Source organism: Vigna umbellata, chromosome 2, assembly GCF_029865625.1.
Source record: "Vigna umbellata cultivar VRB3 chromosome 2, Vumbellata_1.0, whole genome shotgun sequence".
NCBI lineage: Eukaryota > Viridiplantae > Streptophyta > Magnoliopsida > Fabales > Fabaceae > Vigna > Vigna umbellata.
This window is the reverse complement of record NC_142166.1, coordinates 48473266-48544143: the sequence shown is the minus strand read 5'-3', so window position 1 is coordinate 48544143 and position 70878 is coordinate 48473266. Positions and strand designations below refer to the sequence as shown.

Below are 70878 nucleotides of genomic sequence, written 5' to 3'. Positions count from 1 at the left end.
CTTCTCATATTTCTGCTCCAAGATGTGTAGTTGGATTCATTAAGAATCTGAGAAATAAGGGAGGTGCCTGGATTCTCTCCTGGATGGAGATAAAAAGGGCTAGAAGGGTTGTTGGATTGGTCCATATTTTCCATAACAGCAAGAAAGACAAGAAAAGATTATCACTAAGAAAAACAAGAAAGATTTAAGCACAACAGAAACAGGGGCAGAACAGGTACAGGACCTGCTCTGGTACCATATTAAAAATAGAAGCCCAATAACTGAGGCCCAAAGTGCTCAAGTCCAAGGGCCTAAAACGAAAACTCCACCAGAAGCTTCCTTGCGTCAGAGAGTTGGTGGAGTCCAGCTTGTGCTGCTCGCGAGAGAAAGAAGAAAAGGGAGAACCCGCCATGGAACTCCAGCTGCACTTGTAGCAGCGATGGGTGAGCAGAAGCAAGAGTCCAGTTGCAGGGAAGAAGGAGCGCGATGACAGAGGTAAGAAAAACACTTTTATTATTACTTTTTATTGATAGAATAAAACTGTTGAACTGAGTATTACTTCTCTTACCTTTGACAACATACTGGAACCCTGTATATATAGGGTTTCGGTAAGAACAAGAAAGCTATCAAGAAAAAATTAAAGTCCCTAACAGAAAACAGAAAACCCTAATCTTAAATAACTCTAAAAGACAAAATAATGCTCTTAGGAGCATTAACTACAATAACAGAAACATTAATAGGTGGGTTGGTGAGCTTTAGCTCACCACGGGTTCAACCCGGATGAGTAGGGTTCTAAGTAAGGCTAGTTGAAAATTAACCCACATAAAAAAATTATATTTTTTTCAAACCTAACTTGACTCAAACGATTAACTCGCGAGTTACAACCTATTTTGACAACACTAGAAATTAATATTATATTTGTTTATTATAATGACTAAATAGAATATATGTTTATTAGAGATCATAGTTAATTATATTTATAACAAATTTTGATACTTACAATTTATAATATATATATATATATATATATATATATATTATATATAATATATATATATATATATATAACTTATGAGAAACTTTTTTTAAACTAGTTGTAATAAGTTTATCATTTTATAACAAAATGCGTTAGTATATTAACAACCGACTTATAATTTAGATAATGGAATTCTTATTACTCTTTCTCTTTATTATTTTTTTAATATTTTATTTTTTATTTTCGATAAATATATAACTTTCACTTTATATTAAAATATATTTTCTTAATGAAATTATCAGAAGTTATGATCCACAGTTTTAAATAGCCTCGACAAAAGAGATAATCCAATTCCCATTTCTGTTTTGCTCACCAATAATATTCCAAGATTTACTAATATTTTTAACATTGGGATTTATAGGAAACGATTTGAATTTTCGACATCACAATAGTTTTATTTATAGATTGAAATGGTCGATTTTGAAAAAATGTCATGTCCAATTATCTAAACCAAAGTTGCAAGTTTATAGAAAATTTTGACAGACTTACCTCTTTTTAGAATATGATTTTAGTGTATGTTAGCTCAATATTATATTTGAGTTGGAATTGTTTTAATTTTCATTTTTCACATCCATCTAACACTCTAAACCAAACAAGCATCATCAAGTATTATTCAATTTTTATGCAAAATCCACCAAAAGATGAAAATAAAAAATGCTATTCTTGAGCAATAAAATACCAAAAAGATGCACCAGAATGGATAACATAAAAAAATAAATTATGCGACATAATAACATTATATTATTATACAATGAAAAATAAAAGTATTAACTTTTATAACTATAAAAACTGTCAATTATTTTATAAATTTTCAAATTCTATTATACTCTCTTTCTTCGTTGGTATGTATTTCTACAGAACCGGATTCAAAAGTCTGTTACCCGCCGTATTAACAGATACTTTCATAAAAACTGATTGTTTTCATAATTTATTAAAAAGTTACGTATGGATATAATTTATTCTAAATTTTTCTCCAAACATTTACAAAAATCACTAAATTCATAATAAGATAAATCTTCAAAAATCTCTATTCCAAACGAAACCTTAACACCTTATTTAAGGCTGAAACTAGCATAAAAATGGAAAGTTATTTTCATATAAACTTCAAACAACATAAAAATGAGCTCCTATTCAACCATACAAATACGGAAAATGTAGAAAATATCAATACACGATTTTTTCCATCTAAACAATGCAACGCTACATAGTGTCACTAGAAAAATAAGGATCGGTAAAACAACTAAAAACGATAGTCCATGAGAGAAGGAAGACAAAAATATCAACTCTGAGGCGATGCTTTAGCAACAGTAGTCTGAGGAGGCTGCGTATTTCCACTGCCATTACCATCGCCAGTATATGCAGGAGCCTGAGTATAACCAGCACCATAAGAACTGTTGCTGTAAGGAGGTGGTACCTGACCATAAGCAGGCTGACCACCCTGAGGTGCACCATATGTTTGAGAACCATAACCCGGTTGCCCTGCACCATAGCCCGATGGAGGTGCTCGCTGAGCACCAGTTTCTGCTTGGGGTTGAGTATAACCGGAAGGTGGAGGCTGAGCAGGATATGCTGACTGACCATAGCCTCCTACCGTACTGGGTGACTGCGACTGTCCGTAAACAGGAGGATTGCCACTTGGTTTCTGAGATTGAGGGGCTCCATAACCAGGTCCATAACCTGGCTGTGGTTGACTTCCATAAGCAGCTTGGGATGTTGGGGGAACCCCATAACCTGACTGAGGAGTTCCCTGAGGTGGGTAGTTGGCAGTGTTTGAGCTGGGCTGTTGGCTGGTAGGATAAGCTTGTTGTGCAATGGTGGTCGGTTGGGTAGATGGAGCTTGGCCTGAATCTCCCTGCGACGCATAGCTTGCAGTGTGGCCCTCTTGTGCTTGGTTATTCCCACTACCATAGCCAGTAGCTGAGCCATAGCCTTGCTGCTGATCATATGTTTGTGGCTGTCCATACCCAGATTGAGACTGTGCATTGTATGCATTATAGCTGTCCTGAGAATAACCCTGTCCCGGTTGGCTATAACCAGATGAAGGTGGTTGACTGTAACTGTATGTAGAGCTATCCCCTGGAGGTGCTGGCCCTCCAGGATTTTGCAGTTGCTGTGGCTGTTGACTATAGTAATCATAGCCCCCAGCATGAGTAGACTGTTGATGAGGTGGTGCAGAAGACTGGTCCCAGCTAGTGGAATATCCACCTGGTTGTTGGGGAGGATAGCCTGCATATGGTGGTTGAGGCATATTATACTGAGGTGATGGACCAGAATATGCACCAGGCTGCATATAACCATAACCAGGCTGCTGCATTGGAGCAGGGGGAGCCCAGTTAGAGGGTGGTCGAGATTGGTAACCTTGCTGAGGATAACCACCAGACATTGCAGGATTTCTAAGACGATTCTGTGCAGACAAATTGAAACCAAATATGAAAAGTGAATTCACCCATGTTTCCACATCAGACAAGTATAGAAAACAACATATGCACACGTACACAGGTTAAACTGACAAATGCAAAATCAACATATAATGAATACGATATAAAGGGTATGTTATCTTGCATTAACAGGTTGCATACATGATCAGAAAGGGATATGAATACCTACATACCGTACTGGTTCGTGATAAAACTGAGTTACTCCAGCAGAAGCACACCCTTTCCCTATTCGAATTGGATGGGTACAAAAGAAAGCACAGACCGTAGAAGCAAACAAGCATTCAATATTTATTGCCTTGAAAGGGCAATCCATCATATAGTATCTCAAAATATGCAAGATCTTAATCCAATTGTTACACATACAATATAGAATATATCATTCATATTCAGGTTAATTGAAAAAGAGTGACTGGTCTAGATATATTTCACACTGTATATTAAGATGAAGGCGCAACTCTAAATTCAAATATACAGACTGTTGAGACAACTTTTCTGTGCTCCCATATACATCCTCTCAACCTTTGTACAACCCAATCAAATAGTTCAACCTAAGGATCGGGAATTAAAAGTTAAAATTAAATATTATTTTAATGGAAAACGAATAAGAAAAAGAAAAATAATGGAATGACAAGGCCGAATAGAAGTGGTACAAAATGTACAACAGACAAATCTTAACAGAAATCTTGAAGATAACTGGTTAGTTCAGAAAACTACTATTTAAAGCTGGACAAGAATAATAGTATGGGGAAAATAATTAAAGAGCTGCACGATAGGCAACTTTAGGTTACTGATGCCAAATGAAAGTCAAGTGTAAGATCCGAGGATAAAATACTATTCCAAGTACATAAAGGTTCTTGTTGAGATATGAACTGAAAAGCACAAGTGACCAAGTTGAAACCTTTTCAACACAATCCAATATTCAGTCTAATAATGACACCATAGTCAAATAATATAGTAGGAGACTTACTGCCCTTGATAATAAATATCTGAGATTTAGAACCATACCAGGGCATGCTGAGGGAACACCAACAAAGGGATTCATGTTGGTGTCACCAATGGTCCAATAGACACTAACCCTACAACAGTCCCAATAACATTATCAGTCATAGGATACACAATTAATAAGCATATTCCAATGTCGGAAGGCTATAATCTCAATGACTATCCATCTGGACCAACAAATATTCATAATAACAGTAGCCTTCACAACCCCCAGGAATCTAAACCAACAAAAACAATGTAAGACGAACCTCAACAAAGCACGGGGCTAGGTGAAAAACTTCACCACAGTTAAATCACAGTCTATGTAAAAATGTATGGTATCTTGGTCAAGAAAACTGAAAGTCCAAATCTCAAATATTGCTTGGTTTGTGGATGGATAAAAGATAATGGCCAAGAAGTGTTAGCTAATTATACAGAGCAGAGTGCACATACACAAACGTAAAAAACCAGTTGACAAGCCAGAATTAGAAAATCCTGAAAGTTAATGACCATCACCTAATCCGAGACTAAATATAAAGTAAGGTGCATATTGCTAGTATATAAAGACTGTTAATAGAACAAGATACCATACAGTTGTTAACATTACAGCTAATAAACTATGGCTATAGTAGTGAGCGGTCTCCCTAACCATATTTCCACCTGGCGAGCTGAATAAATTACATTGAGGAGAGTTGGAGATTACAAGCAAGAACATCGTAACAGCCACTAGAGATTTAGTTTATTTTCTACCTTTGCGCATTACTTTGTAAAAGTCTTGAAACAGTTGCACAATATGAAATTATATACTAATTTTCTTTTGAGAACAATACAATAGGTAACAGAGGTCGTATCAATGTTTAAGTATCATATAATAGAAATAACTTGCCAAAGGCACATTAAGCTCTCAAAAAATACTACTTCCAAAACCATACACTATGAACTAAGCTGCTTTGGTAGAGATACCAATGCATCCAGAAAACGCATCAAGTTAACTAATAATTGCCATACAGCTAAAAGCTGCTTCAGTCGAGATCAAAACATCAATGATATACAATGTTAAGTAATAATGGTCAGTGTTATAATATATCATTAATAAGATCAATGAATTAATGCAAACTATAGTAAAAAGCATTGATTTATGCAAACTATAGTAAAAAGCATCACATGATTTACCAAAACAATTTTTCCCTGCAAATGAACAAATCAAAGAGTACATCAATCATGTATCATGTTACAGGGGTGAATCAGATCTAGTTTTATATTTTAATAACATAAATATAGAAAGATCCAACAGGCAATGAGAAGCACGGAGTATTCATCTAACAATCACATAAAGCTTGCACGTAAATTAACCTATTTTTATCAAACAGTCTATAAGATAAGTAGACTGTGCAACATACAGAGTGAAAAACCAAGTAGAAAAACAACAATTTTAAACACTAGACGAGACTTGGCATAACCAGACAGATATGCCTACGCCAAATGTGGCAAAAAGAAGCACCATTAACATACCTCGCCACTGATGATTTGATTAACCAACTCCTTTGCAGACTCAATTTGCTCAGGTGTTCCATCAATTTTCAATGTTCTTTCAGTTGATGTGTCACCTGGAGGAAGATGCAGAGGTATCACCTGAAAAAAAACATATGAACATTAGTCACAAAGAACTCCAGATAGAAATTTCCTAGTCATGGGAGTTCGAAGTTAATACAATCTCTTTTCAAATTATTATCAACGACAAAGCAACGGTAAAAATACCATAACAGCAAATCACGGATATCTAATGCACAAATAAGAAAACAGTGTTCTATATATAATTTATAAGTAAAAACCTGAATCCGTGCACCAGTAGAAGCTTGCATATTCTTTATGGTTTCTCCACCTTTGCCAATTATAAGGCCAACCTGACGATGCACACAATAAACATATCAACCCAAACAGAAAAAAAAAACAGCAAGTCTGAACACGGGAAACACTCGTGACATTGTACAAAGCATACACTTAAATCTCCCTTTCACACCTTATTATTCGGAATTCTCATGACAAATTCATCTGACCCAGCCTGTCCAGTCAGTCTTCGAGCAACAATACCAGAACCTCCAGATTCAGCCTGGTACAAAAATAGTTATAACCGTATATATTGCAATAATTAAACATTTAAGCAGTTCACTAGGAAGCAGTTCTCCTTGGTAAGATTATCGTAACATCAAAATCGGTGATAATCGAAATCTAATCCATCCATGATTGACAGAAAAAAAAATGAGAAGTATAAAATGTGTCTAACCTCAGCAAGAACTTCATTAATGAGTTTCTCTGCAGAGGCGATTGCCTCGGGAGTTCCCATAAGCTCAACGGTCCTGTTAGCAGAATTAGGATCGGCGTCCATATCGCGAGTAACTTGAATTTTGGCACCAGACTGCAACTGGAGATACTTAATGGTCTCTCCACCTTTGCCAATAATCACACCAACCCTGCCGTTAGGGATATCAATCTTCTTGCTCGTTCCTTGGTGACTGTAGGAGACGGGGGGAACGGCCGAGTACTGAGGCTTCGCATCTACGTTCACGGAAATCAGAGTTCATTAAACCCTAACATAAAAGAGAAGAAGAGTGGAGCAGAGAGGAATAGTTAGTTACCGTAAGAATCGAAACCGGAGGAAGGAGCACCGTTATCGGGTTTGGGACGCTTGGAGTCGAGCGGGGGAGGAGGAGTGACACTGAGGAGGCGAGCGGCGACTTCTTGAGCACGCTGTTTGGCGAGCTCGATGCCGGTGGCGGGGCCCGCAGAGAATCCGGTGGGTCTGTCGGAGGATTGGTCTTCGTACTTGCGCTTGAGGGATGCGGACTCCGTTCCCGATGAATACTGTGCTTCCTCCGCCATTGGCACAAACCCTAGTCACTCGCCTTACCTCTGTAGGGGGGAGCGAGATATTTTGCTTCGTTTATGCAACCAAAATCACAAGATGTCTTTTTACGTCATGCTTTTAAGAATAAAATATATTTAAAGAACAATTTTATTTTCGAATAATTTTAGTATATTTATTATTCATTATTTCGCTCCTTCGATTAGGCATTTTTAACATTTTCTTTCTTTTTTATATATAATTTTACATTACACTTTACTTTCAAAACTATTTTAAAAAATCCAATTACTCAAAGTATCGTCTCTTTTTATAAAAATATGTATGTGTTATGAGATTAGGCAGTTTTTATTATAAACGTAAAATAAGTTTATATTATAACTTCAGGTGTTAATTGTAAATGTAATTACCTATTATAATGTTTAGCTTTAATGTATTATAAATTAATATTATTTTATATTGTCTTAAAAATATTTATTTTATGGAATTGGAGCAGTAAAACACTAATTTAGTTGGAAGTGTAAAACAAAAACTATAACACGCCTAAAAAAAACTATTTATTATAGTTTCAAGTTTGTTAAAAAAATCTAGGATGGCATGAATAATAACGAGGCTCACGCCTATTTTATAATTTTTAATAGATGTTAACACAAAGAGTTTATTGTGTTAAGAAGGAATGATATATTTTTAAATACTTTTAAATTTTAAACAAAACACTCCAATCAAAAAAATGATTTTGATTGATATTATTTTTTAAATAATAAATAAAACTTAAAATATATGATAAAGGATTAAAAATAAGTTAAATTGTGCACGTTTATTTGATTTATTTTACTATTTTTCTTTCCAAGTTTGGTCAATTTATAAGCGAAATTATTTAAACTTAAAAATGGTGATTTTTTAAAAATTAGGAAAGCAGGATTTATTAAATACCTTAACATTTTTTTTCTTATTCTACTTATCTTTTATCATACCATTTATAGTTTCATTTTCCTTCACTGAACCAAACAAATAATGGTGGCATCACAAAAACATGTATTTTATTAACATTTACATGATTGTATTAAAGGAAAAAAAAGAAAAATAGAAAGCAAAATTATGTTAAATTAAAGACAAATGTAAAAAAATGAGAAATGGAGTGTATTATGTATTATCAATTATTTGTTTTATTTGTTTTATTATTTTAATGAGTCATTTTAGTATATAAATATAAATATTAATAAGAATAAGCTATACAGTATACTATGTCTTTGTTTATGTTAAAACATAATTAATTATAAATTGACGTAAATACTAATAATAATATCCTTTTTAAAACATAAATAATTACAAATATACGCAAATATTAATGAAATATTTTTATATGATCAAATTTATCTTAAATATTTTACAATGATTATGTCTCAAACGAACTTTCTGCAAGAAAAAAAAATAACACATGAAACGTTCAATGCGTACATTACTTTTATTTTTTATTGTTCATGTTTTTCTTTTATTCATCGACTTTTAGCTTTCGGCGTCTTGAAACAGTTAAGAGAACAGTGTTTTGTGGTTAAATGGTAATGTGTTATCTATCATGTACTAGTATTTTAATCAAAATAATATTATTTTAAGCAAAGTAACATATCACCCCTGATTAGGCTTTCTCTGAAAAAACCCTTAACATTTTCGCTAAATCGACTATCAAGCCACAAATAATCCTTTAAATAATATCATCGCTGATTTAGAAAGAAAAAGTCTTTCCTCTGACAAATCCTATATAAAAAAGCATATCCATTCTTTGAGAACTACAGAGAAAAATAGAAATGAGAACTACCAGTCATAGCTTTGTGGAAATTGAGCGTCATATAATTAAATTTCCAATGCAAAAGACAAATAGACACTTGATAAAAGAAGAAACCAAGCATACAAACGTGAGTGGGTCATAAATTTAAACACTTCTATTATATTTTATATTTGAAGGGGTGGATTGAGGAAAGGGAGAGCGGCAGATACAAGTTAGGGATGAAAATTATTTATTGGAACACCATGAGGAACCATTGGAGAGGGGAATTGGTCCAACGTAAAAACCGTAACTTACAAACCAAACATGAGTTTTTCACATATAGTTTACTCACGGGTTCAAATGAAGCATGAACAGATAAAAAAACTCAAGGGGAATGAAGCCCCCATAAACAGAGCAGATAGAACATTCAGAAACTGTGATAAGGTAATGTATCGACACAATCTCCATCTAACATGAGCACTTCTTAGCAAGGTAATATAATACCATGAATTTGCTTATTGTAAAATAGTTTGGCTGCCAGGAAATAAGCTTAGTCGACCTTACTTTGTCCACCAATGGAGGAAATCTTTGCGCCTATTGATCTTTTTCTGCAGCTGGAGGAGTCCATACAGCAAAGCCTCAGCAGTTGGAGGACAGCCTGGAATGTATATGTCAACAGGAACAATCCTGTCACACCCCCGAACCACTGAGTAAGAGTAGTGGTAATATCCTCCGCCGTTAGCACAACTTCCCATTGAAATGACCCATCTAGGTTCAGGCATTTGGTCATAAACCCTGCAAGAGTTTTTCAGCGTCATATATAAAATTCAATAAAGTTCCAAGACAATAATAATGTCGGAACATGGAATTTCACAGGGAAGGGGAGACATAAAAATGACTCAAAAATCAAATTGATAATGTTTCATGAAGATCAATGACAGAAAAATCCCAACCAAGTGCATGCATGTGGCATTACAAGAGACGTAACAGCCAACATTATGATTTATGTTCTTCAAGATTGTAGAGAATAATTAGACCTCAAAAGAAAAGATTTTGACAATTGAAATAAACAAAGCAGTTGTCTTACAAGTGGCACAGCAAGCTGGCTAATGTTCATGGACAGACTTACGTGGGGAGACATTCGGATAAACCTACCCAGAGTTTACTTGAGCATATAAAAACAAATTGTAAGTCCCACAAACCTTTTTTAGCTTATTTTAATAACTTTATGAAAAAATCTGACATAAGTTCTCATGTAGTGTTTGAAACAGGCAGTCATGCATGATCTTTTTCATGCATGGAGGAAATATTTCATGATTCTTACTTTGGCTGTCTGATCAGGATTGCAATAATCTCATGCAAACAGACTCCCAAATACACTCATTCTGGTCAGAAGATGTGCCGATAGAGTAACTGGCTAATTAGTATCTCTTGCTTTTCGATTGCGTGAAATATGTTAGCTGGAAGAGGCTCTGGCCCAAATGATGCCTATTTTGGATTCTTATGATCTAGCTTAGGTTTCTACTTCCTAAAAAAATTCCCAGCTTCTGAAAAACAAAATAAGTCCTCGATGATAAAATCTTATAGAATTAGCGCTCAATTAAGTAGCTTACGGAAACTCATCATGACATAGTAATAGATAATGATGAGCAACCAAGAATATGTACTATAGCATAGAAGAAAATTTAAGTGAAACTGGCATACTCTTGTACACCTTTTCTGAAACTAAAGCAACTTAAAACCATTTTTATACTTTGTAGTTAAATGACATAACTGTTCACACCTCTCATCCAATGCAAGACAACTATTATCCCCGTAAGAACCTCTTTTCACATGCCGTGTCATTCAACCAAAGTCATTTCTATAACAACATTTAATCACGAAGAGAACTCTAGTAGCCATGACCTATTAGTTGGGTGTTGTTAGGAGAAAAGGAAAGGGTGGCAATGAATTAGAAGCAAGTGGAAGCAATGAGGCAAATAAATGTAAATGGGAAATCAGTCTGGGGATATGCATTATAAGTTTGCAACAACCAACAACCTGCGCACATGCCAGGTGGAGGCAGGATTCTAGTGAGGAATGGGAAGGTAGAAAGCAAGCCCCTTAAAGAGGTTACAGACTGCAGCTAGTGTGTCATTTCCCTATACTGTCTCTAACTCAACAAAATTTCTTCGTTAAAACAGTGTCCTTAGCAGTTTCCTATCAACACTGAAACAAAAAAAAAAAAAAAAACAAGGCTACAACACCAAAACAAGAGTCAACTAAAACAGACTGTTACGAGACGTAGTTCTAGGGCGATAGAGAGAGCCAAACAACAAGAACACAGGAAACCCCAGAATGAAGGGATTCCGAAACTGATAGAAGAAGTGGCAGAATACAGGTATGTTTGTTATTATTCAGTATGAATATTTTTACAATAGCGAATTAAGATTTATATAGCTACTGTACTGACTGCTCAACAGTCAGTCCTAACCCCTGTACACTTATTTCATAACAAAGACAAAACACATAATCATTGACCAGATTAAATTTCCCCGAAATGCAATTTAGTCACATAAATTATCAAATAACAGGCATCTGCCTTCTTGAACACCGAACACAATTTATTTAAAATTCTCCAACGTATATATAACAGCATTCAAACAAAGACGTGACGGCATCGACGCCATATCAAGTCAAATTGAATACTCAACCACGCACATATGTCACACACAAAGCAAATCAGTGCATCGGGTGAGGAATATGATTTCTAATCTACTGTGAGAAGGAACAAAGTGGAAAACAGATTAGGGAAGTAAAAACCCTAGAAAAAGGGATAGAGGATTTACTTGCGAAGAGCGGGAGCCATCTTGTTGGTGAGAGTGCCTGCGACGATCATACAGTCAGACTGGCGAGGGCTGGGCCTGAAAATGATGCCGAAGCGATCGAGATCATAGCGGGCGGCGCCGGTGTGCATCATTTCGACGGCGCAGCAGGCGAGTCCGAAGGTCATAGGCCAGATGGAGCCACGGCGAGCCCAGTTCATCAGATCGTCGACCTTGGAGATGACGAACTCCGCCGCCTTGGAAACGCCGACGGGAGATGAAGCGGACGGAGGCGGTGGCGGAGCATATGGTGTGGGCGTGTGTGTTGATGTGGATGCGTTGAGAGCTGGGAGCGTGGTGTGGAGAGATAACGCCCGTTGATGGGAGTGCAATTGATAGATGCGTGAGGAGGCTCGACTGAGAAGAGCCATAGTGATGTTGCTATGAGCGAATGAATCGCACCCAGCCTCCACGACTCTCTCTATATATCCCTGTCCACGCTCAAGCCAAACCTTTTTTCTATTTTTTAGAAAACGGTAGAGACATCGTTGACGAAACTGCGTACCAAGGCTACTACGTGGCCCATTTCAGCTTCATTCCTTACCTTTTTTTTTTCTTTTTCAAATTACTATTATTTCATTTATTAAATTATTAAATAACAATTCAAATTCACTACTTCTTGAGAGAAATTCAATAATTTTACTTCTTACTACTTCGTTCGTATAAATAATGTGATTTATTTGATTAATTGCATTTTTTTAACTATTTTTTATTCTTACTTTTTAATTTACTTTATTTATGTCTAATTATCTCTATATATCATTTTAATTCTTTTTAATTTTGTTTAAGCTCGATTATTTGAAGTTTTTCTTCACTTTCAATATGCCACTATGAGATTAAAGAAAACATATTACACTCGTAAAATAATAATTACGGTCACAGACTTGCTACAAAATATAATTTAATAATTATTTACTACATTTTCAAAATTAAAATAAAACAAAAATATTGATATAGAAAACTAAAAAAACATTCATATAAAAAAAAGTATAACTAAACCTAATTTATTCTAGAATGTCTCTTGCCTATCATCTCAATTTACATGTATTTTGTATGACAAATGTATATAAATACTTTTGTAAAGAAAAACAAATAGTCATTATAACAATGAAATTTTAGTTTGGAAATTATAATTATGTTTTTTTATTATTATAAGATGAATTTGTATTTATTTATATATTAGAGATGAGTCTTATATTTAATTAATGTAAATTTTTCAATCCTCTTATTATATCGAAACATATAAACTATATATTAATAGGTTATCCAAAATGGTCCCGTAAAGGTGAAACAATAGAATCTCTAAATTTTTTATTACTTTTTACTGTCATGTTGACGGTGTCTGGTGTTTCGACAGGATTTAGAACACTAATCCAAAACATTAAAAGTTGTTTGCTCCATCATCCAGTTGCGATGTCTTCTCTCTTTTCCTTCTCCAAGCCGCGGGGATAGCCTGGAAAAGACACTTCGACCCTGAAGTCAGTGACTTTTTGTCATAATATTGTAATAAAGATTAGTTATCAAGGTTCAAAATTATTTGTCCTCCTTATCAGATAAATATTTATAAATTATGATGAGCTTACTATTAGGTCTAACTCATTAATCACCAATAAATGACATTATTCCTATTAATTGTCAATAAATGATAATTATTTTCATTAACTCCCCGTCAACGGCAGTTATTATTATTGATTACATTAACGACTGTTTTTACCTATCAATTAACTGTTTGTCCGGTTCATTGGCCTGAGAGGTATCATCGGTCAGCCATGAACCCAAAATAACTTAGAGGCTCTTTTGTACCTTTACCGTTCAGTCAATTATGAGCCCAAAATAACTTAAAGACTCTTCGACACATTTACCGTTCGATCGTGAGCCCATAGTAACATAAGCCCCCAAGCCTTAACGTCACATAGAGGTGAAACAATAATTTAGTGGGTGTGATCCTAAATTAAAATATTAAATAAGTGAAATATGGAGTATTTTATCAAAATTTCGTCTGTTTTAAAATAAAAGATGAAACCTATGTTATGTTTTTTTTAAAAGAAAACCTAGAAAAAGATAAATATAAAAAATTAATTAAAACAAACAAATCTTAAGAAAAAGTCACACGGATCTTTGTTAAAAGGAAAAAAAATAGAGATAAAGACGGTGTTTGATCTTCTCCAACCTTTGATTGCAGTTAGTTTAAGAGTTAACTATTTGATAAATTATATTTATAGTTACCAGAATTTCATCATCATGATTAAAAATATAAATAAATTTTAACCAATTTTGTTTATTTTAATACTTTTTGTGATAAAAACTTTGGAATTTAAACAAAACGGCTCTCAATTAAAAAATTAGAATAATTGCAAAAAGTGATAAATAATAATTGAACAGACTTGATTAAAAAATTAGAATTTATAAATAGTACATGTAAAGTTAAAGTAATGTAACAAAAAAAATGTAAAGACATGACAAAAGTTAATTTGAAAGAAAAAATTATATATATATAAATATAATAGTATTATTAGTGTCGCTTTTCTTTTTATACTCCACATTTTTCATTTTCTTCTGTACACTCATATTTCATTGTGATGCTCATTATAATCCTATAAATTTTTGTTTATTGAATTAGAAAATCTGATTATGTATTGAGTTTTTTTTTTTTTTTACTAAATTTCGAGTACAAATGAAAAAAAAAACAGTTGAAGGATGAGGCAGAGTTTCAGGTGACAAGGGTCTCAAATAGAGTTTTAAACTACAGTCAAGGTCAAAAAGTCAAAGCTTAAAAATTGTTAGGAGTAATTTAGGGATATGTGAAAGTATGGGGTGCAGAAAGAAATTTGTGGAGTGCAAGAAAAGAAACTCTGTAAAAAATTGAACCAAAACAAACGAGACCCCCTTTCCTTTGGAGTGAGCCCAGCCCAATTACATGTTTTATATAGTAGTTGCTTCAAGGTCTACGCAATGTTCTTCTGCTCTTTCTCTTCCACACTTTCTAATTTATTTCCCTTTTCAAGCATGTGCAGATACACAAGTAAGTTGACTTCTAACATGGTTTTTGATTTAGGATAAGAGTGTATTATTATGTAAAATAAAGATATTCCTTTGTTAACGATAAACTCTTCTATCTGCAAACACCTTGTTGATTTTTTTCTTATCATTTCCAAGTTCAAAATTTCTCCTGATCACACGAACCCTAAGTTCAAAAGTGCAATTATGAGAGAAAAGCAATTAAAGAATGAATGCAATATAGCTAGGAAAAATTGTGAGAATTATTAGTAACATGTGGTGTCCAGGAAGCAGGAGTAGATGGGACAGTAAGATCTCGGGATTGAGTTTTAATAAATGGTATTGAAATCTGCAACCTCTACATCTGCTTGCTCCGAGATCGGCACCACGCCCTTGGAATTCTCTATGGTTATTAATCACTTCTTTCTGAATGATGAATGGTGTTTTGTTTTGGAAGATTTTATATATTCTGTAGACAAATCCCATATAACACTATGTTCTTGTTTCCTTCTGTTACTGGTTTCTCCTTTTGCCACTGCCTTTGCACTGGAAATGTTTGAAGATACTGATGATGACTTGTGCTTCCTCTTCTTCGGACAAATAAATCACACATGTCATTCTGTTATAAAGACACCGCTGCTTTTTATAAAATTATCAAAAAGGTTAATGATTTTTAATGAAATTGTGGGAGAAGAGTATGATTTAATTGTTAATACATTCACCATGATAGGTTTAAATACAACTTTTCACTTCTTATAAAATGATTTAATTTTACCATTAATTTTCTAACTTTTTTTGCTGTCCTTATATTAAAAATGTTTTTTTTTATGTTCAATGTTACATTGAATACTTTTTGGTTTAATGTCTCAATAGGTCCCTATTTTTGTTGAGAATTTGAAATAAGTCTCTTTATTTTTTGGCGTCTCAATTGGGTCCTTATTTTTGTTAATTTGATGCAAATAAATCATTTCCGTCAATTTCATCAAACGGCGTTAATGAATGTGTGACGTGGCCTGAGGACAGTATTGACACGTGTAAGGTCACGTCACGGAAAGGATTTATTTGCATCAAATTAACAAAAATAAGGAGCTAATTGAGACGCCAAAAAATAAAGGGACCTATTTCAAATTCTGAACAAAAATAGGGATCTACTGAGACATTAAACCAATACTTTTTTTTCATGTGTTGGAAGAAAGGTCAGCTGACTATTTCAAGTAGCATGCATACTGTTTTTTAGTGCAGTAAGATTTAACATTAAAAAATGAGTAAAATATGTGCTATTTATTCATTTTAAAAAAGAATAATATGAATAAAAATAAAAATTTTAAATTTTGGAAAGATACAATGTTGAAATAAACATTTTAATAAAACAGCCACTAAAATCTTCTAATTTTATATAAGGAGTTAAAAACAATAATTACAAATTAGAAAATAAAGATAACAATTAAAAAAAACAATATTTACTTATTTTTACTGTGATTACAAATATACTCAAATCACAGATCATATACTATAATTTTATATAATATACTTTTTTAACTGTTTTTAGTATAAATAATTTATTATTAAATTTTTTATTTATATAACTCATTTTATTATTTTACATTTTAGATTTTATAATTATTTTTAAATTCAATCAAGTAATAAAAATAAAAAAGTATGTTTTATTAAAAAAAATTATTTTTATAAATATATTTTTTTAACATAGATAAAAATATTTTTATTTTAATTATTATAATTAAAATAATTTTTTACATTTCCAATATTTTGTTATTATAAAAAAAAATATATACAAATACATGGACACATATATTTTCACTCCAATATATAAAATAAAACACAATAAATAAGTTATAAGTTTTTATTGAGACATGTAAAAATATTTATTTTATATTATTTTAATGAACTATTTTGTAACTTTTAATAATTTTTTAAAACTTATTGACTAATATACCTTAAAAACATTGTTAACAGAATCCTTAATTTGTATTTTTTTGCATCCTAAAAGAGAATAAAATTGAAAAGAAAAACAATGCTAAGAGTTGCAAAATACTACTGTACTTTTGTGACATTATGTAATTATCTCAAAGTTAAAGAAGTTATAAACCCAGTGACATTATGTACTTATCTCAAATAATAAAGGAATATCATAAAGTGGTGTAAACCCATTCTAAAATTTCACTTAGCTTTTATTTATTTTTTAAACCACAGCACATTTATTTAACTAATGTAATGTTTTGATTAAATTAATATAATTATTAAATTGATTTGAACCAATTAATTTGTTCATTGCAATAAATCCAAACACTACATAACCAATTAGAAGTTTCTAAATTCCTTATAATTATCATTAATCTTATAATAACGTGAAAAATCAATTATCAACTTTGTACATGTGTACCAAAACTGATTGTTTAAGCATAATTGATTAAATAATTTAAACTTTTGGTTAGGTCTCGAGTGAGACATTGTACTAAGTGTATCACATGCTAAAAATATGAGACACGATACATCTTAATTTTTTTTTTTCAAGAACACAACACGTTAGTTAAGTTAATGCAATGTTTTGGTTGTATTAGTGTAATTATTGGATAAATTAATCTCTAAACTAATATATCAATTGTAAAATATATATAAAAAAAGTCCACATAAATGATTTGAAGTATACAATTTTGCGGAATAAGTTTATCAACACTAACCGATTTTACATAAACTAGAATTCAAACAGTTTAAAAATCTCAACTAAAAAGAAAAAATAAAATTATGACAGCTTCAAAATGAAATTTAAAGTATAAACTTCTGATTTACTCTATGAAGACACGTAAAGTTCACAAGGATAGATAAGAGAGATTCAACAAATTTTCTTCATTAAAATATTTTATTTATCTTAAAACTTGTTTATATTATTTTTTAACCAGTGATATAACTTTCATGGATACTCACTATATATATTTTAATAATTTTCTATACTCAATTTATAAAATAAATATTTACAGAAGAATGAGTTTAAAACCTCAATTATATTTTCATACTGTAAATACTTTATTTTTGTTACTTTTATCCTAATGTAAAAATTAGTTTGTTTTTTTCAAGAAGGATCGAGGGCGTTAATTTCAGTGTAATTAATTTAATTTCATGCATTATACAGCATGTAAGATAAATTTTATGATTAATGGAATTAATTCATGCTCTAAAATAATATAATAATAATAATAACTTTTAATTAACACATTTATTTCAATATTATGTGTACTAACTTAGTTATATTTATTTAGACTTATAATAACCAAATGTGGTATGCTCTGTATGGAATTTAATAATTAATATGTCCATAATTAATGTATATCATTCCAATATTCCAAAAATGCATCTGATTTTTACCAATAACTGTAGACAAGGACTTTATGTCAATAATTTCATATATAACACAATTTTTATAAAGTTAACCATTAAATTATAACTACATATTGTTTTATAAACATGTTTCCCGAAATTTATGAAACAAATAGTTATTTATATTTTTATATTTGAAAATATCCATTTAATGAAAATGGTTAAAAGAGAAATAATTTAGAGGCTGACATGAAAGACCAGAAAAAGAATTGAAAATCCAAATCGGGTCCGTTTGGAGTTGACAGTGGCAATTTTAATGAAAAAGAAATATGTTAGTTATTAATATTTAAAAAGGGAGGGATAAAAAATGTGAAGGAAAAAGTGTCGGCTTGGGAACCATGGTTAAGCGAAGCAGAGTATGGGGTTAAGTAAGAGAGTGTTAATGAGGAGCGCTGGTGTGGCTTGAATTGAATTTGGCACGGGGATGAGCGTCGGTGACTCGTGCGGGACCAGCAGAGAGAATGAAGAGAGAGAAAGAGAGAAATTGACGCATGCTAATGCTGAGAACTACCTATAAAAACAAGAATAAGGAGAAAGAAAGGAATGGAGTGTGAGTGGTTACACATTCACGACGCTATTGAGAGTGAAATGGCGGACACGGTGTCGGTGGACATGGAAGCCATTTCTCCTACACCCGAGGTAACTAAGGCTAACACTCGCAAACAACCATTTCATTTCATTGCACTCACTTTAACTCAATTCTGGTTTTCATTATCGTTTTTTTTTTAATTCATTCTATTTCTTCCTTGTTTGATTAATTAAAAACCACGTCCTTCCTTTTCCTTTCATAATGTTGTTGAATTGCTTCAGAAGCTCACTGAATTCTATTAAGACATAATGGAATTTTTAAAGCTTTCCAGTGAATGAAGATTTTTTTTCTTCTTTTTTTTGTTGTATGATTTCCATGAATTAAATAAATTGGATTTGATTTTAATTTTTATTATTGTCTTAAATAGCTGTCACCGATGGGATTCTGGCAGGTGCAGATTGATATGTTTTTGTTTTTATTTTTCTTAACTTGCAGTGTCAGCCTTCAAAGATTGTTGGTTTTGTTTTCCTTCTTTCTTTTTCAAAGTGAATGGGCACCCCTGAAAAACCAGAGGATTTACACACTTCTCTTGCCTATGCTGGAATCTTACATTAGATGACGTAGTTATATTTTGTTGACTCTTCTTTTTGCTGTTAAAACATGAAGGAGGTGTTTTATCATATTCTTATGTGGTTTCTTGTGAGTATTTTTATGCGCTGTTCCAGATTAATAAGCTAGTCTTTTTGCAGGAACATGTTGTAAGAACTCGCTATGGTTGCGTATCTGTTGCTGTGTATGGGGACCAGGACAAACCAGCGCTAATCACGTATCCTGATTTGGCTTTAAATTGTAGGTATCATGAAACTTTTTCCATAAGATGATTCTAGCTAATGAGTACTCGTTTTAGGCCGTTACAATATACTTTATTGCATGGTTATATTTATCCAAAGAAAAACATCTATTACATGGTATTGTGTTTTTAATAAAATAAATGCTTTATTTAATATTACTTTTTAGTGTAATTTTTTTTGTGTGTATGTGTGTATATGAAAGGGATTAAGTTATGAACCCCTTTTTCTTTTCTTAATTTAATTATTATTTCAAATAACTTATTAGAAATAAAAGAAAATAAAAGGTAATGACTGTATTCTTATAATAACTTATTTCCTCTTACTATGTAAGGCATTGACTAAGAAATTAATTTTTTATTCATTAATATGCATTCAAGTGCATTCTTTATTATTTTTTAATGAATTACCACGTGATTTACAAAATCTTTTTATTTATTAATTGGTGTGGTTATGTATATATTTTAAAAAAATGTATTTAATCAAAAATTATTCTCATTCATATATTTGTTTTAATCAGATATGTCTCTTTACATCTAAGCAGAGATTCAATGATGTGGTATTGGAATAATGGTAGTTTTGTGTAATTAAATTATGGTGCTACTACAATCCCATAAATTACAGTGGTTTGTGTTCAGTAAGCAAGGGACCCTGTGATTTACCAATATAATGGTTATAAAAAAAATAAAAAAAAATAAAGTTTTATACATAAAATGTCGTAATATAAAGTGATGTTTTATGTCTTTGCTAACATTGAGCCTCTAGTATTTTTATAAACACTTCTAAAAAAGAAAAATAAGAAAAAAAAACTTCTTTATAGGCTAAAATTAGCTTATACACCAGTTAAAAATAAAATAAAAAATTATAGAAGCTACATAAAAGAGTTTTTACAAATTAAGGAATGACTTAAACTAATTTTAATTAATACAATTTTTTTTTATAATTTTTCTTATTTTTTTCTCTTAAAAATATTTATGAAGAAGTTCGTCCAAACTACTGTTTGTCTACTTGACAAATAATCTAACCATTTTCTTGCATGTGGTTTCATCAGATGTCTCCTGCTTTCAAGGGTTGTTATTTTGTCCAGAAGCCTGTTCGCTACTGCTTCACAATTTCTGCATCTATCATATTAGTCCACCTGGACATGAGGTCTCTAACTTTATTTCTTGAAACTGTAATAGGCTGTTTCTTGCTACTTATACCCACTAATTTTATATATTTTTAATTTTGGGTGTATCTCGCTTCTTATCATTTTATACTTTTTCGTTAATTATTGCAGTTGGGAGCTGCTGCCATTGATACAGACGGTCCAATTCTTTCTGCCGACGACTTAGCTGATCAAATAGCAGAAGTTCTTAATTATTTTGGGTATGTTTCAGCTCCCTATCAATTTCTTTCCATTTAGTTCATTGTATAAAATTTTAGAGGTAGTGGAGTGGAATCAAATGGAAAGATAGGGTATGGAATGAAATATGAAATAAAAACAGATTCGTTCCCTATTGTTGAAAATTTAAAATTTCAGTAAAACCTTTATTTCCAAGTAACCAAGTTATGGGTTGGTATAGTGAATGTAAATCATTCAGTATAGAAACTATGCTGTTTCCTTCTTAATCTCTTACTCTCTGAAAACCTTTAACTCCTAAACAAGAGTCTTATTCCCTAATCCATCCTTTCCAGCTCCAGGCCCCTTAGCATGAAGACAAATGTTAGATTAATTTCAATTTGGCTTCAATTTGAAATATTTGTTTGTTTTTCTTTTAATTTACTATATTTGCAACTGAAATATCCTTCCGATTTGCATTAAAAGTGACGGGTTTATAACTTGTGCAACTGATCGCGTCTCCTTGATCTTGAGAAGGCAATCTAATGTATTTCTCTTCTCTCCTTTGCAGTCAGAGTGCAGTGATGTGTATGGGAGTAACTGCTGGGGCTTACATTCTTGCCTTATTTGCTGTGAGTCTTTGTATATATACACTGTCTCTCTTTCTTTTTACCATTCTTAAATGGCTGAATGAGATTTCACAGATATTTCTTATTTTAACAACAGGTGAAATATAGACATCGTGTTCTTGGTTTGATACTTGTTTCCCCATTATGTAAAGCACCATCTTGGACTGAATGGCTGTACAATAAGGTTCTTTTTCTAAACCTGAGAGCCTTTGTCTCTTTATGAGATACCACCTTTTGCTAAAAACTAATAATTGCAGGTCATGTCAAATTTACTCTACTTTTACGGCATGTGTGGGGTGGTTAAAGAAATATTGCTAAACCGATACTTTAGCAAGGTATGCCTATTCCTGAAAAGAAAATTTCCCCTTCCTTCAGTGTGCGAGGTTGAGTCATTAACTTTATTGGTGATGATAGGAAGTTCGAGGCAGTGACTATTTGCCAGTGTCTGATATTGTTCAAGCATGCCAAAGGGTTAGCCCAATTTATCTTACTAACGCTTCCATGTATGGACTGGGTTTGTTGGCATTTGAAACTGAGGCCTTGCCTGACTCTCTTAAATATTTCTTGACAGTCATTGGATGAGAGGCAGAGTTTGAATGTGTGGCGGTTCCTTGAAGCGATTAATGGGTAAGATAACACTTCAAAATAGTGGTTTTCATCCAACTCGAAAGTGACTATCTATTTTAATATACATATGTATGAGTTGGGTGGTGGTGGGGGTAGGAGTGGAGTAGCTCTCAGCATGGTATCAATTACTGCTAGAAGTCAGTCGGAGATTCAGAATTTAATTACACGTGCACTCGTTGTTAATTTACCAGTTTTCATGCATAAATGCATTTGGTGACGCTCTAGTTCCACATATTATGAAACAGCAATATAGCCATAACTTTGTATTGGCATTTTTCAGGAGAAATGACATCAGTGAAGGATTGAGAAAATTACATTGTCGTTCACTAATTTTTGTCGGGGATATGTCTCCTTTTCACTCCGAGGCTCTCCACATGACATCTAAGTTGGATAGACGATTCAGTGCCTTAGTTGAAGTGCGTAAGACAATTCATATTCATTTTAATTTGTGAGAAGAATGTGTTTATTAATAAACAAGGAACTACATTTAATAGCTATTGTGGGTGGAAGTGCAGGTTCAAGCGTGTGGGTCAATGGTAACAGAGGAGCAACCTCAGGCCATGTTAACACCGTTGGAGTACTTTCTCATGGGATATGGCTTGTACAGACCATCTAAGTTGAGTGTCAGCCCAAGAAGTCCCCTGAGTCCCTCTTGCATTTCTCCTGAGCTTTACTCCCCGGAGAGCATGGGTTTGAAATTGAAACCAATAAAGACACGAATTTCAGTGGAGATGTAGTACGGTAGTAGTCGTAGATGAATAAAGATTAGCACCTATTTTGTATTTTGATTGTTGCACAAGTTTATAGTTCTTTGTTTTGTCAAAATTCTGGTGAAGGGGGTCATGTCATTGTAGATAGATGGAGACGAACAGAGGATCGACAGAGGAAAGAAAAAGGGGGAAGAGTTTACTTGAAAGCAGCTATAGTCATTCTTTTATTTGTGTAGTCATAGACGTAAGTTAGCGAGTCTACATAGTTGCTAAAGCTTCAAAAGTGTTATTTTTGGACAAATAAATAAAAAAATGAGTTTTTGTTACAACTGTAAAGCTAAAACGGTGGGCACACCATTTAATCTTACACTCAATTCCTTTTCATGTCGGTATCTTTTTACCTGCTGATACTTATAGTTTATTTATCGTCAAGAGATTCCTGACCCTGAAAGGCTGAAGTGAAATAATGAAAGCAACATGGGATTTTGTTTTCCTGTTAAAGGAGTTAAGAAATTAATTTGTAAAATCATAGATAGTATGTGTAATAGTTTTTTCTACAATGACGAACTTGATAGTTCTTGCAGGGATGCCCAAACCTCCATGGCATGACTAATGGCGTCAACCTGGTACTTTGCCTTAACATGAGCCTCTTTCAATGTTGGACTTTACCTTCTTAAGAACCTAAACCGCTTTTACGGCTTCACCCATTTACTGGTGCATCGCCATGGAATAAAAAATCAAGCCAAAATAAGTCGAGTTCTAGAACGGATGGACAAAATAAATGTCGTGAAATTTTCTAACATTCTATTTTCTTCATGGACAGGACATCCTCATAAATAATATACCCTACCTACCATGCAAAACAATAAGCTCAGATTTTGGCCTCAGTTCTGTTTTCTGTTTGAATAAAGAAAAAGGTGCTTTATATCGTTATGCGACTTTGTTACACCTTTAGTTAACATTAAACCTTTGATTACTCATGCTTATCCTGTTCCCATGGTTATTCTGGATTTCTTCTTCATTTCGACAGGCCTTTCTTTTGTTCATTTCAGCATACATCTCTTCAATCATAGGTTTCCACAGCCGCACACGAGCATTTATAAACCAGTTGGATACCTGAGTTTCAAGACACAACCAAGCAAGCATATCAGATCGTTCATCTTTGAACAAAGTAACAAACAAACAAGTAGATAAATACCTGACTTCTAGTCAACCCACTTTTCACTGCCAGTAAATGCTTCTCTGCATCTTTCGGATACCTGAAATCCATCAAATGATAAATAAATACTTTCTTTACATATATTCTTTAAATTCGTTTCATGGATAAAACTCTGATGATTGAAGTATAGAGCCAGTCCAAGAAGGCATATTGCATATTTGAAACTCACGGGTGTAGGAAATTCTGAAACATCCATGCCCGTAGAACCGAGACAGATCTTTCCGGCAAGCCTCTCTGGGGCCTCCACAGCTGATCTTTTCTTTTCAACTGCTGGAGAGCCCATTGCTTTTGAAGGAATGAAGTTTCAATAGACCATTCACTGTCTTCCGTGCACGATTTTTTGAAACTTGATCCCATGGCAAGAATGTAGTTGCTAATCCTCTCCCGTAAGTCCTTGTAAAGGACAGAGATGGTTTGAAGAGCAAAATGTGCATGTATCTGTGGGTCCAGCTCGGTAGCTGCATGGAATGCAGATACAACAGTATGTATCTCATCCAAACACTGGCTGTATCGACTGTCCACCTGATTAAGAAAGAGATTACTAGTTAGTTGTATGACAATATTTCATGATGAAAACTTACACGTTCTACTCTTAAACACCTCTACTTATCCGTTTTTTAGACCATTATTATGAACCAACTTTAGCAATTTATATACCATCCATGAATCTGAACGTGGACAAGTGCAATGTATTACTAACATGATTCTGTCCATGACCATAATTAATATGAACATCAAAAGAATTAATTTATGCAGTGTCATACCAGTTGTAGAAGTGCCAGCAGTTGAGCTTTCTTAGATTCAGCAGCCTGCCTTTGCAAAGGAGACTCTGCATGAGATTCGTAAACAGAACTTGCATTGTGATCTGTCAAGATGTTTCTCTTGGGTGGAAACGCTGAAGTTGACTTGTGTCCACCTGCTCTATTACCAGGGGCTGAATAGTTTAACTGTTCCAGATTTTGAAATGAATATCTTGCAATTTGAGCAAGTATCTCTTGAATCCCAAGAAGGTATCTCGATTCCAGTACTTCTGGTGAAATTTGTGCATGTTTATTACCACCCAAATTCATAGAAATTTCCCTACTACTGCTGCAGGAAATGGTTCCATTCATGCACGGGGTCATATTAGAGCAAGTCACGTCTGAGCACTGTCCTGCGGCTGTAGATGTTGCAAGACTCAGAGAAAGTTCTTTACTAAAATTAGAGGAATAGTGAGCATAGTTGGCCATGTTTGCAACGTTTGATGTAGCCCATACATTTGGATCCAGGTTTGCCACAGAAGAATAGGGCTGACAAGTTCCATCATTCTCTGGAGCTTTAGGAAATTTGTTAGCATTCCACTTACTAGGAATTTCATTGTAAGCACACTCCTCAAAAGTTCCAAACCAAGGGTTTGAAGTACCATGCAAATTGTTGAAGAATACCTCTAGTGCCCCCGTGGAAAAGATTGAGGGAGCTAGGGCGGCGGCTGAATTCTCCAAATTTTCTTCAAGACCAATTCTATCAGCAAGAATGGCAGCAAGCGAAGCAGGAGTGAGGGGCACTCCTCCAACTAAATGCTCTTGAAACTCAGAGTTCGCCATGGGATTTGAGGCATCTCCCACAATAGTCTTTCTCCGTGATGTAACTAATGGAGTGGAGTCAGCAATAGTTGATGGACTAATGAAGCAAGCATCAGCATGGACATTACTTGTAGGTTCACCTTGCTCTCCAGAAAGCATTGAAATTCCATTTATGATATGGGATTGGTTGTTAAGGTCAAGTGAATAGCACTGAATGAGAGGATTTGAGGTGGGATGCTGGGATATTTCATCTATTACTGTAGCACCTCGACCAGAAATCTCCAGTGGAGCGATATACATATCTCTCTCCATCAAATAACAAGTAATTAATAAATGAGGCTATTGATTTAGAAGTTGTCTTCCAGAGAAGGTTTACTTTGATAAACTAGAAAACAAAATTGAAATGGATAAATAAAAGATAATCAAAAAATGCTTTTAGATTAGTTATAAAAATATCAACTGACAGACAAAAGACGTCAAGTATCAAACCAAAATGATGCGAGCTAGCAAAACCGACCTTCACTTAATCTGCAAAGGAGTAACACTTAACAACTCCTTGCCAATATATGTTGTCTTTGGAGAACCTACAAGAATGTGAAAGGGAAATGAAAAAGAAGGCTATATATTTGTTCAAAAGCAAGAAATAGAAACCAAGGCATTCCAAAGTTGCTTACACCATGCCAAAAAAAAAAAAAAACAATACCAACACGAAAGTTGTGTTGGTTTCTTTTGCATGAACAGGAAAATCTTTTTCTTCAAGCGTCCAAAGCCCAAAACAAGAGTGTCGTTTCCTTAGACCCCATCAAGCTTTCCTCTAGTCTTGCACATTAAAGACAAGAAGTTGAAGAAGAAGAGCATGGAAAGGTGAGTCAAAGTCGAAAAGAGAATGAAAAAGGAAGTGGGGATGTTGGAGACGAATGGAAATAAAAAAAAGCCATAAATTAAGAGGGAAAGGTAAAGAGGCAGAAAAGAGGGGGAGATGGAGGAGAAGGGTGAAGACATCAGTGTTTGGTGCAGTGGCACTCATTTGTGTTGCAGGCTTTACTGGGCCCATGTCTTGGCTCTCTCTCTGATCTCTTTTGTCCTCCTCAACACCCCTTATTATCTGTTTCACTGCAATCATCATAATCAAAATATATGGATTCTCTCTGTTCAAACTCCTGTTCATGGCAGGTAACCTCAGAAACATTTTCAGAGAAAGCCCTTTGCTTTTTAGCTATTTTAATACGAGAAGGCTAATGTGAGGAGAAAGGAGAGTAAATAAAGAAATGGGGTTGCAAGCTTTTCCGTCAGAATGTAACAACTAAGCGCACAAGGCAAATGAAAAGAGAGGGACAGGGAAAGTGAAACACTGTTGTTTTAGTCTCATGGCAGTGTCCTTTCTTGGTTTTGTGGTGGCCAGACACAGGAGAGGAGATTCAAAGAGTGATGTAAGCAAACCATCTCATGACGAACAATTTTTGGTAGCTAGGATGATCCTACCTACTTTTACATGAATTTATTGTTGTTATTTCCGATAAATGGATTATACTGTGCAACCGAATGAACCTGTGCCAACTCTTATTTATTACTACTCTTATTTACTACCTACTTACCACATTTCTACCTTTGCATCACCAAATTCATTACTTCATACAGAATTCTAACTTTGCATATCGGGTAATTACCATACCTACACTCATAAACTCTCTCTATGTTCATCATGCAAATGCAAACTGTCAAAATAATAGACTTGCACTCTTTTTTCTGTTAAAAACTGTATCTTTACACTCTTTGTTATTGAATAATTTGTACAAGTGGTTTTGTGGGACCCACGTAATTGAAGTTTTATATGATTTTCATTAATACAATTAATATAGTGGTTGTAAATCTAGGTAACTTCTTTTTATTCTGTTATTAAATCCTAATGGTTCTTAATTCTTTACTTAAATGTAACAACACGCTTCTTACTGTTTTTTATTAAAAATCACATATCTGTGATTTAATTCATTAAAGACCACTTCTACTACTATATTTATGCTAAAAATAAAAACAAAATGTTAAATCAATGGTGGTTACAAATAAATTAGGACTTAAATGTTTTAATGATGATAATTGTAAATATTTAAGTAATTTGAAATTGTGACTACTTTTAGATTCGAGTACGTTGTTGGCTTAGTTAATAAGTGAAGTCGGCATAGAAAACAATATATATTTACTTTGTCCGCGGCGAAATACTATTAAGTTATAAAAAAGTGTATGGGAAAAGTTTACAGTAGTGACTTAAAATATAATTGACAAATTTATAAGTTAGTTTAGCTATCAAAACATGTTTGTGAGTTTTTTAAGGTTTTCTTAACTTATTTTAGCAAACTACCACAATTAATTAGCTCAAAAGCTTTTTTTTTCATTTTTACCCTTGTTGATTTACTTGAAATTTTTTTTTTCGTTTGGAACTGTTTTACTAAATTCCCATCCAAAAAGATCTTATAACAATTTCATTAAGGACGTGTTCACTTTGGAAAGATAATTTGAAAAAAAAATGAATGGATGAATTTGACAAGATTTGAAGGTCAATTTTTTTTCGTTTATTTGAGTGAATTTCGACGTGAGAGAATGAATTTCGAAATAAAGTTGGTAAGAATTAAGGTTGAATTCGATGTGACAGATAAAAAAAATAGTTTAATTGATAAAAGTTAAAGATTACCAAAGTAGTAAAAGTAATATAAAATAATAATTATTAATATTATATATAATTTTAAAAATTATTATAAAGAGAGAGAAAAATAAAAATTAATTTTTAAAATTTCATTATTACTATTACTATTATTATTATTATTATATTATTATTATTATTATTATTATTATTATTATTATTATACTATTATTATTATTATTATTATAATAATAATTATTATTTCTTAATTTCTTAGTTGCATTGAAAATGAGAGGACAATATTGAAAAACAAATTCTTCTTCAGCAAATATTCTTTAATCACCGAGATGAGCATCCCCAAATCACTGCTTTGAATTAATCTCAAATCTTTAGAAGTGAACAGAGTAAATTCGTGCAGATCCATCCGTTTAAGTAGTAAATCGTGCGAAGTAAATACATCATAAGAAATATTTCTAAAAGATAAAAAGTTAAATATATTTTTATAAGCTAAAATCATTTTATGCGTAGATTAAAAATTAGATAAACTATATAGGAGAATATTTATCATATAATTTATACACAAAATTAATTTTAGCTAAAAAATAATTTTATTAGAAAAACTTTTGCAAGACAACGTTATGTTTTCTTTTTTATCTTTCACGTTTTTTTCTTTCGCATTCTTTTATGTTCTTTTTGGATATGCCTACATAACAACAACACGTGTCTCAGTAACATTCAAGGATCAATCTAGATATAAGACTTTAAATATTTGCTTTAAAGCCCCTAAAAAGGTTGTCTAGTATTTTTGCTATTTTTATTGCTAGTTTACTTACTTAGCATACTGTCTTTTCCTTGATGAATTGAGAAAACAAGTAAACTTTTTAAAATCCTAATTTTTTATGTTACTCTTTTCGCATTATTTTATAAAAATGTAAATTTTCCATTTTTATATGATATTAAAAAATACCTCACAGAATTAATCAGGAGTAATTTTTGTTTTAAAAATTTATATAAAAATAGGAAAATTATTTTTTCTGCTGCACAATTATTATTATGTGAAGAATTTGTGAGAGAAATACTATGAAAGTGTCATACAATTATTTTTTTGTTTTATGTTTACTCTTTTGGGAGTTCTGGTCAACTAAGTTATTGGGTACTTAATTAGTTGGCCAGCACTGCAGAATTTGGACTTCACATGACTCATTAAGTAATGAATAGAGGGTGATATATGGGCTCTCTGTACCCATTTATATAAAAAGCCCATCAACTAGGCCAGGGGTGTCACAATGCTACCCACTCTTCACAAAGGGAGTTGCTCCCTCCACCACCACCAACCACTCCCTGCACCTCCCCATACCTAATTTGTCCTTCTATAAAACAGATGTCAACATCTGTTTCACCTTCAACGGATGTTGACATCCGTTTAATAAATTTTTAAAAAATATTTTATTTATTATTTAAATAATAATATATACATTAAATTAATAATAATTATTTTATTAAATAAAATAAAATTAATTTATAAATAATTAAGTAATAATTTTAAAAAAATTAAATAATATTTATATATTAATTTAAAATACAATAAATTAAAAAAAAATTAAAAAACAAAAACTCAACGGATGTGGCACATCCGTTGAAGAATTTTTTCTTCAACGGATGTTGACATCCGTTGAAGAAAAGAGGTGGGGGTGTAGGATATTTTAAAATATAAAGGATAGTTTTGGAATTTTAGAAAAATGTGGTGGTACAGGGAGCAAAGTGGGATGGTGTAGGGAGCAACACCCCTTCACAAATGACAAGGTCATATCTGCATTGTGAGCCTCTTGGCCCACTAGCTATAATAATTCTTTAACAACTTGATTATTCTAGTAAAGAAAAAATACTTTGGGTAAAGTCATAGGTGTTTCATCCAACATCTCCGATATTTCATCCTGCATCTTCAACCATTTCAATTTTAGCCTTTTAACATTTTGTCGACCTTCAACTTTTTCAAACATTTCATTTTTAACTTTAATAAATTTTATTTTATTTTAATCTCTTTCTTATTAAAAAAATTTTAATAAATATTTTTTATTTTTTTATCTTTAAAGACATTTTAATAAATATTATTTTTTTCATATTAAAGACATTATGTACCACCTTTATAATAATCTAATTTAATTTAAAATATAAATATTATTTAATATAATTTTATATTTTAATAATTATTAAAATATGATTTATAGTATAAAAATAGTTATATTAAAAAATGAAAATAAAATAAAAATAATTAAAATAATACTAAAATAGTAAAATAATAATAAAAATAATATAAAATTTGATTTAATATATTCAAATATATTAAAATATTAAAATAAATAAAATAGTTATTAAATTTTAAATAAAATCAAAAATGTTAAAAAACTTGTTTATGGGATATCTTAACAGTTTTGTATCTTATTTAAAATTAAATAAATATTTAATTTAATTAAAAATTATAATATTATTTATTACATTTTTATAATTTAATAATTATTAAAATATGATTTATATTTTTATAATAGTTTTATTAAAAAAGTAAAAATAATAATAACTAAAATAAAAGTAATAATAATAAAAATAAAAATAATATTTAAAATCACATTTAATATACTTAAATATATAATATTATATTAAAATATTAAATTAAATAAATATTAAAATTTAAATGAAAAAAAAGTTTTAAAAAATTTGTTAATCGATATAGAAATATGATAATATATGATACGAACATGGATATCCGATTAACAAATTTTTCTAAAATTAGGTTTTTTATTTAAATTTAATAATTATTTAATTTAATTTAATATATTAAATGTGATTTTAATATTATTTTTATTTTTTTATTATTATTTTTATTTTAGTTATTTTTTTATTTTTTAATAAAATTATTACAAAAATATAGATTATATTTTAATAATTATTAAAGTATAAAAATATAATAAATAATATTATAATTTTCAATTAATTGCAATATTTGTTAAATTTTAAATAAAAAAACTGTTAGCATATTTAAAAATTTTGTTTTTATTTAAAATTTAATAATTGTTTAATTTATTTTAATATATCAAATCAAATTTTATATTATTATTAATATTTCATTAAATTATTTTTTATTTTTATTTTATTTTAATTATTTTATTTTTATTTTTTAATATAACATTTATTATAATATACATCATATTTTAATAATTATTAAATATAAAATTATATTAAATAATATTTAAATTTTAAATTAAATTATATTATTATTAAGGTGGTACAGAGTGTCTTAAATAAGAAAGAGAAGAAAATAAAAAGATATTTATTAGAGTGCTTTAATAAGAAAGATAAGAAAATAAAAATATATTTATTAAAGTTAAAAAGAAAATTTTTGAAAAAGTTAGAAGTGTAGGTTTAAATATTATAAGGTTAAAAGTGAAATTCTTTTAGGTTTAGGATGAGATGTTGGAGGTGTAGGATGAAGTGTCCAAGTCATAGGCCTACCTATGTTGCTCGAGAGGGTTACTCTCTACACCACCCTACATTGCTCTCTCCACCACCTTATTTTTATAAAATTACAAAACTATATTTTATATTTTAAAAAATCCTACACTCCCACTTCTTTTCATCAACAGATGTGGATATTTATTGAAGAAAAAATTCTTCAATGGATGTGGCCACATTTGTTCAAGTGTTTTTTTTAGTTTTTATTTTATTAAAATATTATATTTTAAATTAATTAATAGAGTATTTAAATTATTTTGTTTTTTATGATATATTACGTAATTATATATAAATTTATTTTATTTTATTTAATTAAATAATAATTATTAATTTAAATAAATTATATTATTTTTTAATTAATTTTGTTAAACGGATATGCCATGTTCAGTACAGATGGGACAACATCTATTGAAGTTTTTTTTTAATTTTTAGTTTATTAAAATATTATATTTTAAATTAATTTATAGTATTTAAATTTTTTTGTTTTTTTATAATGTATTATATAATTATATGTAAATTGATTTTATTTTATTTAGTTAAATAATAATTATTAATTTAATTTAATTATATTATTTTTTAATTAATTTTATTAAACGGATATTAACGGACTATTCGTTGAAGTTTTTTTAGTTTTTAGTTTATAAAAATATTATATTTTAAAAATAACTTTTAGAATATTTAATTTTTTATTGTTTTTATAATATATTACGTAATTATATAGAAATTAATTGTATTTAATTTAATCAAATAGTAATTATTATTTTAATTAAATTATATTATTTTTAATTAATTTTGTTAAACAGATATTATATGTGATCACATATAGTTCAAGTTTTTTTTTTTAGTTTATTAAAATATTATATTTAAATATTTAATTTTTTTTTTATTTTTTATAATATATTACGTGATAATATATAAATTAATTTTATTTTATTTAATAAAATAATTATATAGATTAAACAGAAAACTTAAACGAATGTTGTATATCTGTTGAAAATTTCGGATGTAATATATCTGATGAAAATTTTTTTCTCCAACAGATGTAATATATCTGTTAAAAAAATTTTTCTTCAACGAATGAAGTCTATGATTTCTTAAAATATAAAGAATAATTTTAAAATTTTAAAAAATGTGGTGGTCCAGGAAGTAACGTGAAACAGTGTAGGAAGTAACCTCTTTCGGTACAAGGAATTGGCCCAGGTGTGGGCCGAGCTCACTTTCCCATCGTATCTCAGCCCATCTTATTATTTCTCAACTTCACTGAACTTCCTCCAGAACTGATTTACCCTGCGTCTTCAAAGCATATATATAATATCTTCAATTCTTGTATAAATTCTTTATTGTGTTGCCATTTTCTTTATGAACAGTAAATTCCCAACTTTCAAACCTGACCATAAAGTTTAAAGTTATCATCATATAATGAATTTTATTATGTTATTTTTAGCTAATATATTAGTGAAACTGCAATATAAAATATGTACAAAAATATCTATAGTATTAAAAAGGCTAAATCAGTTATTTAAGATTACGTTTTAAAAAAAAATTACTTTCAACCCCCAAAAATGATGAAATGTGTATAAAGTTTTCATTTCATAAAAAAGGTAAACAGAGAGATAGCCAGTGATAAGGACACAATTCACACGTTTTAGTTGAGGATTAACTCCTGACTTCTTTTTTTTAACTCTGACTATTTAGTATATATTATTTTTTTTTTCTTTTTTGGGAGCTTATAAGAACGAATCTAATTATTACATAACAATTTTATTTTTTTCATTTAAATACAAAAGGATAAAATAAAATAAAAAATGAGGAATTGGAAATTATGCATTAATATTAAAACGGTTTTAAGTTTTTGAGAGTATTAGTTTGATATTTAGTTTATAAAAGGAAGGTACAAAAGAAATACCAAGAAAACAATTTTTTAAGAAAATAAGATAAACAATAAGATTAGGCCAATAAAACATACTAATGTACCATTAGAAGCATTATGCTATATTAAAATAGAAAATTTTTAAAATACATATAACGTTAATAATAAGATTATTTTTTAAAACTTATCTGCGATTAATTATATGTTTCAGCAATTAAATGGAAAAAAGTCAGTGATGTTGAAAATAATAGATTATAAAATAAAATTGAACAATTCATACATATTTATATCTAAAATTTTCAAGTGTAGTTGTCAAGATTCAAACATAAAATTTGACCGAGACTGCAAAATATCTACACTCAGCACTCAGTCGGAAATGTCATTAACACCAATCAATCACTAATCACGTGCTTATATATCGCAATCATTTTTTTTTTCAGTTTTATCGGGATATAGTTGTAGTTGTTGTTTTGTAATGATATTTGGAAATTTAGCCTGTAATTTCAATGATTATTTTCCTGGTAGTTTATAAGCATAAAATTGATATATATTTTATTCTTTTTCAAGGGAGATTTACATTTCTTACGTTTTTTTATTATTGTGAAGAAAAAAACGTATTGGTGAAGTAAGCGAAGAAATTCATAATTAATGAATATGTAACAAAATGAAATAATTTTTATAAACATAAATAATGGAAATTAAAATTTGAAGTAAATAAAATAATCCCGCGATGTAGTTTTACGCTGACGAGCATTCACAGTCACATGTTCCTTAAGGTTTGTCACAAGATTTTGTAACTTTTTGGTCTTGCCTTCAATTCGGGTTAACCCACGAACCACAAAGTAAGGTTTAATTTTAACCTCAACTACCTGTTACCTTTTTCTTCTTAAACACAAATAAATATCGTTCAGAGATTAAACAAGAAAAGAGTAAAAATCAACTATTAAATAACAAATGTGAAAGTAAAGTAGTCAGTATTTATAAATGGAATTAATTTAAAACATACTATTAACATATATTGAATGCTTCTTAACCTGTTTCTTTCAAATTCAATGATATCAACTTAAACCCGTTTTGAATATAATTTTTTTTGTAATAAAAAATAAAATAACATTAGAGTGTGTTTGAAATTAAACTAAACATGTCTTTATTGAGCTTAACGACAAATTAATTTAGAATGTTAATAATTAGAAGTCTTCTTCCTTTGTATTTGAGACTTTGAGTACACGAAAGGCAGCAACAAACTCGCAAGTTGCAACGCAATAATAATAATCCATCCCCAACAACGCACGCAAATGTTAAATCATATTAATAAGCGATTACAATTAATGTCAAACATCCATCTCTTTCTGCCTCATCGTAATCTTATAACCTTAAATATTTCACCTTTTCTTAAACGTAATCTTTCTTTCTTTCTTATGTTTTATTTTTCCTTTCTAAACTTCCAGCCGGAATTCCAAATTAGCATGGGATCTTCGAGGCTATAACGTAACACACACACACATACACAAAAGAAAAAAACCTTGAAAATGCACGGAATTCACTACATGCAAGTATAATTTTTTCTTTCTATTTCTATTTAAAGGGCGTAACAATCATAAACCGGGAATGGTTAATTAACTAACCAATGGATCAATACCAAAATCAATTCTTCTAATTTTAACTCACCAAGATTAGCACTCATTTTGACCATGTTTAATGCTTTCAAGTTAATCATGTCTGCCATCAAAACAAAGAAATCCTGTGTGTATTACTATATTTTCTAAAGAGTAAACAGAAAAATAAGACTACTTCATGTGTTTGAATAGATCGATTTTGTAGCAATGACTATCACTTGAATTTATGTTGATGTTTCTGCTTTCATCATTATTCTTTTCGATATGCAAAACCTGAACTGAAAATTTGGTTTAAAAATTGGAGAGTGTAGTTATAGTCTCACTATGAAGATGTTGCTGTTCATGCTGTATTCTAAAACTGCACGGTCGAATATGTAGATTATATAAATGAGGAAGAGAGATACAAGTAAAGTATAAATTAACAATGAAAAGTTGAAGTTGCAAGGAAAGCATGGAGGAGCAATTAACCAATTAATAGTAATATATAATATATATATATATAGTAACTAAGGTAGGAATGAAGTGAAGGTAGTGTGAGAGTGATATTGAACTTGATCAGTGCAGAATGGTAGCCATGGCAACCTCCCCAAGTTTCTGAAGGTTAAGCTTAACGACGGTGTCCGCAAACATCTTGGTATCAACTCCGGTGTTCCCTTCGGGAATGTCCACAACGTAGGATTCCAACACAACGGTGTAAACCTTACCGTCCTTGTTGAACTCGTTCACCGACGTCACGGAGCGGTAGTTGTGGAGCCTGTGCTCGCCGCCGACCACGCGGAAGCTGAGCAGGTGGTTGACGTCGTCGAGAATCTCGAGGCGCTCGGTGCTGGTGGAGGCAGGGAGGCCAGACACCACGGTGACCTCCCGGATGCTGCCGACGCCGCCGTCGCCGGAGCGCATGTTGCAGCTCTTGATGAAGTGCTTGTACTTCTGCGGGTTGTCGAAGCTTCGAACGAGGGGCCAGACCGTGTGCGCGGGAGCCTCGATACGCTGCGCTATGATGGAGGTGCAGATTTTGGGGGATGGCGCGAACTTGTGGTGCGTGTTGATGATGCTCTCCAGTTCGGTGAATTCCTCTACGGTTAGACCTAGCTCAAGCAGTGCTTCTGAAGCCATAACGGTTAGTTTTCTTTTGATTTGGCCTTTGGGCTTTGCTTTGTGTGTCTGGTTTTTTGAGAGCGTTTCCTACTGTAACCGAGGCAAAGGATGTTCGTGTTCTTCTTCTTCGTCTTCATTCATGAAAACCAGATGAATAGTGAACGTCAAATCCAACAACACGTTTCCTGACGTGACTCTTATTTATCTTTCACCCTTACTTTACTATGCCTCTTTTCTTTTAGACAGATATGCCCTCCATAATTTTTATTAAAATTATGAAACTTGCACTCCGATTTTTTATGTTTTATTGAATCAATTACTTTACACAATTTTGAAAATGTTATTTGTATGTTTTTCATCTATTATATTTTACGAAAAACTAAATATTAAATTTTAACGCAAAAAGTGGTGATAGAACATGGAAGTGGTCGCAATCGATGAAAAGGAAAAGGCTGAGATGGAGATACGCGGTTCATGTGAGTTCTTTAACGAACTCTGACCCTCATATGGACCTACCATTCATTATGTTATGACCAACAAATTTGTGTTATGTTTTTGTTGTTGCAGTATAATGTTTTGTTTTTATGTTCATGGACCTGTTTGTTTACTGTGGTCTCTCACTCTCCTCCGTGCATACCTACCGGATGTCGAAAGACAGGCCCATATTCACTACCTATAAATGGGCTCGCTTCGATTATAAATAAAGTGTGACTATTAGACATACTGATATAACTATGAACATAAAATTAAAAAGAACTTTAATATTAAATAATAAAATAATTATAAAAATAAAATGTACGATATAAAAAATAAAAAATGAAAAAAACTAATTATTATATACCATCATTAATATTTATAACTGTAAAAAGAAGCAAAAGAAGAAGAAAAACAAATTATCAGAGCTAATATTGTAAAAAAAAAAAATTACCAAATATACCTAAGAAATTTACCAATCTTTTCTGTTAGTAAAAAAATGCTGTATCATAATAATGTATATGTACTCTTAAAAATTCATAATTTTAGTTCCTAATTTTGTTTAACTTTTTTATTCTTCGATTTGTTGCTATTTCTAACTCAATTTCGATTTTAAATTTAAAAAAAAAATACTTTTACACTTAAACGTTTGATTAACTAAGTAAGATTTGTTGACTAAAATGTAAAAATAAATAAATAAGATTTAAATATACCCTGAATCATTATCAACACTTGGCACTCTCTCAATCTTGTAAAAGAAAGTCACATATATGAAACTATTCTCTCCTATATCACCGTCTCATGTCCAAAGTACGAGAAACTTGTTTTTTTTTTCTTTTCTTTATTGAACTCCATGACTCAAAGACTAGGTTTATCGAACTCCATTTACATCTCCTTCTTAAAATATATCTATTTAAAAAATATATTGCTTAAATAAACTTATTTCTACTTTAATTTCCAAACTAAATTTGTTTGTTGTTCATCAGTTGAGAATTTGGTTTTTGGAACTCAAATTCTCAATAATACTACTGATTTTTTTTAATTTAAAAAAAGTTAAAGAAAAGAGAGGTAAATAATTGTTTAAGTTGAAAATTCTGTTGTGAAAAATGAGATGTGGGTTGAAAATATGACGTCAATTATATATCTATCTATCTATATATATATATATATATATATATATATATATATATAAACCTCATTTTAAAAACTATTTTTATGGCTTGAGTTATTCTTCAAATCTATTTCTTAAGAATTAGGAACATAAAAAATAATAAAGTTTAATTAAAAAAGTTAAAGTAAAATTAATTAAATAGTTTATTAAAATGGGTTTATTTAAAAAATTCTCTCGTATATATTTTTTATTCATTAAGTCTCCTTTAAAAGAATTATTTGTTCAAGAAAGCTATGCAAGCCTTCCATAATTTGAAAAAAAAAATCATTCTTACAACATAATTAAAAGACAAGTATTTGTTTTATATTTTATCTTTTAATTTTTAAGCTATTAAATCAAACACCATCTAATCAGTTAACTTTATAATGGTAAACTTTTAAAACCTTTTTGAAATTAATAAATTAAAAAATAACTTAAAGATTAAAACAGTAGATTTTGTAATATATATATATATAAACAAAACATACAAGTAAACATAAAAAAGCTAAAAACTTGTCACTGAGTAATCAAGCATAACCAATATGGACAGATAAAGAAAATAATGACTAGTAAAAATAGGAAACATTAAAATAAAAAAAGTTATTTATAAAACGGGAACGTACCTTTATTATATTTTAATGTACGGATAATACTATTCCCAGATGATGGGTGATGTAGTGCAGGCATAGAAGGAAGAATAATTCTCTTGATTCCGCACTCCTAAGGTGCCACTTGACAAGATAATTGATTATGTATTAATTAAGAAAAAGCTTTTTATAAGGTCGTCCAATTATAGTTTAAAGAGAGTTCTTAGATTTCTTTCTGTTTTTGGTTTCAACTGCAAAACCTTGGGTTGGAAAAAGCTCCCAACAAAAAACTATGTTCTATCGCTATTTTTTACTCCAATATTCAACCTTTTTGCTCCCACTTTGCACGTTAACAATAGCGCCACCAAAGACCGCACAATTAATGCAAATAATCTATCATTTCTATGCCTTTTTCTTCGGATTTCTGACTCTATATATTCCTGTCTGTGTGGTTTTCTGGTCTCCATTAGGTAGCAGCTTGTTTGATAAGTTTAAGAAATGGGAATAGCCAGAAAATGTTCATACTGTGGCAAATTAGGTCACAATTCAAGGACTTGTAAAAGTCCTCTCGGTCATGGAAACCTGAAGCTCTTTGGAGTGCAGCTTGACATTTCTTCTTCTTCTTCATCTTCTACTATTTCTTTCTCTTCACCTTCGTATTCTGCCTTGACCAACCACTTCTTCTCTTCATCTCCTTCTTTTCGCGATGAAAATCAAAATTCAGATGCTTTCTTACTCACTGCCAATACCCTCCTATCGAGAATTCAAGACACAAAAAAAGGTTATTTTTCTTTCTTCATCTGTTATTAATTCCAGTTATTAAGGACTTTTTTTTATTTCCATTTGTTTTCAGGAGAAAATCGTGTGTGTACATACTTCTTTGAAATCATTGTTATCAATTTTTAATATGTTTATTTAAGATTTTATAAAATGATAATGTTATTATTCTTATCAGAGAATGAAGTTAGCTTTGTGTGAAGTTGAAATTTGCACTCAATATTGTAATTTGGTCACTCGTTTAGTAGAATATCACATGCTAATGCTATAAATAACTCTTTTAATGAATTTATGGTATGCTGCAATATTATATTAGAAGATTAATTTTAAATATAAACCAACCTTTAATGAATAATAACTAAATAGTCTATTTTTTTTTACTAAAAGTCCAAAAAGAGAAAAATTAATATAAGGTAAAATGAGTTATGTGGTATACGTTATTTTATAGCTTTTTAAATAAATAATCACATTTTATGTTTATAATAAAATAACACTCACTTGCTTTATATTTTTAATAAAGTGACACATCGACACATTTTATTTAAAAATATCACATTAACTAAAATTTGAATAAAAATCGAAAATAAAACTTCAAAAATAAAAAAATAAATTAAAAAAAGGAAAAATACATTTTTTTATGAATAAAATAAGAGGAGCAATATTGTTACGTTATAAAAAAAAGAAATGAATATATATTTAAAAATTACAGACAGTACAGAAAGTATTCTATTAAAAACATAAAAGAAATAAGTTTTTATTTTAAAATTAAAAAGAGTTCGAGTATTATTAGTAAATAAATTTATTGAAGAAAGTAAATCACTTCTTTTTTAAAGTTAAACAAGAGGGCCAAACTAAAAGAGTGCGACTTTACATAAACAATTTCTGACATATCTAAGGTGAAACTATTGTATAATGTATATATAATAAATATTGTTTTACATAGATAAATATTGATGGTGGTTTGTAAGAAAATGTTGTTGTCTGTGGAAAGTTCAGGTGTGGCATGGACAGAGGAGGAACACAAGGTGTTTCTCTTAGGGCTACAGAAGCTGGGGAAGGGAAACTGGAGAGGCATATCGAAAAGTTTTGTCAAAACAAGAACACCTGTGCAAGTTGCAAGTCATGCACAGAAGTATTTTCTCCGACAATCTCACAATACCTTTCACAAAACAAAACACTCTCGTACCTTGTTCCATGTCCCTTCTTCTTCAACTTCCACTTCATCTTCATCTAATTGCACTGCTCAGATGCCACACCCAGATTTAGAACTCAAACTCGCAACTCCCATGCCATTGGAGCTATATCAGATGCATGATTTTTGAGTTTCTCTGTCATATTAACTTCTCTATATATGCAATATCTACTTTTTCTCACCTCAACGTATGTAGTATTTAATATGCAACTTAATAGAGGTTTTTTTAGGATTAAATATACTTTTTTGTGTTTCATTAAAAATAGGAATTAGTTTTTTTTTTTTAAAACTTTGATCTAATTTAATTTTTTAATTTTAAAATTAGGTGAATTTAATCATTTTAATTAAATTTTATTAAATTTATTTAATATTTCAAACAGATTTTATGATAACATAAGTTGTTTACTATCATTTCACTTAGTTAAAAAATAAGTTTAAAGTATTAAATAAATTTAATAAAATTTGATTAAAAAAACTAAAGTTATGTTATTCTAAAGATAAAAAATTAAATTAATCTAAAGAATCACTAATTTCAATTTTTTTGAAGGACAGAAATATATTTAAACATCTTGGTCGAATTAAATTGTATATTCACCTGACACTTAAAATAGTTTCTTATTATAACGCCACTTACTTTATATATTCTTGATGTCAAACCCATTTTCCTGAATACTCATAATAATAACAATCAAATAACATTAAGGATGAATCTTCCACTTATACTAGCTGAAGATACAGCAGAAAAACTGCACACAAGAAATACTTCGGTTACAATGGAAATAATAGACAAGTAGAATAATATGAATTTTACTGTAGCACTTTTTTATACATTAATTATCTTAATAAATTCATATTAATTATTTTAATACGTAAATAATATTGATAGAAGTTACGGTGGTGATATGATAATCAGAATAGTGATGTAGAGAAGCAAGATAGAAAAATATAGTTTAAATAAGAAATAAAAAATAGTTGTATCTTTTGATTATGTTTGTGAGGACAAAAAAAATTGTCGAGAAACAAAAATTAAATCTGAAATAACTATTTTTTTTCTACTTAGTACATTTTTTTTGAAAACCAAGTCGGCCCTGGATAACGTTTTAAAATATAAAAAATTAAGTGTCCCAACCACTAAATTAAAAAAAAAAAGTTTATAAACTTTCATTTCGAAAATGGAAACAGAGTATTGAGTTTCTTATGCTACTTTATTTTGACAAATAATATATTATTTGAAATATAGTTAAACATTTATTGGATGACAACATATTAAAAAAAAATTTACATGAAGTTTTACATATATAGTCTAAAAAATACTATAAAATGATTTTAGAGTTACATAACAATTAATTTTAGAGATGTTAAAATATGTAAAGATTAATTCATTATGAATTCAAGTTAAGTTGAGTTAAAAAAATTAAGTTTTATTTTTCAAATGAACTCACTTAAACTCATAGATTGAACAAAATTCAAGTCAAGCTGAAAATGAATTAATTAATAATCTACTAATTTTTATTGATTTTTTTAATCTTTTTTTTATATATATTTTTAATTTTAATTATTTTTTACTTCTAATTATTAGATTGGTAATTTGATATTTTAAAAATTAAAATGTTATTCAATAATATTTAAAAAGTTTGAATATTTAGTTTATTTGATTTTCAAATATATAAGTTACTTTTTAATTAATATCTTTATGTAAAATAAGTAGTCATTTTTATTATACTGTTGTAAAAACAACGAGTTTAAATAATTTATTTTGATTATAAAAATGTTTTTAAATAAGTCAACTCTTTTAATCAACTAATTTATAATAGATAATGTCAAATTAAGAAATTTCAGACTCAAGAAAGACTAAGATGTGTTGAAATTATTTATTGTTAGTTGAATCCATAATAAGCCATTAAAAGGCATGAACTCGTTTTTGATACCCATAATTAATCTGCTATTGTACAACATCTTGTAAGGTGGGTAAGAGAAAAAAGATTGACATTTACTTCGAATTATAAAACGGAGATGTGTAATGTTACTTTTATGTCCTTGACTCAACTTTGATTTCCTTTATTTTTCTACCATTATTAAAGATATTTGACAGGTTTATCAGATGAACCTAAAGAGAGTAAGCAAAGAAGCTCCCAAAATAAAGACAGTAATGAAGGGTTTTTCGAAATTCCGTTTTAGAGTTCACCAGATTTTTTGTCTACTTTAAATTTTTATTTAAAATCCTTAATAAAGTTTTCTTCCACCAATTGAGTTATTCTTCCAAGTTTCACAATGAAAAAACAAAGGCGATATCAGGACAAAAGACGATTATATATATATTCGAAAATGAATTTAAATAACAATTATTTCATTCTAATCTTGAATGATTCAAAAACTTAAATGGAAGCTTTTGAACAGATTTACTTAATGAAAGTTACATTATCATCATTATGATGCGATGAAGCAAAGGTGAAGCAGCAATAACTCTAATAGGAAGAGTTTATATACATTGTATGAATAAAAATAAGAACGAAAGAAGATTACGTTGTTGTGGTACCTCGTTCTTCAGCAACCTTTGATTCTGGGGGAAGGGTGCAAACCAAGTTCCGGTCACCGTACACATTATCAATACGTCCTGATACACCCAACAAAATTTAATCTTGAGTAGTCTATCTAATTTCAAACACAATGATAGAAGCTGCAAATTCACTAAGATTAGAGAAAAAAACTGTACTTATATATGGTGAAAAATTGCTCACCAACTTTAGAAAATAGCCTCACAACAAAGGTAAATTGGTAGGTTAATTATGGAAATGGTGTCATACCAGTGGAAGGCCAGAACTTGGAAAAACGAAGCCAGGAAGCTGGGAAGGCTGCATATTCTCGAGAGTAAGGTTTTGTCCATGCATCTGCCATGAGCAGTGATGGTGGGTGAGGTGCACCCTGCATAAAATATTTTAGATAAATTGAAACTGTGAGTAAATATGAATGGAGAAGAATAAACAGGAGCCAAAATCCAAACTCATACCTTCAGCACATTGTTGTTGATGTCGGCCTTTCCATTCTCAATCTCAGCAATTTCTTGCCGAATGGAAATAAGAGCATCACAAAACCTGTCTAACTCAGCCTGCAACGAACGAAGTTTAGTTGAATTGGATAAAAAGTTACATCATAGGAAGTAGAAAAAGAGAGGCCATTAGTTTCCTACCTTGCTTTCACTTTCAGTGGGTTCAATCATAAGTGTGCCAGACACAGGAAATGACATTGTGGGTCCATGGAAGCCATAGTCTATAAGCCGCTTTGCAACATCCTCAGGTTCTATCCCAGTAGTGTTCTGCCATAAGCATAGTTTGCTATTAAGCAGATACCGAATAATTCAAATTGGTTGAAAAAAATTCACAGTAACGAATGGTACCTACCTTAAAGCCTCTTAAGTCAATGATGAATTCATGAGCAACAGTTCCATTCGTTCCACGGTAAAGAACAGGGTAATGAGTCTGTAAAACGTACAAGTATAATTAAGTTGAAATGTGAACAGAAACGCATGCAAATGCACCAACCTCCAATCGTTTTGCCATATAGTTTGCCTTCAAAATTGCTGTTTTTGACGCTTCGGTAAGTCCTTTAGAACCCATCATGGCTATGTAAGAGTATGAGATGGGCAATATCAGAGCTGAGCCCCATGGTGCTGCAGAAATGGTACCAACTGGTTGTCTCTTGTCAGGGGCAGGAATGCCACCAGTGGGAACCTTTAAATATGTAACAAATCATCCGATTACAAAGAAAAATTGCAACATAAAGTTAAAGATGATTTTTTCTGTGATATGTAATTTATACATGTCACGGAGAAAGAAAATTATTACCACTGGATGTGAAGGTAAAAATGGTGCCAAGTGTTTCTTTACTCCAATAGGACCCATGCCAGGGCCACCTCCTCCATGAGGAATGCAAAATGTCTTGTGGAGATTCAGATGGCAAACATCTGCTCCAATCCAACCTGGGCTTGTAAGTCCCACCTGTAAACACGAACCAAATCACCATTTTGAAAATTACTCAAACTATTAAATTGCAGACCAAAATGACTATACAACAACAACATCAACAAAATGACTAGTTTGTATAGTGTAATCTTGCACGGTAATATGATTGAAGATATTTCCGTAGAATGCAAAGATGTGCATAAAGACAAACCTGTGCATTCATGTTAGCACCATCCATATATACTTGTCCTCCGTTATCATGAATAATCTTGCATATCTCATCAATGCCTTCTTCGTAAACACCGTGAGTTGAAGGATATGTTACCTACGATTTATAAGAAAACCAACACAAATGAATGTTTAAATACAAAATTGACCAAGATGTTCCTCCAAGCTAAAAGTTAATCGAAACAGAGCAAGTAAAATTCAAATACATGAAGCAAGTTGTACCATAAGTGTAGATAAGTTGTTCTTGTGTGTTTCAGCAGCCTTCCTCAACTCTTCAATATTGATGTTTCCCTTGGAATCGGTTCCGATTGATACAATTTTCATTCCACACATAGCAGCACTGGCAGGATTCGTACCATGTGCAGACACTGGTATAATGCAAATATTGCGGTGGTGGTCTCCTCTTGCCTACAGTTTGTCCAATTTGTAAAATAAGTACGCATCACAGAAATTTTAGAATATCAAAGTAAATAATGTAATGGAAGACACTGCATGCAGCAAAGTAAATCACAGTAGATTGCAAACATGTTCATAATGGTGAATGAAGCCAGCATACCAAATGATATGCACGAATAACCATCAATCCAGCGTATTCTCCAGCCGCACCCGCATTAGGTTGCAAGGAGAAGGAGTCAAACCCAGTGATTGCACACAACAAGCTACCCAAATTTTTGAACATTTCCTGGTACCAAATTTGCTTGTTTAGACACAGAAAAATTGATATCCCGTATTTTTATTAATTTAAATCACTTTTATTATATTTAACCTTGCATGTACCTGATAACCTTGAGCCTGTTCGATTGGTGCAAAAGGGTGAATGTTAGCAAAGTTAGGCCATGTCACAGGCATCATTTCAGTGGTTGCATTCAACTTCATTGTACAAGATCCCAATGGGATCATGCTATGGCACAATGAAAGATCTTTCGCTTGTAGCCTGTGAATGTACCTGAGCATTTCATGCTCAGTGTGGTACCTATTTAAGGGCAAATGGAATATACATGTTAAAGCTTCCACAATATAATGGCTTGAATTCAACTTATGTTCAAAGAGATATACATGTTAAAGATAGGGTGTGTTAGATAAGGACTCTTCCTAATTAGTCCTGAAGGAATTGCAATCTGAACTTCTGGTGCAAGGGAGGTAGCTGTGAAGGATACCTGCACATAAATTAATTAAAGTTTTAGACCTTCTTATGGTAATGAGTAATGATAAAATTGACAATTACGAACATTGCATACGTAAGAAAGCTTACATGTTTGCCGTTAGAAAAAACTTTGAAAAGGTTATCAACATCCTCCAAGGTTGTTGTTTCATCAAAGGCAACAGTGATCTGAAAAGCACCAAACTCAATAATCCAAAGACATGAAAACAAACGCAGTTGCTTTGATGCAATAAAAAGTAACACTCACTGTGTTCCCATCAACAACCCGCACATTTATTTCATTTTTGTGAGCAACATCAGCAATTTCTTGAGCATTGGTGGTCTTAATTTTCACAGTGTCAAAGAAGGGATGGTCCTGAACTTCCACGGTACCAAGTTTCTTTAATCCCAGGGCAAAGACCCCAGCAAGGCCATGAACTCGTTGGGCAATGGTTTTAAGTCCTTCAGGTCCATGATACACAGCATACATAGCAGCCATGTTTGCAAGCAATGCCTGAATAGAAACAACAATCATCAAACAAAATCAGTTAACTAAACACGGCCCCAAAAATACATTAGTGCAGCAATGACATTTGTCTATTTCTAGCAAGTTATTCAAATAAAAATGATTGAAATGGTAAGTGAAAATTTAGAAATTAAAATCCGTCAGCACAGATAATAAAATAAAACTATGAGATGTTATAAACGTTAACTCAGTTTCTCTGCATCTGGTTTCAACTCCATATATAACTTCTTTTTTTCCTTTTGTATGGCACCACTTATCATATGGTTCATATATCTCAGTTTCTGCTTTTATCCTTTTCTTTTCTTCTCGCCACTTAAATTCATCCTAAAATATGGTAGAAGTTGAGTATCTCTTCTATCTCCTCGTTTATCCTCTAGATCATTTTTATCATTTATCATACGTGTCACTTTCTCACTTACCTGTTCTTTTTCTTCCTATTTATCTCTTGCTGTCATCATAATACACTCCAGAACGGAGTCTAAGTTTATATTTCTCCAAACTGAAATCATTTGATTAAACCAAATGAGGGAGAAGAAGGAGGGTGTTACCTGAGCAGTGCAAATGTTGCTGGTGGCCTTGTCCCTGCGAATATGCTGCTCCCTAGTTTGCAAGGCCATTCTCAAAGCCGACTTTCCACAAGAATCAACACTGAGCCCAATGATCCTTCCGGGTACCAACCTTTTATACTCTTGTGATGTGGCCAGGAACCCAGCATGTGGACCCCCATAACCCATTGGAACACCAAACCTCTGAGTAGACCCAACAACAATGTCCACCCCAAGTTCCCCAGGAGGCTTCAACATAGTTAGAGCCAACAAATCAGTCGCCATAACAACCTTAACTCCATGTGCATGAGCCTCCTTAACAAACTCCCCATAGTCCAATACCTCACCCTCAGTTCCCGGATACTGAACAAGAACTCCACAAACATCACCGGATCCGTAATCCACATCGTTAACATCTACAACAACAACCTTAATCCCGAAACCAGTTGCTCTGGTCATGCAAATGTCAATAGTTTGAGGGTGACAGTTATTGGCTATGGCAAAGGTCTTCCTCTTCCCCTTGTGAATGTTGTTACACATCGACATTGCTTCAGCAGCCGCAGTTCCTTCATCGAGCAACGAAGAGTTGGACATTGGAAGAGCGGTGAGATCTGCGACCATGGTTTGGTAATTCATGAGGGACTCGAGACGACCCTGAGAGATCTCAGCCTGGTAGGGAGTGTACTGAGTGTACCACGCAGGGTTCTCCATGATGTTCCGCAAGATCACGGGTGGCACGTGCGTGTTGTAGTATCCCATCCCGATATAGGACTTGAAGCATTTGTTCTTTGATTCCAAGCTCCTCATGTGCACCATCATTTCGGACTCTGTCAATCCCTCATCGAAGGTGTTGAAAGACATTTCTTTCCGACGGATGGATTTGGGAATGGTGGCGTCGATGAGGGAGTTGACATTGCCGAAGCCACATGTCTGGGCCATTTTGGTTAGCTCATCTGATGTGGCAGAGTTGTGACGTCGAGGGAGCGTGTCGCTGGGCTTGAGTGCCTCCACTGAAATGGATCGAGATGTTACATTGCTTGCATGGTGTCTGTTGTTTCCGTTCAAGTTTTCTTGTTTGGTTCTTGCAAAGGAATGAGAAACATACGACAGACGCCGTGAATGGGAATGATCCTTCGTGGAAGAAATCAGCCTCTTTAGAATTGCCCTATTTGCTAGCCTCCTTGCACGTTCCATTTGAATGTGGGAAAGGGAAATAGGATTGGGGTGATCTTGTTTTGTCTATGATTCTAGGTGTGCGTTGGAGAGAGTCTTAATGCAAGAGTGTGAGTGTGTTGGAAAAACACCACCCAGGTTTCATCACATTCAAAGGTTGAATTTTGAGTTGGAAGTGAAGATTAGAATGAGTGGTTTGGTCGGTGATAACGCATGTCTCTCGTAGTGTTCATGCGGGTGTGAACAAGAGCATGACGATGAAAAACATCCCAATTGGATTGGGAGATCTTGATTCTTGATTCAGAGACAACGTTTACAATTTGTTGAATGATGCATTATGTGAAACCATTGCTTGTAAATGGACAATATAAATAACTTGGATCAATGCATCGAGTTTCTCTCTCCAGCAACAGTGATGATGACCTTCGGATTAATCTCACGGTGGAGAGGTAAAAGCTAAAGAAATTCTCACATTTTTACTTCGGTCACTCTTTGACTTTTATTTTTGTTCAAACACTCGTATCTTTTCTTAGTAAATATAATTAAAAGGTTCACAATATCGCTGAATAAAAAAATCATCTACTTAACTGATGATTTGTCCGTTCTTCAATTTAATCTCCAAATGTTGAAATAAAAAAAAAAACTACAGCTTATTGAGAAATTTAAAAATATCGTAAAATATTGCTCGCAAATTCTAGTATTTTTTTTAATTTTTAGTATCTCTATTTATTTAATTAGTATAGTTACTCGTGTCATGCGATGCACAAGAATATTTGAAAATTATCAATATAAAATAAACACATTAAATTAAATATCAATTAATAATGTTCACAATTTAAAATTATATTACATACTTATATTGTAACTAATTAAGTCGTATTGATTTAATGTTCCATTGCACTGTAAATTACACAGATAAATATGAATACTATATATGTATGATTTATATTTTTTTGAATTATAGGCATTATGCTAAAATTTATAATAATTACTTAAAAGATATAAACATTCTTTTACCGTTAGTATTGACTTTACATGAGAAATAAAGGAATCTACTTTTTTTCGAATTATAGGAAAACGATTCGTTCTCAAATTCACTTATTGAGTAAAAAAAATCATTAATTATCAAGAGATAAAATTTGTTAGTATTAAAAATTAGTTAAAAATTTCAGTTTATTAATTGATTATCAATGACAAAAATTTAATTGAAAAAACGTTCATTAATAAATTTTACCGGTGAATAATTTTTTTTAATTACTAAATATAGAAAATTCTATTAATAATTATTATCGATTCAAAATTGTTGATAATCATTAATAATTATTGACAAATTCTAGTTATTGATGAAATTTATTAATAATTATCACGGATTAGATATTAAGTTCACGTTTTTTTATAAAATTCACGCTTTATTTTTTTAAGATGATGTATTGAGTTCGTTTATTCTTACTTTTCTAAATATTTTAAGAATCTAGTTTCAAAATATTGAGTTCGATATACTATTATTTATCAATATCATTCAAGTGATTTCATAAACCTTTAAAGATATTCATTATATTTAATCTATTAAGCAAAGTCATACTTAATTTAAATATAAATAATTCATTTAACTGATTTGATAACAAATTTTTCTAAGCAAAATAATGTTTTTTACCCTTATTATTACATTTAGTCAAATATTTCTAAGACACATTTTTACGAAACTCATTCGATATAATTGATTATTACTACAAATAATTTCTGAAAAAAAACCAAATAATTGATTATTTAATTAAGAAAGTTAATTATTTTTTAGATAATTTATTATTTGTTCTTTCATGGCTTAAAATAAATCTAAAAAATAAAAGAAAGTTATAATTATAATATAATTAATTCTTTTGTTCCTCATGTTGTTGACCGATATTTTTCTCTAAAAAATTCACAAAAGTATACTCAAAGATAAATCAGGTAACATTAATAGAGTGCACATAATGTACTATATGAATTGAATGAAACATGTTTTGATATTATAAATAATAATTAGGACTACACATGTCTGTAATTTGTAAAGCAGAAAGATAATATATAATGTGCTTGATTAGAGTTAAAAATATCAATTTTAGGGTGCTATATAGGTGATAATTTTATTAAAAAAATTCTGTGATAACTTATTTTATATATATATATATATTCTTAATGAGTATGTGCAATCAGACATTAGTTAATATTAGTCAATATATAGGATATTAGAGGAAAATGAATACAAGGAAGAAATAGTTGTGCTTATTAGTAAAGAAAGCCTCTAGATAAATCCATAAGAAGCATCGCTGCCTGAGCTACTTCATCCATTGGAGACTCTTGCTTCAAAGCTGAATCATCCCTCAAACTTACAGAAAAATCTTTCAAATGAATCCTCACTTTCTGCTCCTCAGATAATGTTCCTCTATCAGTCTTGAACTTATTCTTGAACCCTGCAAAATGGTTTCTACGACACTTCTTTTCCTTCTGATGACGAACTCTAGACTTTGCATCCATGCAACTATTCGCAGCTTCTGCCATTGCCCTTCTTGCCTTCCTCTGCCGAATGCCACAGGCATTGCAAAGTGACTACACACCAAGATGTTGTTACTTTTTAATCTATTTCTTAATTAATTTTCACAAAACTTCAAAGCATCAGATGTAAAAGAAGTAAGGGAAAACTACCTTAGGACCATAAGGACCACTCCTCCAGAGTGGGGTACTGGTTGTGTTACAATCTGCACAAACCCTAATTATATCGAATGCTTTGTTTGTGGCTAAATTATTGCTAGGTGGGCTCATCATTTTTCTCGTCAACCTCACATTTGAAGACAACCATTTTTCATACTCGTAATTTCCTCTTCTGTTCTCTTGCTCCTCTATTTCCTCTTCTGCTAGGTGGCCACACGCGCTGCTATTTGGATCCGCCATAACCGACTTATTACGTTGAGTGGACGACGTAAATTGCTGATTATCTGATGATCCACCATGAAATACAAACTTCACATCCTAATGTGAAAGATCAAAGACTATTAATATTAGTTGCACAGTTCAGACTAAAATTGAAAGACAATGAATATTTCTGCACTGATATATGTTAGAATGGAAATTGTAGAGAGTTGAAGATGAGTGGTGATTGATAAAAATGAAAAGAATAAGATCGTGCCTCTTGATCAGCATGTCTGAAGTATCTGATATCTTTGGCCTGGCTTTGGTCTAATATGTGGAAGAAGGAGTAACATGAGAGAGTTGATTGGTGATTATCAGGAGAAATGAAGAGATGAGTTTGATCTTGTATAGTAGGAGCTGGTAGGTTCAGAGAAACAGAAGTCATGGAAGGAGGAAAGAGAGAGAAAATGAACTGCATACAAGTAAAATATTCTAAAATCGGAACCACGAGGTGCTAGGGTTCTTATACAAGGAGGCAAGGGCTAAGGACACAACAGGTATCAGCCAAGCATTCACGTGAGCAATATATATATATATATATATATATATATATATATATATATATATATATATATATATATATATATATATATAAATATAAATAGTTTTTTTTATGGGAAAAAAAGTAGTTTATGTGAATACAGACAGAAAGACAAAAAGAAAAAGTGAAATAAATGTATAATGATAATAAATTTAAAAACAATTGTGAAGATGAGACAAGGAAAAATAAAGCTGTAGAATGCAAGTACTTGGAACCGACAAAAACCATATCTGCGATATTTTCAGTCCCCCCTCATAGTTCAACCCCATTATATATATTTAAAAGAACTGTATATTTATTATATTTTATAATACTTTTTCTATATAGTAATTGTGCAGAATTTATGAATTTTCTTCACTTTGGAATAATGAAGAGTGAGATGAGGATTTTGCAGATCTGAAAAGATGGATAGAGATATGGATGAAAGGCAAAACTTCTTAGTGTTGCCAAAAAGAAAATCAAGTGCTACCACTGCACCCAGTCTCGTGACAGAGATAGCCTCACAGTCCCCACACCTTTTTGCTATCAACCATGCCCGCCATTGTTTTTTTCTTTTCTTTTTCATCACTTCTATCCTTTCTGAAAATAAAGTTAAGGAACTGTTTCACGATCCTGAGTAAATTTTTCTCTTAATAAATAATTCAAAAAACTGTTAAAAATCTTACATCATTTGAAAATAAAATCAAAATCCAACTAAATTTATAACATGTAAATTAAATATGTTGACAAGTCAACTTTTAAATTTATTTAATTTTACAAAATTAATTTATAAAGTGAAATTTATATTCACTTATTACTAAAAAATTTTCTTAATTAATGATCAATTTTAGTGGTTAAAAATAAATAATCATTATAGTAACTAATTTGATATTAATTTCAAACTAAAAATTATTGGTAAGTAACATAGTTTTTATCATGAATAAAATATTATAATTGATAACTAAAATAGTTTTTAGTATAATTTTGTATATAAATTGATAATTAACATTAATTCCTAAAATTTTGGTTATAAAAAAATTGATCTTTAACAAAAGTTGTCACGGTTAAGAATTTTCTTATAGTATATATACTACAAAATCACTGTCTTTATTCGATTTAAGATTTTTAACAGGTTTCCTCGTCTTGAAATATATACGTGACTAAATATTAATTCAATAATTTGATAACAATTCGATAACGAGTGAGATGATACACTCAATAAATAATAAATTTTTTAATAAATTCTAAATCATAACTATTTTATTATATGTAAAAATGAACTTTAAATTTAGTTCAATAATAATTTTGAAAAAGTTAAATAGATTTAAACTCATTTTTCTAACGATGCATATTTTATTATTAAAATAACATATATGTATCCGTGCATAATAGGATATGAATGACATTGTGTCTTGAAGAGAAAAGAAGATGAGATAGTGTCAGTGATGGAGGCTATTTGTCTGAATATAGATGTGTGATAGTACAAATGGTAGAGTCAAAAATTTAGAGGGGCCATGGACCACGGTGGTATTCGGCTAAATGACACTACAATCGGTGGCCGATTTCATCTTTCCTCATCTGCTTTTCTGACGGAAATCGAGTCATTTGTCTTTAAGCTACAACCGCTCTAAAGGAAAGTAAACGCGGTAAGATTTTCTTATGGCAAGTGGCGTTGTGTTAGAAAAATTCCTCCAAGCAAGTTTACAATTATTTATGATTTAACAGAAACACGACAATTGATGCCTAGGATTTTAAAAAGTTGGGAGAGAATGAACTAAATAAAATAAAAATTGAAGCAAAATTCAGGTTAATTAATGTGTTTTTAGAGATAATATTCTGTTAAAAGAATTTTAAAATGACTGTTTAAAGATAACATGTAATTAAACTAGTATCGACCGATACAAAGTCGTTCTGAAAGGGCAAGTTAATCTAATTAATTGATATCAAACTCCTCCGTCTGGGCCTGTAATGAAGAAAAAACACATGCACTTTAAAAATTTAAACCTTGGCAATCAATTGTTAAAAAATGTTTTTAATTTATTGTTGTACACGATTTTTTACTTTCAATATTTTTTTAAATTATAAAACATGACTTTGATATATTAATTCCAATTTTTGAATTAATTTAGCTTCTGTAAGTTGTAACATCCCAAAAATACAGTATAAACTATATGATAGAATAATTACAATTAATCATAATTCAGATTAGTCTTAAAATTTACAAGAGCATACGGTTCTTGGCCGAACGGCCTTTACAAAAGAGTTACTCACTTAAACTATGCAGAATCAGCAAACATGACCGAACGATTTACAAAAGGAATTATCGAGCGGCCAAATAAACTCAAAAGGAAAGGTGACCACCTTACACTCAAACTAAACTACTGACCGAACGTCCTATTGTTCGGTCTTTACTTCTACTTCTACCAAATTTTCTTCTTCCAGCGCCTCTTTCAGCAGCTCGTCTCCTTTTGCTCACATCCACACGGATAATCATTGCAACGACAAGGACGGACGTACAAAACCAGACAACACAGGAAATACAGGGTAAGCTTATGTAATTTAATTCAAGTATACACATACATTTCGCATATTCAAACACATCAAATACATTTCAACATTCGTTTCAAGCAAGGCCTACTACTAGACTGACTGTCCGGACTGTATGAAATCTGTGTAGCTACGACGTTCGTGCACCCAGGTGATGTAGTAACTGGAATACTCTCATCAGCTGCCACCCGAGGTTAGTCCTATCTGTCTAAAGTACCCCTAAGGACTAGGACCTCATGCCGTTCCCACACATGACCTACCCTCCTCTACGTGAGGACGAGTACTCACGGAACATCAGGATGAACCGCCACCTAAGCATTACCACTTTCATACTTTACCATTTCAATATTCATTCATGAGTCGTTCCTCCCCGGAACGCTCGTTCAACATTCACAACATTTCATCCAACTCTTATACTCTTCATCTTTTATTATCCATCATTTTAATTTCATCTTTATCACCAATTCCAAGAACATCAAATACCGAACGTTCAGTCCTCACTCGGAACGAGGATGAACACTAGGAACGAGACTGAGAAGTATCCCGTTCTAGAATAGAATAAGACCGAGAGGGTTATTGTTAGATGTAGGAATAAACCAAATACAATTATATAATATATGACGAACGTTACTTGCAACATGAATCAGTTAAATGAACCGACTCTCGTGAGCTCGAACCAATACTCAAATAAAATATCAAGTAAGGAGGCTTTAGGCCGAATACAATGAATGTAGACACGTCAAGACGTTAAAGAACCATACTTAGAATAATTCATATACAGAAACCCAATGCCAGTCAATGACCGAACATGGTAAAAGGAAATTCTACTGAAGTTGGACGAACGCTATTTCATCAAGATTGATCAATTATAAACTAGTACAGGCGCTTGGTATAAGACCGAGCACCACTCATTACGAGTGCTTGGTGTGAGACCGAGCACTAATTAAACTTATAATAGGAACATTAATAACAATAAATATAATAAGATACGATGGAGATAGTGTTTAAGAATAACTAAATATACAAATACATATATTTACAATAATAAAGTTTATCACTGAATACTCAGATGCAACTACGCTTGACCGAACGCTCAAGCACAGTATTATCACAAGAAGACGCTCGTCCTCAACTAGGATTCTTTCCAAATGAAAGAATCAAGTTTCAAACAAGATTACTAGAAACACCGAACGGTCAAGGACCGTTCAATGACGAACGTACATTATCATAGGGAAAGTTCATATTCAGAATTCATTTACATTCAAACTCATTTCTCAGCATATAACTTCATAATTTTATACATTCATGTCATAGTACATTTCATATTCCTCATACATCAGCTCATAATAGTTATCATATACCAAATAATCCAATATCACAAAAATCATGCTTCATGCAACTCAAAGAACGTCCATGCAGCACAGTAAAATATACAAATTAAATTAAATAAGCTTCCCTTACCTTTGAGCGTGAACGAACGTTCCAAGAGGCAGAAATGGGATTCGCCTGACTAAACTTCTTCTACCCTCACGCTCAACAATCCTTTAAACTAAATCAACCAACAGACCAACTATTTCAGAATAAAACTATGGACTCATGTAACCAGAAGTTGGTTTTGCATGTGTCAGGGAACGAACGACTAAAGGAGGATAAGAACTTACCAGTTCAGACTCAAAACCGATCGGTTCAAACTGAAGCTTAGGACGCCGGAAACACTTCTACGGTGCCTGAATAGTGATTGGAGAAGAGAAAAGGTAAGGTTTCTTAGAGAGAAGGGAGAACTTTTAGTGAGAAGGAGGAGAAGATGAGAAGTTCAGAGTTTTGGGAAGAAGGGTGCATGCAGAAGAGAGTGGGACGGAGGTTTTCAGAAAAATCATTTTCTTCCCACGTCAAAACGAGCGTCCGCTCATCTGCCGACACCTGCCTTCCACTATCTGATTTCTGATCCTCATTGCTTGACACCTGACGTCCGTGCAGAGAGATTTTTTGGTGCGTTTTAATGATTCAGACAGGAGGAATTTTTGGTGCGTTTATTGAGATCTGACATAAGTGTTGATTAATGTGGTGTTAGACCCACAGTAAGTTCAATACTGATTGGGCCAATTATTGGATTTAGTTTAAAGAATTTTTATGCTATGTAATGCGTTAAAGGAGTTGTGTGGTATTAGGTTAAATTCCATGGAGATCTAGATTGGTAAAATATTGATCTGATAGGCGTTTATAAGGGGTTATACATAAGAGATAATGAGTTGGATAGTAGAGAAGAGACTTTAAAGATATGTAATGGAATTAAATAAGACGTTGGAAAATAATAAAGACAGAAAAGGAGATTAGAAATTAGGAAAAAACAATGATAAAAGGTAAGGTTGGGCATAATTAATATAAGTGTACTGAACTTTAGTTTATCTGTATTTTTTTATACTATAAAAACTAAACTATTTGTACTAAAATTAAATTATACTATTTTCAAGTTCAGTTTAAAAAAACTAAATTTTTACAGTTAACTGCAAAATCCATTATTTATTATTTAATCTCATACACGTAACTATTGGTTTACCTAAATTATCTTTATTATTTAATCTCATAATTATTATTTTAATTTTATTAAAAAATAAAAATTGACATGAAATTATTCTTTATCATAAATATTATGAATATCTTGTATTATATGGTATCATAGTTAAAAATAAAAACGTCATATATATATATATATATATATATATATATATATATATATATATATATATATATATATATATATATATATATATATAGGGTTAAATATGTTTTTAGTCCCTAAACTATTGGTCGTTTCTGGTTTTTGTCCCTCTTCCAAAGTAAGGTACAATTTGGTCCTCATTCTTTAGAAAAACGTTCGTTTTAGTCCTCAAAATTTTGTTTTTAGTCCTCAAAACGTTCGTTTTTTCGACTAAAACGAAAGTTTTTTAAAGATTGAGGACTAAATTGTACCTTACTTTGGAAGAGGGACGAAAACCAGAAACGGTCAATAGTTTAGGGACTAAAAACATATTTAACCCATATATATATATATATATATATATTTGTTTTCTTTCAAATTATTTAAAAAATTAGTTTTATGGTTAAATTAAATTATATATCTAATTTTTCTTTATAATTTATGGTATAAAAGAAAATGAAAAGTTGTGAGACAAACATAATTTAAACGTAAAAGGTTAAATATATTTTATATTTTGTAAGAATAATTTATTATTAAACTAGATATGTTTTTGTTATGGGAGTTAAAAGCAAGTTTTGAAGAAAGAAAATTAGGAAAAAGAATAAAAACATAAAAGGAAAACAAAAATATATAAAATTTATTAGAATTGTATGTTAATTTTAATTATTTGTTTATAGAAAATATTATAAAATTATTTAATTTTATTTATTTAATAAGGTTTGAAATAAATCTAAAGTATTTAACTTGAGGTTTAAGAGTAAACTTTTAAATAAAACAAACTTCTAATAATTAGATTTATTCTTGAAACTATATTAACTTGTGATAAATGATTTATGATATTCTTGAAACTATATTAACCACGTGTCAAATCATTTGCTCCATTGTTGAGTTTGACAACTATACAATTGGGTTCACTATTAAAATTACGGACCACGCTATTTTAACAACTTTTTTTAACAATTTTTTGATAATAGACGATGTGTCACTATTTTATTGATTCGTATATTTGAAACGGACCAATCACACGCTACCACATAGGTTGTTATTAAAAAGTTGTCAAAAAAAAGTTGTTAAAGAGACATTTTTCTAAAATCACACAGAGCGGACATGGCGATAGATTGTCACACTAACAATTGCTCCGGTTAGCTACAACATATTTCATACTTTAAATCTTTTTGGAAACACTCATTGGATAATTTCCACTTATCAGGAAATGACATCGTTGATAGTGTGATCGTCAACCAGCTAATATGTTTTGGTGTAAAACCACTTAAAAATGGATTTGTGAGACTGAGCGACGGTGGAGTTGCTATTATGTTCTAAGATAATGGTACTTTGACAATATTTTCTTGACAACATTTTAACATCATCTACTTGTTATTATGTGATTGGTCCAAAATTACTCTACAATCAATAATAATAATCATAAACACCAACATGGACCGATCACAGAATGACACATAGATAATGTTAAAATGTTGTCAAAAAAATGTTGTCAAAGTATCATTATCTTATATGGTTGGTAACTTACATTAATGGATTAAGAAAACCTTCTACACTAATTTATATATATATATATATATATATATATATATATATATTTCCAGCCAAACATAGTTGAAAATGATTAAAATTTGTCTTCCTTTATATTTTGAAAGCATGAAAAATGAAAAATATCATGAAGAGATCCCCCAACAAAACATATATACAATTGTATGTACTGAAGGACTATTGAAACCAAATTTTTACACACTTAATTTTGTGGGTCATATTGTCTATATTATTTTATGGTTAATATTGTGGTGAAAAATAGACTGCTTGTTCTTCTTAAGATGTTCTATGCAGGGGTTTCTTTGTTTACAACTATTGCCTTCTTCCCTATAGCGGAAGAGTATTTTTAATGCTTTTTTCATCAATTAAAATTGGTGAACTCTTAAGGCACCTAAGAGCAACCTCTTATATTTTACCAAAAGAAAATTGTTTAGACATCAAACTCCCGATATAAATATTTGATCTAGAAATTTATTCTCCAAAAGAGGTGATTGGTTAAGCATCAGACTCCTAATATAATAATTTAATAATGAAATTTATTCTTTTCTAAGAGACAATTGGTTGAGCATCATACTCTTAATATAAAAATTTGGTTACAAAACTTATTCTCCCAATATAGGTGATTTGTTGAGCGTATAAAAATTTGGTCAAGAAATTTATTCTCCCAAAAGGAGATGAGCATTAGATTTCTAATTAAAGCTATCAAAACGGGCGAACCGACCCGGTCCGGTCTACTACGGGTTGGTCACTTAATGAGTTAACCCAACCCGACTCATTTATTGGCAAGTCAGAAAAATTCGAATCCGGTCCTACCCATCACGGGAGTTGATGAGTAAATGGATTGGCTCACTCGCTCACTTAATTACAATTTTTTTAAATAAAAAAATTACAAACTTTTTATAATTCAAATCTAAAAAAATTTCACTCCCAACATGGGTGTTTAATTAATTTTGAAAATAAGGAACTTAAATAATTTTTTCAAGCAAAAACAAAATAATAAATATATAAAATTAGGTATGTGGATTGGTGGGCTAACCCGACCCACCACGGATTCATCCCACATGAGTCGGGTTTAAATGAGCCGGGTTGAAATCTGACCTGCATAAAAAAAATATTTTTTTTTCAAACACAACCCGACTCAAACTGGTGATGAGCATGATTGACCCACGAGTTGTGACCCATTTTGACAGCTCTACTTCTAATATAAAAATTTGGTTACAAAAAATACATTCTCCCAATAGGTGATTGGTTGAGCATCAGATTTGAAATGTAAAAATTTGGTCTAGAAATTTGTTCCTTAAAAAGTTATTAGTTGAGTATCAAACTCCCAATATAAACATTTGGTCGTGAAACTTATTCTCCTAACAGGCAATTGGTTGAACATAAAACTTCCAATATAAAAATTTGGTCGAGAGATTTGTTCTCTCAAGAGACAATTGGTTGAACATAAGACTCCCAATATAAAAATTTGGTCAAGAAACTTATTCTCCTAAAAGACAATAATTGGATCTATTACAAAATTGACAAACATACCAAATAGTACAAGTAATAAAGTGAATAAGTTAAGATATCATCACTCGAAAAAACTGTGGTGAACCAACACATCTTTAACTAATCATAATAGCATTTGATAAACATATATACTAACTATAGTGTCATTCTTATGGCCTTTACCTCCAAGTCTTCAATCCTTCTCATTGAGTGACATCAATTTTATACTCAGCTCCCAAGTTTATCAATGCTTTCCCAAAGCCAAACTTCCAATGACGCAGAGAATAGTGAAACAACCAAGATATTTGAACTTGGTGAAAGCAACTTTCGGATAATTGCAATACAATTCTCTTAGACTTTTATAGTCCCTTCTTCTATATGCTTTTTTTTTTTTTTCTGTAAGCAACTTCTTCATAAATCTAACATAGGAAGATATTTATAGAAAGGTCTTAAAGGAGATATTATTCTCAATCTTTTTTAATATATCAATAAATCGTGCAAATTGTTTCTTATTCTCTTTTCTTTTGAAGATTTGAGAATAAGGAAGGGGCTTAATAACACCATTTTCTTTTCTTCTGTCTTTCTCTCCTTTTTTATTATTTTCTCCCTCAATATTCTCAAAATCTTGTTCATTTTTCTCTTATTTTTTCTCATTGTTTTCACTTTTATCTCCACTTTCCTTTTCTTTCTCATTTTTCTCTTTTTTTTTTCAATTATCTAACACCCTTTCCTTTTTTTTTCACTCTTATCTAACCAATTGATCCACTTAAATATTCAAATCACGAGTAGAGACTTTTGTGTTTTTAAAATATAACTATAAATTTAGACAGCATATTTTCTCAACTATTCCAAACTAAAAAATAAATTTTACCAAACATTCTTTCCGTTTTCTTTTTAATGTTTTACAATTTTCAAAAATAAAATTCAGGTTCAATTTTCACACACACCTCTTTGAAAATTGTAGTTTCAAATGTAATTTATCATGCTAAAATAGTATTCACATCATAGATAGTATTGGAGATATCCTTAATCTTAATAGAAATACAATATTGTTGTTTTTTCAATCTCGTCACTAATTATTTAAAGACATGGATTCATGTTGGTGACTAAAAAGAGTATAATCTTTGTATATCTTTATTCAGTACAAAACAAAAGTAGGAATGTACGTGTTGGAAGAAAGAGAAACTCAAACATTACTTTATAATGTATAGAAAATGAACTATAGTCCTTTTATATAAAAATTAAACATTAGATTATATTTAATTTAAAATTATTATTTTAATTTTATAAAATTACCATTCAAAATTCACTTATACAAATTAGGATTTTAAACATTGTAGACTTGCCAATACATTAAAAAGAATTATAAAACTTATGAGGGATTATCAGTTTGTATGACATCTATATCCAAGATGATATTAATCTTAAGAGGATTCTAGATGATATTCCCAGTTAAGTTTCTAAATGTTGTTTTTCTATCCTATCTCATATTATCTCATATACGGATGGTCCTATCTCATAGTTAAGTGTGACTGTCCATCAATGGACCATTTAAATTTTGGTCCACGGTAGACAACGTCACCATAAATTATTATAGTCCATCTATATTACCAATTAAAAAAAATACAAAGCGGTGAAGGGGTTACCAATTTCTGAAAAAATAATATATACAAAGCGGTGAAACACGTGTTAGTCTCATGCACAAGAATCAAATAAATTTTCAAACACACTCAGAAATACGAAACTTGGTATTTTGGTGGGATTGTGATTTTTAATTAACTACTCTCACCTACACTCAGAGTGAATTCAGAGTGCACCGTAATCAAGACACTCAAATATCCTAGGCAAAGTAACATATGTAATGGTTTAAAATTGTAAAAACTAAGTAATATATGTACTTTAAATTCAAAAGTAACATAATGTATAGCTGATTGCACGCACATGTTTGTACTATCATGTTGGTGTACTTAACCAGTGCTCATTAGTGTTCAAACCTTACACCCAAAAGTTCATCTGTTCAATATTTCATTCTAATTTTACAATTGACTTTTAATGCACATGCAAAATTTCATTTCATTTCAAAACTAGATTGTTTGAGTCTTGAGCCTTGAAATTTATTTTCCCAGAACACCTTGGGAAGGGGTGACATATACTATTTCCAAGACTAAAATGTAGACATGCAAACATTATTTTTAATGAGACTTCAGCATCATAGTAAGTTATAATAATGAACTGACAGTAACAATATATAATTTTAAAAACTACAACTTACTATAATATGCAGTTCTAATTATTCAGCTGCCTGGTTGATAAAAAAAAAGATAAGAAACAATTTAAAGAGACTCTTGCAAGAGGAAGCCATACATTATAATTTATATGGTCATATTTATTTGAGTGATGCATAAAGAGAAAAAAAGAAGGATTAACATATGACATATTTATTTGTATATGTTATTGAAAGATTACTATAACTATATATTACTTGGATGATATATAGTAGTAGGAGATGTAGTATAGGATGTTGATAATTTTTGTTTGAAAGGGGAATCAAAAGCAATCAGTAGTGTCGAAGACCTGACTCCAATTAAGCACCCTTGCAAGCCACTCATCATCGAAATCCTTGAACTCCTCTTCCTCAGTCTTCTGGGCAACTTCAAACTCCAGAGGCTCATCCTGCTGGTCTTCCTGTCGCACGAGAGAAACATTTGAAGATAGCGTGGGTGTTGGAGAAGGTGATTCAGGGGAAGGTGCAGAAACAGTGATTTCTTTGTAAAGCTCTTGCATGACCTTTTCTATTGTTTCTTCCTTGAAATAGGATTGTCCCTCGCTCTCAAAGTCAGCGAGAATCTCTTGGAGCATGAGAGTGAGAGCTTCTTCTTCTGTGGATACAGCATTGTCTTGAACGAGAGTCATTCTTTCTCTGAGACTGAGTGAACGGAACACAAGAGAATGATGTATGAGTGAGTGAAAAATAGCAGAGTTAACGAGAGAAAAATGACACGGTGAGGTAATAGACATGGGAGGTGACGTGGTGCGAGGACAGAAATTGATGATGGCAAGGCTCCGTGTGACGAAAGCATAAATGAATTGAAGGAGTGTTTCGGTGGTCCTGTGACTTTGCACATGCTACGGGGACAAAATGTTGCACACGCTTGTCTATCACAGGCGTTCGTGTCATTTTTTTCTCTTTGTCGATAAAAGCTTAATTTAGATAAATAATTTATAATTTTTGATTTAAAATCTTAAAATAATAATACTAAATCTTTATTTTATATAAATTTTTTTATTTTTTATACATATTAATTTATATTTTTCATCAAATGCACAATTTTTTTTAAATTTTCAATTATGTTTTTTGAACTTGATTTCTAAACATAATTCAGAATCTTTTGGAAACTAATATAGGAAGAAACCTTCCCATTTTGTTATTTTAATACTTTCTGACTTTAACACTGTACATATTTTCTTTAATGATAAGATATTGATTGTTTTACTTTTATAACATCTCCTAATTATTCTTTATATTAATTATTTTTTGTCATGATATTCTTAATTATTTTATTTTATAAATAATAAATTGTATAAACTATTTTTCTATGGAAATTAGAGAATAAAAATTTTATTTTTAAAAATAAAACTTATTGTTGTTATCATAATATCTTTATTTATTAACTATTAAAGATATGAACTAAAATTGAAGAAAAAATTAATATTATTAATTGAAACAGATACATTTTAAGTAAATATAAATTAACTATTCTATTGAATGGATTGGCTACAAAACTATCCCTAAATTTCCTTCCTAAAAGGTACGAGAGATTCGAATAATTTTGGACAACAAGATTAATAATAAGTTCTTTATTTAAATTTTTTTATACAAAATTATTCATTAAATTATCGTAATTAATTTTATTTAATTTTTATATTATTTTTCAACATTAAGTTGTTTTTATCATTTATTTTATTAGAGATTTTATCTCAATTATTTATGTATTATATATGGTTGAATACCCTTTAATTGTTAACACTAATTTTTTCTTAGGACAACTTACTGCAAAACACACCTTGGATAATGTTTGTCAAGAGCATAATGTTACCCATCAAAAATTAAATGTTACCTACTAAAGTTTGAGTGTCGTTATCGAAGGTCACTTATCACCTTTTAAAGGTATATAACTGCATACCAAGGACTGAGAGCTACATGTTGAAAGCCTAGTACCATCTTTCAAAGGTTGAGATTGAGGAATACTTGTCGTGGATTATGTGTTGCATACCGAAAATCAATTACTACCTACTGAGAGTTAAGCGCTGTCGACTAAGAACCATGCACATCTTACCGAGTGTGCATCGCTTATCAAGACATCATGTCGTTTACCGATAGTCAACTATTGCTAATTGTAGGCTTCATGCTTTCTACAAGTTCCATATGTAGCCTACCAAAGATAATGATGAACCACACATTGTATAGCTTAATTAAAATTGACTAACTATCACCTTAGGTAAAGAGGGTCAATGGGCCATTGGACCCTTTCATGTAAGTTTTGGATTGACTTTTGACATTTCTCCAAATGCAACTCGCACACATCTTGTCGAGAATAAATATAATTAATCATTCTCTTTTTTCTAAATTAAAATTATAATTTATTGAAAAAAGATTATAAGTCATTAAGTATAATTTTTAACACCAATAAAAATTAATAAACACTGATAATAATTTAATTAAATTTTATTCTCAAACATAAAGTTATATCTAATTTAACAAAGATATATTAGTTGTAAAAAAATTTGAGACATTTTTTTCTTAAACATAGTTTTCTAAATAATTTGTAACACTCCAAAAATATAGTATTAAACTATAAATGGAATCATCACACATTTAATATAATAGATTAGTCGACAAAAAGGAAGTATAAAGTATTACAGTTATCAAAATAATCATAAATAAAACTTTATATATATATACTAACTAAACAAAATTATATACAAGGTAACTAACTAAAGATACTACATATTTGCAACTCTTCCATCCAACGGCTACTAAAGAGAAACCTCATCACCCTCTGCTCACATCCACCGAATAATCATAACCAAGAAATAGAAACAAAGGACACACAACAAAATCACAAACAAAAGGGTAAGCTAGATATAAAGACAATTTCATATAATAAGTTATTGTCATCATCATCATACTTAATTCACATAAAACAATTAAATCAAACATCTTAAACATGCCAAGACTTAGATTAGACTATCTGAATTTAGAATGAATGTCGAGATATGGCGGATTGTGCACTTGTGGTGGTCTCTACTGCTTTACAAAGTCATTGTCAAATGGGTTTCACTCTACCACCCTCACAAGGTTAGTCTGTACCGCGTCGTAGGCCACACTGGAAGCACCTAGACTAAGACCTCCTGCTACTTTCACCACATGCGTCAATCTTCTCTACTTGAAAATGAAAGACCATTAGAGTGTCAGGATAACCCCCAAGACTAAGCTCCCTACATTCATTCTAATAAAACTTGAAACCACACCAGGAAGTTCCATCTTGGAACCAACTTTCCCAACCTTGAAACCATTTGAAACCATATATATATATATATATATATATATATATATATATATATATATATATATATATATATATATATATATATATATATCCATTTACTTTTATATTTCATATCAACATATAAAATCACTTATCATATTTCAAAGAAGGCTTAATACCACTATTGGTCCCAATTTTTTGTCAACCTTGTTCGAAATAGTCTTTATTTTTTTAAAATGTTCAATATAGTCCTAAACATCATAATTTGTGTTCAATTAAGTCCTTTTTGCAAACGCTGTTTAAATCATTAACGACCAAATGTCCAGTCGTGCAATCAGTGAATGATATGTCATTTAACTGCTGACCTGCCTTGACTGAAACATGACGCAGCCCAATCCCCACCCAAAAAAATAGGGTTTCTGAATGCGAGGGGGAAAGGCTTCCTTACGCTTGCGTCGCGAGAGGAAAATATAATGGGTTTCAAAATGTAGGAGCGTTACGATGCGAATCTTGCTCGTGGTTGCTTGTCTACGATTTGGTTTCTTTCTACTTGATGTTCGAAAAGCAGCTTCGCGATGGCTAGAGAAGATGAAGATTGATGGAGAATGACGCTTTTGCAGCGACGATTATACTCCAATTGGCTTTTTCGTTCTCTGTATTTCCCTTTGCAGGTTGAAGACTTGGCGGAGAAAATGAACTCACGCATGGCTCGTTGTCTCGTTGCGACGATCATGGTTGTCGCGACTAGATATTGATGGCGATTCACGGTGGAGGATGGGGAAGATGGTCATGGTGGTGTTTCTGGGTGGTTGCTGGATGGAGAAGATGAATAGCGGCGGTGGTGGCGCGACCATCTGGTTAGGGTTTCGAAATGTCTGATGATGGAGGTGCGAAGATGGTGGCTAGCCGTGAGCGTGGCAGTGGCGGTTAAGGTTAGGTAGTGGCTAAGGTTTCTGTGTAGGGGAAAATTAGGGTTTCTAGAGGTAGGAAATGATGATGACGTGTCAAGGGTGATGTGTCACTAATTGCACAGTTGGACATTTGGCCGTTAACGATTTAAACAACGTTTGCAAAAAGGACTAAACTGAACACAAACTACGATCTTTAAGACTACATTAAACATTTTAAAAATATTAGGACCATTTCGAACAAAGCTGACAAAAATTAAAACCAATAGTGGTATTAAGCCTTCTAAGAACCATAAACAACCCAACAAGTCATTGGAAAACACGTAAAACACAAGTATATGAACACACAAGTGGCGCTTAGGCGCTCAGAAGCTGGCACTCAGCGCCCTAGCTTCTGTTTTCAAGCGCTCAGCGTCCTGGCCACTGGAAATGGGCGCTCAGGCGCTATCAGCAAAATTATACTCTTTTTGGATCACTTCACACACTTACCTCACAACTTTGAATGATTCTTAGGACTCTCTAAATACCCTAAAATATCTGAAAACACATCTATAACTCCATTTGACCATTTGAAACCAAAATCACTTCTCTAAACTACCCAAACTCTTTTCTGCCTCTTCTAACACCTATATCAGCAAACTAACATCATGAACAAGTCATAATACACTAAATAGCACACTTCAACACCTCAGTTTTCTCTCAACTTTACTACTTTCATTTCCAATAATTAAAACTTCCAAAATTGAACTAAAAGTACCCAAGAGCTCACCTATTATAGAACTAACATTCCACACTAGAGTTTTCTCATTAAATGTCTAAACAAGTAATAATAAGTCTACTAATAGACTCCTAACTTCCCAAAACAACTCAAAACCCTTACTTCAAAATTTCTCTACTCAAAGCCTCAATTTTGGACCAAAAACATGTAAAAACACACTCATCAACCATTTACGGCCTCATACACAAGATTTTATTATTTTGAGATTTTTCCACAAATCTTAAACAACTTCACAACTGACCTCAAACTGTTGTTTCACTCAACTAACAAGTTCCTAAAAAACTCACCTATATCAAAACCCCATTTTTAGGCTTAAAACCCAAGAATTTGATCACTACTCATCCCAAACACTTTGAATTTAGTTTCAAACACCAAAGCAACTTCATCACACACAATCATGACAATATTAAGCATATAAATCACGCCATTCCAAATATACAAACATCATACTATCATTAATCATCATTTAAACCCAATTAGTATTAAAACGATTATCACAATTTCATTTAATTTATCTTATCATACATAGAGATACTAAATTCAAACTACAAACATAATCTAAAACAAGGTCTAGCTTCCCTTACCATAGAAAGAACCCTCATTCCTTGCTTCCACAACAAGAAATTCTAGAAAAGCCTACAAATCATCAATCGATGATCAGAATCAAACCTTAGAATCTCAAATTGACCAAGAATCAAGAAAGAAGCACATTGGATACATGCAAAACAAATTTTTCTACATGATCATAGGTCGAAGAATAAAAGGAAAAAGGATAGAAACTTACTTGCTTTAAACAAAGAACTAATCGGGTAAAAGTGAAGATTATTCTACCATGATCTCCTAGGTATCTCTGGATTGTGAAATAGATGATCAAAGAGTTAGAACTCTTAAAGAGATGATAGAGAATTCAAGAAAATAGTGTTTAGAAAAAAAGGGTAAAGTGTTTAAAATAATGAGACAAAAATTCTCTTTATTTAATCAACTTATTTTTAAATTTATAATGCTTGGTCTCATTATTTTAAAACACCTATTAATTATAATATTCTATTTTATAAGTTTTCACATAATTTAATCGATAACTTAATAGAGATATATTAGTACAAAAAAAATTTTCTTAAACATAAAAAAAGATTAATAGAGTAAATACTAAAATTGAAAACCTTCCTTTTAAGTCTAAAACGAGTATTTTATTTGATTTACCATTGAACCAGTCTTCTAAATGAGAAAGAGTATTTAAGGAAAGAAGGTGAGATTCTTTCTTTACTTAAGTGAGGTGATCTGAGAGTATTTTATTTGTTTCACCGTTGAACCAGTCTTCTAAATGAGAAAGTGTATACAAGGAAAGGAGGTGAGATTCTTTCTTTACTTAAGTACTTAAATGAGGTGATTTGAGAAATAAAAATGTAATTACCAAATGGTCCTTGACTTTTTTAAAAAATTTACATCTTTTTATCTAAGATAATTAATAATCTTAATAATAATAATAACAAGAACAATAATAATAATTTATAATAATATTAAATAACATTAATGGAGAAAATAATACAACATCTAAATAAAATACTAATAAAATTTGTAATGACAAAAATAATTAAATAATAATAGTATTAATTTTTTATAATTCAAAATGTAATTAAAACTATTTTTAACCAATCACATTTTATTTTAAATTAATTACACTTATTAATTCTTTTTATAAATAAATCATCCAGGTTTTATTTTAACTTAATTATAATTACTTACATTTAATTTTCTATTAAGTTTTTATTTATAGCCTAAATTTTTAATACTAGAATAATCAAGTTCTCATGAGTATTTCCTAGAATCTTAAAAAAACATTTTTAAAAGTTAAGTGAAATTGTTTCTTAAGAAATTTAAAGTAAATCCAAGTTGTTTTTAAAGTAAAGCATATAATATTTTGTTTCTGCTTCTGTTTTTTATAAGTTTACAGAAATATTTTAAAAATTAGCTTTTTTTATGTAACAATCAAATTAAACAAGACCAGAATATTCCTTAAAAATAATTGAAAGAGTTCGATCATTAATTAAAATAGTACATTGAAACAAACAATAGAGTAACTAATAAAATAAAAGTTCTAATGGACCAAATAGGAAATATGTATAACTATATACAAAATATAATAAATATAAAACTTTTTGAAGTTCAAAAAAGGAAATTCAATATTTTGTGACTTTTTTCATTTGATATGTGATGGATTAAAAGTGTAATGAGGGATCGATAATTCCAGGAAAAGATATAAAAGAGAGAAAGAAGACAACATTTTCAAAGTAATAAGATTTTGTAATCCTTAAAATTTTTCATAGTACGTAGTAAGATTTTGTGATTCTTAAAAATATCCAAGAGAATGTTTGTTTAAAAAAAATGTTAGGTTTGATTTTATTAAATTTAGATCAAATCAATGTAAAAAATGGAAAAATTATAGATTGGTACATTCTTAGATGAAAAGGAGTGACCACGGTAGGATTTAAAGAAATTTTGATCGATTATAGTTCCCTGACGAGATCCCTATTTCAATGAATTTTGTGTAAACTCAAGAGCTAGCAATAATCAGCAGGTTGAGACATGGTATTTTAAGATTACCTGGTATGAAATTTAATTTGCGTTCTTGTTGTTAAGGAAAGTATATTTGAATTGGATAGCTGGGAAGAGAAAGGAAAAGACGAGAAGAAAGATGAGATATTGAACAATTCTAGATTATTTTATTTTAGTATACACATGACAAATACGAACGTAAGATTTTAACATTTTTTTTCAAAAGAATTTTCTACATGTTCTATTAATCAAACTTGACGTCAAGAGGAGGCAACTTCTTGATGGTGACGGTCAGCACACCATTCTGGTCCATGACAGATATGGCATCAGAGTTGGCATCGTCTGGAAGCGTAAATCTGCGCATGAACTTTCCGACTCTTCTCTCCGTAATCAAATACTCAACCCCTTCTCTCTCCTCCTCCCTCTTCTTATAGCCGCTAATGATTAACACATTGTCCTCCTTTACCTGCACCTCAATGTCCCCAGCTTTCACGCCAGGCATGTCGATCACGAACACGTAACGATTCGGATACTCCTTAACATCAGCATAAGTGGCAACCATTACTCTTACATCTCCAACGTACGTCCAGAAAGATTTGCAGAATAATAGTAGGGAGTTCCAGACGATTCCGTACTTAATTCCCATGCTTGCTTGTTAGAAGGTACAGATGCCAACTCTTCATTTCTTAAAAACAAAAGTCAAAATTAATTAGTCTTTGGGCTCCCATTCTTCATTTTTGATATAAAGAACAATTCAACCATTATCATGTTATTTTCTAGATTCTTCTCTGTCTACCTTTCGTGAGAAAGAATCAGCCGAAACTTGAAAGAAACAAACTTTATCTGCAAAAAAACAAAAAAGATTAAAACCCACAAAAATAAAAGAGAAAGAGAGAGGGGGAAACAAAGCTAACACTCGTTATCTCTACGCACAAGAAATATTGAGTAAAAGAAAAGGGTTGAGAAAGAAAAGAAACCCAGGAAAAGCAAAGTCTCAGGAATCACAAGAAGCCCTCAAAAGATAACACCCTTTTTTTCACATTACAGCATGAGTTGCCTTTCGTCCAATAATAATAATGATAAAATGAAAGAAAGAAAGAA

The 70878-nt window shown here is 31.1% G+C and overlaps 8 protein-coding genes, 1 long non-coding RNA gene and 1 pseudogene across 11 annotated transcripts in view; 3 read left to right on the top strand and 7 right to left on the bottom strand.

Annotated features, from left to right (window-relative positions):
• Window positions 1-2084: 2084 nt before the first annotated feature.
• LOC124826082 (uncharacterized) lies at window positions 2085-7397 on the bottom strand. Its single transcript, XM_047298840.2, has 6 exons — window positions 7071-7397; window positions 6719-6990; window positions 6455-6544; window positions 6267-6338; window positions 5947-6066; window positions 2085-3419 (listed from the first exon to the last, which is right to left on the bottom strand). Exons 1-6 carry the CDS (start codon window positions 7312-7314, stop codon window positions 2295-2297), a joined length of 1923 nt encoding a protein of 640 aa, XP_047154796.1. The 5' UTR covers window positions 7315-7397; the 3' UTR covers window positions 2085-2294.
• Window positions 7398-9292: 1895 nt separating this feature from the next.
• LOC124826081 (uncharacterized) lies at window positions 9293-12377 on the bottom strand. Its single transcript, XM_047298839.2, has 2 exons — window positions 11888-12377; window positions 9293-9854 (listed from the first exon to the last, which is right to left on the bottom strand). Exons 1-2 carry the CDS (start codon window positions 12292-12294, stop codon window positions 9620-9622), a joined length of 642 nt encoding a protein of 213 aa, XP_047154795.1. The 5' UTR covers window positions 12295-12377; the 3' UTR covers window positions 9293-9619.
• Window positions 12378-14885: 2508 nt separating this feature from the next.
• LOC148204179 (uncharacterized) lies at window positions 14886-15431 on the top strand. The gene is made up of 2 exons (XR_015784011.1): window positions 14886-14945; window positions 15208-15431. It is a non-coding gene; the product is annotated as an uncharacterized LOC148204179 (long non-coding RNA).
• A 3301-nt stretch (window positions 15432-18732) lies between these two features.
• On the top strand, window positions 18733-23306 carry LOC124826079 (protein NDL2-like). 2 transcript variants are annotated; one of them, XM_047298838.2, is made up of 11 exons: window positions 18733-18952; window positions 19592-19691; window positions 20742-20839; window positions 20970-21058; window positions 21583-21643; window positions 21738-21824; window positions 21898-21975; window positions 22055-22111; window positions 22212-22267; window positions 22548-22683; window positions 22783-23306. In XM_047298838.2, the coding sequence occupies exons 1-11, from the start codon at window positions 18857-18859 to the stop codon at window positions 23002-23004; spliced, it is 1080 nt and encodes a 359-aa protein (XP_047154794.1). In that variant the 5' UTR covers window positions 18733-18856; the 3' UTR covers window positions 23005-23306. The 2 variants fall into 2 exon arrangements, with proteins under 2 accessions (XP_047154794.1, XP_087963367.1); XM_088107241.1 differs by lacking the exon at window positions 18733-18952 and adding an exon at window positions 19191-19511.
• A 455-nt stretch (window positions 23307-23761) lies between these two features.
• LOC124826078 (homeobox protein ATH1-like) lies at window positions 23762-27215 on the bottom strand. The gene is made up of 6 exons (XM_047298836.2): window positions 26433-27215; window positions 26276-26342; window positions 24961-26143; window positions 24366-24718; window positions 24176-24236; window positions 23762-24093 (listed from the first exon to the last, which is right to left on the bottom strand). Exons 3-6 carry the CDS (start codon window positions 26068-26070, stop codon window positions 23929-23931), a joined length of 1689 nt encoding a protein of 562 aa, XP_047154792.1. The 5' UTR covers window positions 26071-26143; window positions 26276-26342; window positions 26433-27215; the 3' UTR covers window positions 23762-23928.
• An 8530-nt stretch (window positions 27216-35745) lies between these two features.
• Window positions 35746-36730, bottom strand: LOC124826066 (abscisic acid receptor PYL2 pseudogene; annotated as a pseudogene).
• Window positions 36731-39178: 2448 nt separating this feature from the next.
• Window positions 39179-40837, top strand: LOC124826065 (transcription factor MYBS3-like). Its single transcript, XM_047298824.2, has 2 exons — window positions 39179-39476; window positions 40469-40837. Exons 1-2 carry the CDS (start codon window positions 39194-39196, stop codon window positions 40792-40794), a joined length of 609 nt encoding a protein of 202 aa, XP_047154780.1. The 5' UTR covers window positions 39179-39193; the 3' UTR covers window positions 40795-40837.
• Window positions 40838-43006: 2169 nt separating this feature from the next.
• On the bottom strand, window positions 43007-48545 carry LOC124826076 (glycine dehydrogenase (decarboxylating), mitochondrial-like). Its single transcript, XM_047298834.2, has 15 exons — window positions 47067-48545; window positions 46261-46506; window positions 46104-46181; window positions 45908-46008; window positions 45629-45824; window positions 45408-45533; window positions 45074-45259; window positions 44835-44948; window positions 44507-44659; window positions 44204-44392; window positions 44063-44140; window positions 43852-43977; window positions 43672-43770; window positions 43469-43586; window positions 43007-43278 (listed from the first exon to the last, which is right to left on the bottom strand). The coding sequence occupies exons 1-15, from the start codon at window positions 48255-48257 to the stop codon at window positions 43184-43186; spliced, it is 3096 nt and encodes a 1031-aa protein (XP_047154790.2). The 5' UTR covers window positions 48258-48545; the 3' UTR covers window positions 43007-43183.
• Window positions 48546-50457: 1912 nt separating this feature from the next.
• LOC124826064 (putative GATA transcription factor 22) lies at window positions 50458-51599 on the bottom strand. Its single transcript, XM_047298823.2, has 3 exons — window positions 51400-51599; window positions 50919-51242; window positions 50458-50822 (listed from the first exon to the last, which is right to left on the bottom strand). Exons 1-3 carry the CDS (start codon window positions 51565-51567, stop codon window positions 50502-50504), a joined length of 813 nt encoding a protein of 270 aa, XP_047154779.2. The 5' UTR covers window positions 51568-51599; the 3' UTR covers window positions 50458-50501.
• An 18348-nt stretch (window positions 51600-69947) lies between these two features.
• LOC124826067 (17.3 kDa class II heat shock protein-like) overlaps window positions 69948-70878 on the bottom strand; it is a 1111-nt gene continuing 180 nt past the window's right edge. Inside the window, exons 1-3 of one of the 2 annotated variants that reach the window (XM_088107240.1) lie at window positions 70755-70837; window positions 70574-70620; window positions 69948-70462 (exon numbers count right to left, since the gene is read on the bottom strand). In XM_088107240.1, the coding sequence (XP_087963366.1) occupies window positions 70022-70423 (402 nt within the window). In that variant the 5' untranslated portion in view covers window positions 70424-70462; window positions 70574-70620; window positions 70755-70837 and the 3' untranslated portion in view covers window positions 69948-70021. Of the gene's footprint in view, window positions 70463-70573; window positions 70621-70754; window positions 70838-70878 lie in introns of those variants that run through there. The other variant, XM_088107239.1, reaches the window with a different exon arrangement.

What these genes read in the sequence shown, in the direction of transcription:
- LOC124826082 (XM_047298840.2), bottom strand. Translation starts at nt 7,314, where the DNA reads ATGGCGGAGGAAGCACAGTATTCATCGGGAACGGAGTCCGCATCCCTC. An exon ending in CTCCGGTTTCGATTCTTACG is followed by an intron (nt 6,991 to 7,070) that starts GTAACTAACTAT and finishes CCGTGAACGTAG; the next exon opens with ATGCGAAGCCTCAGTACTCG. An exon ending in TGAGAATTCCGAATAATAAG is followed by an intron (nt 6,339 to 6,454) that starts GTGTGAAAGGGA and finishes GTGCATCGTCAG; the next exon opens with GTTGGCCTTATAATTGGCAA.
- LOC124826079 (XM_047298838.2), top strand. Translation starts at nt 18,857, where the DNA reads ATGGAGTGTGAGTGGTTACACATTCACGACGCTATTGAGAGTGAAATG. An exon ending in TTAGTCCACCTGGACATGAG is followed by an intron (nt 20,840 to 20,969) that starts GTCTCTAACTTT and finishes TAATTATTGCAG; the next exon opens with TTGGGAGCTGCTGCCATTGA. An exon ending in GAAGTTCTTAATTATTTTGG is followed by an intron (nt 21,059 to 21,582) that starts GTATGTTTCAGC and finishes TCTCCTTTGCAG; the next exon opens with TCAGAGTGCAGTGATGTGTA.
- LOC124826064 (XM_047298823.2), bottom strand. Translation starts at nt 51,567, where the DNA reads ATGACTTCTGTTTCTCTGAACCTACCAGCTCCTACTATACAAGATCAA. An exon ending in TCAGACATGCTGATCAAGAG is followed by an intron (nt 51,243 to 51,399) that starts GCACGATCTTAT and finishes CTTTCACATTAG; the next exon opens with GATGTGAAGTTTGTATTTCA. An exon ending in GTGGTCCTTATGGTCCTAAG is followed by an intron (nt 50,823 to 50,918) that starts GTAGTTTTCCCT and finishes CTTGGTGTGTAG; the next exon opens with TCACTTTGCAATGCCTGTGG.
- LOC124826078 (XM_047298836.2), bottom strand. Translation starts at nt 26,070, where the DNA reads ATGGAGAGAGATATGTATATCGCTCCACTGGAGATTTCTGGTCGAGGT. An exon ending in TGCTGGCACTTCTACAACTG is followed by an intron (nt 24,719 to 24,960) that starts GTATGACACTGC and finishes TTTCTTAATCAG; the next exon opens with GTGGACAGTCGATACAGCCA. An exon ending in GTGGGTTGACTAGAAGTCAG is followed by an intron (nt 24,094 to 24,175) that starts GTATTTATCTAC and finishes CTTGAAACTCAG; the next exon opens with GTATCCAACTGGTTTATAAA.
- LOC124826081 (XM_047298839.2), bottom strand. Translation starts at nt 12,294, where the DNA reads ATGGCTCTTCTCAGTCGAGCCTCCTCACGCATCTATCAATTGCACTCC. An exon ending in ATGGCTCCCGCTCTTCGCAA is followed by an intron (nt 9,855 to 11,887) that starts GTAAATCCTCTA and finishes AAACTCTTGCAG; the next exon opens with GGTTTATGACCAAATGCCTG.
- LOC124826065 (XM_047298824.2), top strand. Translation starts at nt 39,194, where the DNA reads ATGGGAATAGCCAGAAAATGTTCATACTGTGGCAAATTAGGTCACAAT. An exon ending in AATTCAAGACACAAAAAAAG is followed by an intron (nt 39,477 to 40,468) that starts GTTATTTTTCTT and finishes TGGAAAGTTCAG; the next exon opens with GTGTGGCATGGACAGAGGAG.
- LOC124826076 (XM_047298834.2), bottom strand. Translation starts at nt 48,257, where the DNA reads ATGGAACGTGCAAGGAGGCTAGCAAATAGGGCAATTCTAAAGAGGCTG. An exon ending in GCAACATTTGCACTGCTCAG is followed by an intron (nt 46,507 to 47,066) that starts GTAACACCCTCC and finishes GTTTCTATTCAG; the next exon opens with GCATTGCTTGCAAACATGGC. An exon ending in TTTTACCTTCACATCCAGTG is followed by an intron (nt 44,393 to 44,506) that starts GTAATAATTTTC and finishes ACATATTTAAAG; the next exon opens with GTTCCCACTGGTGGCATTCC.